The following is a 72089-nucleotide window of genomic DNA, read 5'->3' on the forward strand; positions in this document are numbered from 1 at the left end:
CTGTCTGGCCTCCCAAGCAGATGTAGTGCCCCAACACAGAGCGCATCAGAGGCGAGCCACTGGCTGGGCAGGCAGCTGGGGACCCATCACTGGGAGAGACCCTTGGCACATGACGCCCACCCAGTGCACAGAAACTGAACTGGTCTTTTGTTGTTGAGCCATGGCCAACAGCCCCCCAGCCCTGGTAAAGTGCCTTGTGTATGCTGGTAAGCCATAGAACCTGGAACTGAGGACACATAATTAAATCCTACTTCCCCCCATATCCACATGTACCCAAAAGGGGTCAGAGTTTGGGCAACTGTGGGTATTGCTAGCCAAAATACTCTCACCCCCCACCAAGTGATGCACTCCTAGGAAAAGGCAGCGTGCCTTTTCCTCTCCCTCAGCAAGGCCAGGCCAGGAACTGCCAAGGCTTGCACTGACTTTTCTGGCATGAGCGAAGTACCAGCCTAGCACAGAACACAAGCTCTGGGACTTCAGAGAGGCTGAAGGAAGCTCCAGCTGAACATTCGCGTCTGTGCTCAGAGTGATGCCATGTTAACCACACTGGTTACGCATCACTTGCTCTGCAAATGAATTCTATATGTGGGTTGCAGTTTACACAAGTCGCTTGCCAGCTGATGACAGTGCGTTGCCACAGGAGCCAGCTCTGGTTTAAGTGAGCTGATTTAATATCAGTGCTGGATAAGCAGGTCCTATAATTGTGTGCATATTTGCTGTGTGATTACTTCTCAGACCTACTTCATCTTCATGGCAAGACAGCTAATAGAAATAGTGAGATCCATGATCCTTATAAAGTTGCTTATTTGCCCAGAGATTTTTTTTTCTTTCATTTAGAATTGAAATAAAGCCACATCCTTTCCTGTTCCTCGCTCTGGAGTGACGAAAAAAAAAAAAAAAAAGATTATTGTTACTGAAATTAGGTTTCTTCCTGCTCCACTTTTAGGCAGTTAGCTTTGTCCAACTAGGGAGCTTACTCAGTCAGCACCCTCCTTTGTCAACAGACAAATTATCTCCAGGCGGTAGCTCAGGTCTTTGGTACCTTTGGAGGAATATTTAATGTCCATTAGCAAGAGAGCAGTGACTAAACAGCTAATTTATGAATCTCAGGAAGAGACCTAGCACTAGGTGGGATGAAGTCAAGACATCTTATTTTTCTCAGACTTTTTTTCAGAATTTTTTCTCAGAATTTTGAAGATCAGACCTAATGTTTGACTCACTAGATGGTGCTTAAAATTAGGACAACATTAGTGTTTCAATTATATTGATTTGCTGGGAATAGATAATACATTTTTAATCATGTGCATCGTTTAGAATTTAAATTAGATTTAAATTTTAGGCTTTTAGTATATTTTCTGTTGAAAGCATTGCTACACTACAGCAGACAATCTACAAGAAAAAAGAATATTCAGAGGTATTCTGTGAAAAATGTTGTCTTCCACACTAGCAGAGGTTTTTCTTCCTATACAAAGCTGAAAAATGGCCTAAATTGTAATGCCGTATTCCAGTTTAAACTTGAAAGTAGGCCATCAGTTAATAAACACTTCAATTACCATTATAAATTTTCCCAATTATTTTTTAAGAGTAAGGATTAAAAGAGTTGTACTATTAAAATTAGGCTTATTAGTAACAAGTGGCTTACTGTAAAATATTCATTACAAAAATCCACAGTGGAGGATTTCTAAGCTACACTTTTTTCCAGAAGAAATCCGTGCAGTCCAGAGAACAACAGAGCAATCCCTTCAGATGCTCGATAATGTACCGCATGAACAAATAAAGCAAAAGCGAGCTAAATGCTGAATGTAACAGGGACGACGTAGCATATATAGGTTTTCTAGAAACTGCTAATCAGAATGTTTGTATTGATTTAACTTGTCTTGTAAAAATCATTGGACTAGAGTCTGTACTTCATCCTTGAATAATCATTCACAATAGTATTTGGGTCACCCCATCTATTTAAAGCAAAGGATATTTAGCCCAGGAAAACAGTCTTTAAGAACAAAACAGTAAGAGGGAGAAATTTTCTTGCAGCTAAAAGCAATGTCTGGTGAGATCATGTCTGTGTATAAAAGCAAAGGAGAAAGTTACCAGGTTGGATGAGGTGGGCTTAGGCTATGAGGTTTCCATTTTGGCAGGGGGAGGCTGGGGAAACTAAGCACTCTGTGTGTGAAGGAGACGGAGGTGCCCACAGGACACTCGGCCTCCCGTGAGCTGGGGTAGAAGGAAATCAGCGCAGGGCAGTGCATCCCTAGGCCTGCCAGAGGAGTCTGCAAACCTTCAGCACACTGTATCCATCCACATGCCACCTAGGAGGGGTCTGCATCTGGGGACGATGCTGGCAAGAAAAACTTTGGCTGAGTGCAAGCCTCCATCTGCCACTGGGGAGAAAAAGGTTTAGTGTGATCAGGACTCAGAGCAGGGATCCCAGGCAAAGCCTGATGCAAGGCCATGTCTGCTAAGCCATGGCTACATGGCAGTTTTCTGTGGTTTTGTGGAAAACAAGAGGAAAGACCTAAATACCATTGGCACACCCGGGTTGGGGGTGCCACGCCCCAGTTGGGTTACAGTAGCACTAACTTATGCGAGAAAGCATCCTGTGTCAAACTGTGAAAGGCAGCATGAAATAAGTCTCCATCAGTCAGTGCCTCATTTGTTTCCTCTCCCTTTTTTTCAGGTTCCCTTTCATATGCCTCCCATGAAGACAGATGTTGCTATGGCTTCCATCGCTCTCTCAGTGGGTTAGACGTGAGCTTCCCCAGTGCATAAAAAACAAGTTGGGAAAGTTTTTAATTTGGGTTCCCATTTCAGAGCAACTGCAGTGGGATGGGTCAGGCAATGCAGCTGCAGAATAACAAAGATGAACATGTATTTTAAGGAGCCCATTCCAGAGCAGATGTACTAATGGCCTTCCAACACTTCACAGAAGAGAGAATGTCTATTGGCACTGGAGGTGCTTTGCATCAAGCCCTTGCTTTCCCCCAGCCGGCGGCCAGTGCTGCTCCTGCTGCAGCCAGGGCAGAGAGGGACCTGGGGCCCAGGAGCACCTTAACTCTGCATCCAGCTCGGGGCTGCTCGGAGACCGTGGTGGCTGCTGGCTTTGCACAGTGAGGACACATACTAGCTGAAGCTGCTCTGCTCTCGGGTCACTTCTGCATGTGTGGGGGCCCTCTTGCTATCAAAGGAACATTTCTGACCCCCACGAAACACTCCTGCCTCCCAAAGATCTTGTGACTGGTTGAACTTTGTTCCTGAACTTTATTCACTTGGGTACGTCTAGTGGCAAAAGCTGCATCTTTGGGCTGTATAACCACTAATGGCAGGAGAGCTGGGTCTTTTCCTTCTGTCCGTGGTTGGAAACATGTAGCAGCTCCCAGCTCTGCCCCTTCTGAAGATAGCCCAGTTCACTCTGACATGGTTTCTGTGGTCCTAGTGATACAGGTATCCAGTACAAAACCAGTATAACTGGGATCCATACCTCAGGTCTAAGAAAATGATAAGAAAATGGGGACTGGCTCCCCATGTTGCAATGGTTTCTTAATGTATTTAATTGTAATTAGAACTAGGATTTATTTTTATAGGGATAGAAATGTAAGGAGCAACCAGTGCTCTGAGACCACAGAGGAGAAAACACAAAAGATGTTTTCCTCTATTAGGACACCATATAGATAAAGTAAAGCTGCAGACTGCAGAGGTCTCTCGGAAATCAAGGTGTTTTTCATGTAAACTGGTTAGGATTCAGTTCTTCCATCCTCTTCCATTCCCTAATTCACATTGAAGCAAATGCTCTCTAAGATATAGACTGTTGCTTAGCAAAGTAAAGGTTATAGTGTAATCAGCTGCTGTTAGCGCCGTTACTCTATGAGATGAGAGCCTGATGTTCACACTCAATTGATCACTAAAAGTGTTCCTAGAATCTGTACACTGTCTCATCACTGGCGTCATCATTACTAGCAGCAGCAACATGTTTCTTGGTGACTTGGGCTCAGTCCCTCCATGATCTGCAACTCTCAGGCAGTGAGTCAAACCCCTCATCCCCAAGGCACTCTCCAAGAACTAATGTACTATGAGTTCATTTTTATTAATTTTTACTTTAGAGTTCTTGTGACAACAACAATAAAAATATTTACTTCCTGATGGAACTGCAAAGGTTTGCCTGCTCAGAAAAAATCCACATAGTCTACTTAAACCAGCTCGAAAGGCTGTAGAGATACTGACTTCTGTTTCAGCAAGTTTATTTTGGTCACATCTGCCTAGGTTAAGGATTGACACAAGTGACTTTTGAAGGTAGTGAACATAGTCCATGCTCTGACTCACAGCATGTATGCACCTGGCATGACAGTGCAGCATCATATCCTTAGGACAATGGCAGAGTTTTCAGGGGACCTGTGGATTTTGCCTGAATTGGAAAAGTCATCGCTGTATGTTAACTCATCTGTCACACCAAATAAATGAAACTGTAGATAGGTAAACAGAAAAGCACAGAGCAGATGGACCCGAAACCTGTGAAATCCTTTGGGAGGAAATGCCTAAGGGCAAACCACCTTCCCAATAGCGCAGACTTATCTGTCCATTGGTCTCCCAGGTGGCCCAACTCTCAAGAGCACTAGGTGTGTCTCAGCAGAACCATGGGATTTGTCCAACATTAGAAGTCAGCAGCCCTTGGATGGGCCACCCCAGCCTTGCTGAGGTACCAAGCAATGCACCTGGGGTAAGCACATGCCCTCCTGAGGAACATAGGCCAGCCACAGATGCCCTCTCAGGTGGACTGGCAAAACTCCTCCTGCACTAAAGAGACAGTGCTCTTTTGGGGTGAGGATGGGGAATATGCTTCAGCAGGATGCCATGCTCCTTCCAGAAAATCTATAATCCTCACACACAGAAAACTAGTCCAGTTGCATCCTCCTCCCCCATTCAAGGAGGCAGCCCTCATGTCAAGGAATCTCCTCTGATCCTGACAGTGGACATGTCAAAGGGGAGGATGCCAAAGAGAGCTGGAGTTAAATGAGAAATGTGGTTCAATGGAGCCACCATACAGTGGTGTAAATTTGATATCCTACTGTTGAAAGGGAGAGGAGATTAAAAATAAATGTACATGCTTCAAATTCTTTACAATTACAAGTAATGACATTACTAGTGCTTTCTGGAGGTCATGCGATGACAGCAATACAGTAGTTTTGGCCAAAGTTTACCATCTTGACAGGGTACAACCATGGCTTCCCTGCCTTCTGTCCTTTTCCAGTCTTTCTCTTTGCTGAAATATGGTCCAACAAGCAAGTTACCGCAAAGAAAATTTCCTTAATTTGCACTATGGAAATGACAAATCTGGTCAGAGATAATCTAATTTTAAAAGGTTAGTAGTTTTATATATGTAGAGGAGTAGATAACGTCTCTGCTTACACCTTCATTTAGCTCACAGTAACATATGAATGTGCCTACGGCCCTTGTAACAAAAAAACAACCCAACAAACAAAACAAACAACAAAACCTCAAAGTTAATGTATTAGATTCAATTACTAGTTCACAAACTAGGCCTGAGGCAGACTTCTAGCCCATCACTATGCAAGGAGCTACTGTGCGCTGCTACACAGACCTTCCATTACACTAGCTACGCCAAAGCTTTTAAAAAGATAGATTGTATTAAGTGTATTCTCCCATACTTCCCAGCATAAGCACCCTAACATCATTGCCAGGACTGGATGATTACACTCCCTTGAAAAAAACACTCAAGTTCAGGAGATGCCTTGAAATAGCCATATCCACTCAGTTCTGATACCCACCAGATGTACACTAAAATAACAAGCAACTATGAAAACAAACTGCACACCCTGATATTTCTACTTCTCCTGACTACGGTTAAGAGGCTGTAAGCAGAAATAATAAAAAGGAAATTAAAGCAATCACCATACAAACTGCTTGTACATTTTTCCCCAAGCAGGTTTATTTGCCTTTGACAAAACAGCTGTTAAAAGTCTGACAGATCTTCTGCAGGGGGGTATATTTTGCAGTTTTCTTCAAATGAGCTTTATTATCTGTGAGCATTTTCTAGTTCAAAGTTTACAGAGTTGTATGGAAATAGGGTCTGGTTTTGATTCCTCTGAAGCCAATAGGAATTCTGCCATCAACTCTGGTGCAAGCAGTAGTGCAATGTTCTTAGAATAGAGATGTTTTGGGGGCCAAACTATCTGTCTTAGCTTAAGTTTTCAGCCTTATACACCAGCTTTCTCACCTGATATGCAGGGTATACTCAGTTCCCGATGGTTCTGCTGGAATAAAGTTTGTATTAAAGATCAGACCCTTCACAACTGAACCCCTCCTCCACTACAGAAGAGAGCCTGATGAGTTCCTATGTACAGCACGTTACTTTTAACACGTTAACTCTTGATGTGTAGACATCACATCATTGGTCTGTATGAGGTGAGCAGGCCCTAGTGAGCAAGGCTGGGGAAGGGCAGCAATAATCTCTTCTCAGACACTACCATGCTGCAGCCTTCACTGGTGCTTTAGGGAGCAGAGTCTTCAGCCACCAGCGTTTCATGGCTGCCCTTGCTGTCACTGCTGCTGATTTTCACTTGGATTACTTCAGAAGCAGATAGGCTTGTGGGATTGTTTCCTCCTGCCTCACCCTCTAGAAACGTTTTCATTAAATGATAAAAGGGATGATCTTTTAAAAAAAATTTTTTTTGGCAGCTAGGCAGGTAGGGCCTTCTCCTGATCTTCCTCATATTTTCAGAAGAGAGTTACTGGAGAAAATACCACATTTCCACAGCCTTCAAAATTACAACACGTTACCACAACCTCCAGAAAAGTGGTACTGCAGAGAACTTCAGTTCATATAGGCCATTTGTGGTTTCCCATACATTGAAATTCTCAACTACAAAAATGAACAGAGAGAATAAATAGGCATTGCTAAGACATCGGAACAAAAGTGTTCAGGGCATTTTCAAAGGCAGAAAGAGTAGTTAGAGGCCAGGGTCCCTTCAAGCAGCTACACCATCCTAATGGCCATTGCCTCATGATGATGTCCTTCCTACTTACTAAAATGCAGTGATTCTGTTATCAAGGTGACACAAAACTGCCTGATTTGGTTCGGGACAGTGTTGAGTGCAATGGGCACTTTAGAAACACTCAGAAAGTGCTGCCAACTGCCCTCCCATAAGGTCACCGCTGTAAGTCACTGATGTCAATAAATCTTGTTGCTCTTAATTGCCTGGGTTTCTCTTAGAAACAAATATTTACCAGCTTCTGGTTTGCAGAGTCTTCTAAAGGTCACAGATGCTAGCTCCAAGGGGAGCCAAGCTATTCAACCTTGAACTATTTAACGTTGGCTTCCTGTGCAAGCCTGTGCTGCCATAAAAGCAGGCATCACTATGGAACTGATGTGTAAGGATGGAGGAGTAAAGTTCTCCTCTTGGCCCATTTCAGCTTGTTATTTTTAAAACCTTATGCATTCAGTGGTGGAAATGGACGACTTCATTCTGCTTATCCTTTTGGATGGGGTTGATGTGTCAGATCCTAATGGTCTACTGGGAAGTTAGAATTACTTTCTCATATAATAAATCTGGATGGAAGAGAGAGAAAAGGATTTTCTTGGATTGTTATTAGTGGTGAAAGTTTGTATTAAGAAAAAAAATGTCCAGGTTTTCCAAAACTATTATAGCCCTTCTATGTCCATTACACAACTACATGTAGTAACCTGTAGCTCCAGAAAAGCTTCAACTCATCTTAGCTGCTAACCTCATCTCAAGTTCCTAAGACTGTTCAGACAAGAAATGTTCTCTAGAAGCTATTTCTTATACCTACCTTTCATTTCATTGTGACCAAAAAACCCAATCAGGAGAATTGCTGGGGAATCTATTGTCAAATTTTGTGTCCTGACTCTTTTCATTTGAATTCCATAATTTCTAATGACACCAGTTGCCTGCATACTCACCTGAGCTACTTGCCTGTGAAGGCAATAAACTATTAGCTACACCCTCTGCCTGGTGCAGTGGTTTGAGGTTTGACTTTTAAACTTTTAGTCATTTCTCCTCCTTCTTCTTTTCTTCCTTGTTTTGCTTTGGTTGAAGGTGAAGCTTCAAATGACTGGGAGCTACTAGTTTGTCTCCTGACCAGAATCTTTTAGCTCTCGCTTGGATTCAGCAAGAACCAGAACACTTTCGTTTAAGATTCATCATTTTTGTCATCTGACCTTGAAGAATCACAAGAGACCAAGGCCCTCACTTAAGAGCCTCTTGCATGCAGGTTAACGATGCCTTGGGAAATACAAGGTTTGCTTTCTTATGCCTAGGATGGAAATTGATAGGACTGACTGCCCTGGTTTCCGCTGGGATAGAGTTAATTTTTCTTGAGCTGGGAGAGGGCACAGCTGGAGTACAGGGCCCAGACTGGCCACTGGAGTATTCCGTATCATGTGACATTACACTCAGTATATAAAGGAGGTGGGATCTCTCTCATTTCTTGGTTTTATGATGGCAGGATCCTTGTTCTTTTGGGATCTCTGGCCAGGAGTGGGCTGGGAATCTGTTTGTGGGTGGTGAGCAATCGCCTTAAGCCTTACCTGTTTGTCCTTTCTGTTATTGTTTTGTTTTATTACAATTACTAAACTGGGTTTTTATCTCAAAATACAAGTTTCCTTGTGTCTCTCCAGTTTTCTCCCCCATTCACCAGGTGTGGGGAGGGTGAGAGACCAGCTGCATGGTGTTTGGCTGCCGGCTGATTTCAAACCACAACACTGACATAATTTTCTTATTTGATTGCTCTATTCACTGATGTGTGTTTCCTGCATAGGCATCACATGTAATATCACACATATATGTTACACTTATGCAGGCCAATAATATCAGCTTTAAATTAGGAAACACTTTCTAACAGTAAAGATTACAAAATGCTCAGATAGGTTGTCTAGGCAGACTGTAGAGTTGCCATCATAGGTGGATTTTTAAAGTATGTTGTAAAGAATATATTCTCTACAAATCTGTCTGAAATTAGGCAAGTATAGCTGTTTGGGCTTGGGGGCAAGGAGATGGATTAGATAGATGGTCGTCTGAATCTCTCTGACGGCTGTACTCCAGGATCTTTTGCTCGTAACAAGCCTTCAATCAGAAAGTCCTGTGAACTATATAGCCTGTGTCTTATCAGGCCTTGCTGATTCACATAAGTAATTTTCTAGAGATGCTTTGCTGAAAAACAAGCCTTAAACAGCAAAAAGCTTACGATACATGCTGGTATGTGATGCTTTGGAGACACCATAATTGCTCTGTTCGTAAAATTTACTCAGCATGTCAGTCAGCTGAAAATGTACAGGGCAAAGGGCATGCAAAGTGTCTGCCTGAAAGCACTGCCTCTCTTCTCAGGAAGAGCCATTGGAAGGTCATTACCCAACATCACTGCTGTTTAAAAAGCTGCTCCTCAGGGATGTCATGACTTGAGCACTTTTGCTGAGATCAAGCCATAAAGAACGCGTTTTTGACAGCTGACTGGAGTAGCATGGAAATGAACTCCACCACCACTGATGTCAGAGTTATTATTTTCTTTTTTTTTTCCCGTCTCATGTAAAGATAAATAAAGAAAGTAGCTTTGTATCTTAGATTAAATTGGTAGAGTAGAAATAGATCTTGTTCTGATATTAGGAATTTGTACTTCTGTGTGTCACTTTCCTTTGGTTGTTTTTCCTTGAAGAGAAGGAGCAAAGTGTTTAAAATATTAGTAAGCCAAAAAAAATCAATAAGCAAGAATCTACCAACAGCCATGTTCTTCCATCTTATCCATCCTGTCCTATACCAAGTTGATACAGATGCAGGAGAGAGACCCCCTTGAAGAGTTGGAAGCTGATCTTCATAAGGACTTGCCGGGCAATGCAGAACCAGTATGAATGCTGGAACACAATGGGACAAATTCTGGAGGAATAATGCCTCCACATCAACATACGCGTGCATTTCCTGAAATAAACATACAATTCTACAATGCAAAATCACTTCCCAACGTGCTGGTTCACTTGCTGCTCAAGCCAACCAGAATGACTTTGCAATGGAAAACACAGCCAAACTAAAGAAGCTCTCAGAGGCCTGAGATAGTCCCTGCTTTGTGGGGAAGGACTAGAAATTGTAGGCACCCAGGCTGTTCCACCATGGATGTGAGGAACTCCCTGCAGGACAGTAGGGCAGGAAGCCCCTGTCAAGTGGCCTGGATGGGGGTAACATAGGAGACACCAGGCTGGCAGAGGACAGCTCCTGTTGGAGGGAAGGAGAGAGAAGGAAAAGTCCCTAATCCTTCCTCCCTGCCACCCTGGCCTGCTGCCACCCCAGCAGGATGGAGTTTGGGAGGCTGAGGTGCCACCTGATGCTTTTCTGAATCACACTCTTCCCCAGGTTCCTCCAGAGCCCATGATCCGCTGAGGCCCTTTTCCAGGTGGTGCTGGTAAGCCACGGGCTTTATCCATGAACTAGCAATGCAGGAAATAAAGTTCACCCTCCCACAAGGTAAACGATGAGGTTCATCTTTTTTTCTCCCTTGTAGTCTACATTCTTCTTTGTCTTTCTCTCTCCCCCACGATTTAACAAGGCTGCAGGCAAAAGCAACTGCTGGTGCAAAACAGCATAGCTTCAGCAACATGGATAGTGTGGTGCCATGTTACACTAGCAGATGACCTGGCCCTTGGTTCTAAGACAGCAACATGAGTGTAGTATAGGCAGAGCACGTTCGTCTCCTCTCGGGGCTACGAAAGAGCCCAGAGGTCCCATTTGTGTAACAACAACTATATATGTATTTTGACGCTGACTGAATATTCTCAATCATGCAGTGCCGTCCAGTGTCATCTTCCCAATCTCCACAAAGCTTTCCCCTCTCACACTGCCCTGCTTGATAGCTCTCAGTGCAAGGGTGGTCAGCAACATTTTACTCGAGAAACAGGCAAAGCAAGGAATTAAAATGCGGCCTCATTCAGAGGCATTAGTGCCTGAGTCACTGGGATGTCATTCAGGCGTGAGGACAGCCTGTGAAGGCTTTCAGATCACATGCATGCATGACATTTAGAAGAGGTGGGTGACCTCATGGGAGATTATCTGAGAGATCTAAACTAGCTATAGAAAGTGCCATTGAAAGCTTTCATTTATCCTCCCTAACCTTCAGCAATAAAAACAGAGGATGAGCACATGGATGTGCATGCAAGAAGTGTGCAAGAAGTGCCAAGAACACTGTGAAAGCCAGAGGACTGGTAAACCATACCCCGGCTCTGGTGACACATGGCTGTCACAGAAAGAGGGAGGAGGAGGAAATTATGTGTTTCATGGGGCAGAATGCTTTATTTGATTTTTTTTCCTTGTGCGTTTGCTACTTCACTGTACAATAAGACAGTTAAGAATTTGTGTTCATTGCCTAGTCTCTGTAGGAAAGCACAAACTTGGATATTCTCCTGACCCTTCTAATTCTAGATATGGCCAACAGGCCAGGGCCAGCCTTGGCAATAACTGTGACGGCAACCAGCAACACTGAGAAGTAGAGCCCTAATTATTCAACCCTTCCCAACATCACTCAACCTGCTTCTCCAAATCAGCACCTCAGCACACACAAGGACGGTTGGTGGGGAGCAAGGAGAAAGGTGGTTTTCCTGAGTTCAGTATCAGTAAGGATCCAAAGGCCCTTGAGATGTCTCCTTGACCTTCCTCTAAGCATTCATCTGTCATGTGTCAGCCTTGACCTTCCTCTAAGCATTCATCTGTCATGTGTCAGCCCAGCACATAGCCCTCGCCAGCTTGCCAGGCCTGCTCTGGTGTTCCTAATGAGCTACTTGTTAGAAAACTTGAGCAGGAGGAAAGAATTGGCATGGCAGCAGGGATCTTGGTAGCCCTGAAATTACTTGCACTCCCTGACTTGTTTCTCAAAGCAGAAACCTACACCTATGCCCTCTTTTGCCTCTCACCCCCACCTTCCCCATCCCAACCTCTGAGTCCACGCCACTTGTATTGTCCCCCTGCACTTGATGAGTCCATCTACTCATATGGATCCCCCGTGTGTCCAAGAAGGCGTGTGAATCCTGCCCCTTGTGCCCAAACATGCCTCGCATGGTCAATACCCATGTGCTAAAAAGGACAGAAAGTACTTTGTGCTACATCATTACAAAGTTCAGCTGCATGCAGACTGCTATATTTCTGTTCAGGTCAGGGCTTGTGTTACCTGTTTCCTGACAGAAGGGAGATCTGTTAAGACTCGTTCTGGCCCTGCAAATGATCATCTAGGAAAGCCTTAAGTATTGGATGAAGAGCCACTGTATTAGATGAAGAATACTCTCAATAAAAACTATTGCAGTACCTGTAAAAAACATTTACAAAGAACGCGGTATCTGTAAGAAAGACAAATCTAATTCCAGTTTCACTAAAAATACAGCAAAAAATTAGGTCACTTTTCACAGTATGTCATCCAGACAAAATCAAATTTAATTAGGTACCAGACGTGATTTACCAGCCACTGGTGTGTATGAAGCCCACAGTTGGTATCAGGGCCAGAACACCGTCACTTTGCTATTGCACATTGTTGTTGCACTTCACTATTGCACTTGCAGTTAGTCACCAGTGTTCTGTAGGATATCTTTGAAAATACCCACTTCATAGTTACTGCAAAGTAATGCAGTGGGAAGTGAGTACAACATATGAACAGATGTGTTTATTTTATAAATTACTTTAGACTGCTTCCAAAGACACAGGAAAACTGGATTTTACCAAGTTTGACTGATCTTATATCCAACCCTTAGTTTTTTGTCTCTAGAGAACTGTTTTATCTTGGGCCATAAAGTAAGGAGAAAAGCTGCAGTACTTTTTGAGGTCTGAAAAAACAGCTTTAGGAGGAGTTTCGTTTGTAATTATTCATCCACAAGTAGTACTAGGCAGCTCATATACCAAAATCAGGATTTTTTGGCCAAGTGCATTACTTAATCTCCTTCACTTACAAAGAAAAAACCCATTCAAATTAAATGTGCACACATTAGAGAAACCAGGACTTAGTCAGAAGGGCAAAAGAAAATTGTTTCAACATTTTGGCCCCTAAAGCTATTACCAAGAAAAATATAACTATTTTCCTTGGACAGTCTTCTCTGATTCTCTTCTCTCAGCATAAATTTTTTATAATACAAAATGGCCAAAGTGCCATATTTTTATTGCATCCTCCAATAAATAATTTACAGACTGCATGGAACAAGAGATAAATAAAAGGGACATCTTTATCATCTTTGTGTTTGCACTGAGGACAGATGTCACTGAATTCAATGAACTGTGTCTCAAGACTGATTTTGGGAATTCACATCCATAACACAGTTGCATGTAACTACAGATGTTTTGCTGGTATGGTAAATAAAGTAGTACAGTGGGGCTTTGCTCTTACTACTAAAGATAGTAGCTTGCACCATCAGAGAAAATGCAAAACTGCCTGTTTAGGTCTGTAACTCAAGCATAAAGCCAAGCCTCCAGAGTTTTAAGGCAAGTAGCACTACTTGTCATAGAAATGCAGAAGCATTATAACCTTTTAATTGAAAGAGATTAAACCACAGTAATCAACTGAAATATATTCAAACTCACCAAAAGTTTTCAGGTAACAGTAATTATTATTTTAGCTCTACCTTTAACTTTACCTCTAAGTCAAATGTGTTTGGATTTTTTCTGTGCAGATGATCAGAGAAATCATTAGCGTGCTTTTGTTCAGTGGCTGACGATTAAAAGTCTTTCCCCAATGTGTCAGGGTCTTGCTGTCCCGTTAGACTAAACCCCTTGCTGCAGGCACAGCACTATAACTCTTTCTGTTTTTCTATCAGAACATGTCTCCACTGCATTGTTGAGCAGTTTCTCAGAGAAATATGTTTAGTTAGTTAAAACTTAAAGAAGTCCCTCTTTCAGCATTGGGACAAAAAAAAAAAAAAAAAAAAAAAAAAAAAAAAAAAAAAATTCCAGTGCAGAGCACTGGGTAGGGAGCTAACAAAGAAAACTCTTCCTCCACCTTACGTGCACAGAGCTTAGTGACACCAGGGCAATACTGTCTCCTTGATTTACTGTTACACCAGCACATTACGAAGACCAGAACATAGGGATGACATTGAAATCCAGATATTTTGCTTTATTTAATGGGTTCTTCATTAGGCAGGTTAGGGGTTGTGGGGTGGAGGTAAATTTATCTCTCTGTGGTTCAGTTATGATACCTACCTCTGGCTTCACTGCCTAGGGGTGGTCAAGTATCATCTCATTAGTGAGGTGTTAATATATAGCTCTTAGCAAGTTTAGCTCATACGGACAAAGGCTGGCATGTAAACACATGAAATAGGCATGATTTTAGCATGACCTGTTATTATGTATTTCTGTGCTCATCTTTCATTGTAATTTCTTTCATCTTTCCTTAAACTTATGCCAAAATGGAACATTTTTTGGGCAAAATTCTCCATGCCAGAAGTAATAGACTGCAGAGTTGCTGGGGGCATCTTTCACTGATATGTGTACACCTTACAGTCATAAGACTTAGATGAAAAGTAACAACCCTAGTCTGTGGTGGTTCAGACTAGTTGTTAAGAGTTTGCTAGCTGAGACAGAGAGACTTCATAGGCTCCTTTCTTTTTAGTACTTTTTTGCTCATTTTATGCTTTAACAAAGATTCCTTGTACCACTAAGACCTCACTCAGGGTCCTCACTGATCCCCATGTCCATAGCTGTCAGTCTCAAGATGGTTTAAAATTATATATATTTTGAAATTTTGTTTAAAAGAAAAATGAAACCTGAGAAAGAATATTATTTGACTCTGCCTAGCTCCACCCCACCATTAAGCTGTTTCGATGGCCACTGGTGATACCCCTCAACTTTGTAGTAAGGAATTGAAATATGGCAAAAGAAGCACATGTCTGTGTCAGGGATGGGTTTTTTTCTTTCACTTACATATTCAGACATGCTGATGGTGGTGATGTAGTCCCAGTTCTCCCCATCCCCTGGAACTTCCATTATGAAGTTTCTTAACTTCTTTGTATCCCCCAGGGCTCGGTTTTGGGGTCACTCCTGTTTAACATCTTTATTGATGATCTAGACGAGGGGATCGAGTGCACCCTCAGTCAGTTTGCAGATGACCCCAGGTTGGGTGGGAGTGTTGATCTGCTCGAGGGTAGGGAGGCTCTGCAGAGAGACCTGGACAGGCTGGAGCCATGGGCTGAGGCCAACTGGAGGAGTTTCCATAAGGCCAAATGCCGGGGGCCGCCCTTGGGCCACAACAACCCCCAGCAGCGCTACAGGCTTGGGGAGGAGTGGCTGGAGAGCTGCCAGTCAGAGAGGGACCTGGGGGGGTTGACTGACAGCCCGATGAACAGGAGCCAGCAGTGTGCCCAGGGGGCCAAGAAGGCCAATGGCATCCTGGCTTGTGTCAGCAATAGCGTGGCCAGCAGGGACAGGGAAGGGATCTGACCCCTGTACTCGGCACTGGTGAGGCCGCCCCTCGATTCCTGTGTTCAGTTTTGGGCCCCTCACTACAAAAAGGACATTGAATGACTTGAGCGTGTCCAGAGAAGGGCAACAAAGCTGGTGAAGGCTCTGGAGCACAGGTATAGGAGGAGCGGCTGAGGGAACTGGGGGTGTTTAGTCTGGAGAAGAGGAGGCTGAGGGGAGACCTCATCGCCCTCTACAGCTACCTGAAAGGAGGCTGCAGAGAGCTGGGGATGAGTCTCTTGAACCAAGTAACAAGCAATAGGACAAGAGGTAGTGGCCTCAAGTTGCACCAGGGAAGGTTTAGACTGGATATTAGGAAGCATTTCTTTCCAGAAGGGGTTGTTAGGCGTTGGAATGGGCTGCCCAGGGAGGTGGTGGAGTCCCCATCCCTGGAGGTGTTTAAGAGTCGGGTCAACATAGCGCTGAGGGATATGGTGTAGTTGGGAATTGTCAGTGTTAAGTTAATGGTTGGACTGGATGATCTTCATGGTCTTTTCCAACCAAGATGATTCTGTGATTCTGTAAACTGTGAGAGGGGAAAAAACCTATCCACAGATCTCTGAAATTAGTGTTCTTAAAGTGAGTAAAGAACAATAAAAGCAGAGGCCCTGGCCCATTTTGCCTTTAACATGCTTTTAGCTCAAGGGATTGTGTGTTTTCTCCTCTTTTTATCACTTCCATACTGGCAGGAATAATGCAGTCCAATATCAGTGACTGATAATGCAGTGTTGGGGAAAATTGTCCATTTTTATTGAATAGAGATATTAATCATATCAGTATGTAAATGAAAGTGCTTCTGATGTATTCTGTCTCTTAACACTTCCATTTCAACATGTCTTTTGGGGATATTTGCCTCCAAGGAATGCCTTCTGGGTAATCAGCCATGAGCATGTAAGGATGAAGCAGGATAGTAAGCAATGTTGGTATTGTATATTAAAAGTAAAAAAAATGAGAACGTCCTTTCAATTGAGCTGCAGAGAATGGAGTTCCTAATTTCCTGTACAAAGCAATGCAAATGTATGTAATACCTCAAAATGCAAAAATATTGTCGGCTAGCTTTTGTGTGGTCTGACAGAGCAAACAAGAATTAAACGGATGTCATCATTAGTAATATTCAACTTGAAATCTGTTTTCTAACCAGAATAATTATCTTTATTTTAAGTGAATAAACAAGAGCCAGGCAGAGAGTTTCAGAGCATGTAGAATAGTTTCAATCAACAATAGAACATTATCACAAAATGGCTCCTCTTATGCCTTCACATTAAATAACAGAAGAGAGAGACCAAGGAGACACAGTGTATTAAATTTCTCTAACAATAAGATCTCATTTCCAAAAATAGAATATGCATCGAACAATCTTCATTTATGTACAGTCCATATAAAACACGTGTCAGGGATTAATCACTGTATGTAAGAGTTGCTGTGATCGTACATGATTTTTGTTCAGTATCAGTATTTCAATGTGCCCTTTTTATTTGGGCTTTTGAAGATAGTGATCCTTCAACCTATATTCGGGAACATGTTGCTTCAAGGCTGGACGACCTGTTTATTTGAATAAAGGTTGCAGGTTTTCTGTCAGCTAGCTCACATTTTGTATTCTCATTGTACAAAGTAAAGGTGATGCATACGTATCAGGACACCAATGCATTTTAGATTCTCAAGAAAAAGAAATACTTTGGCTCTACAGCAAAAGAAGAAGTTAGCTAAACTCATCAGAAAGACCATCCCTATTAATACTTTCATTTCCTTTATTATACATGATAAACGATTCCTGTTCTATAACCGGGTGTACACAACAGGAAAATAGACATTACATTCCTCATTTATTCTGCATTTTGTCAAATCATTTTAAAACTCTTGTTGTCCATATTGATTTTTTTTCAAAAGGAAAGAAACCAAATTAAATGCAAATAATGAATTTATTTTTCTTTCAAAGTATTTATTCTACTTTTGCTCAGACTTCAAATTACACTATTCCCTGTTCTCAGGACAAAATCAATCCTGAGTATATACACATTCATTGCTAGTTGCCGTGTTGTTTTATTTCAGCAATACTTTCCTATGTTAAACAAAATGGACAACTAGAAACTGTTTATATAAATGCACAAAGATGCTTGCTATGGGGTATTGTAGAGTTAGGAAGTTCATAGTCTTCATACAAATATATAAAATATTTCAAATCATTGGAGTCCATTCAGTTTCTCGTCAGACCTGTGTGACAAATACAAGACCAGAAATTAATCATTTATCAGCACACTCACAGGGATTTTGAGAGCATGCAGAAAAGTACCTGGAAGTTGTGGGGAGGTGTATCTTCCCTGCACCTGCAATTTTGCTTTTACTGTGTGTACTTGTTTTCACCCAAGCTTGGGGAATATAGAGTCGGTGTGAAACTAATCTTTTTATACACTACCTTTTCTCACCCACACTCCAAATCCCTGTCTGATGAAACTTCACAACTCTGTTAAGAGCTCAGACCTCTGAAGCCTTCAGTTTTTCAGGAAGGGCATGGGGGGTTCCTGCAGTTCCCCTGCCCTCGGGCGAGCCAGGACCCAGACACAGGCCCCCTACACGGGCCTTGGGACTCATCCCCAGGGAAGCCCCAGCACTGCTTCAGCAGGCACGGGTGGCAAATCCTGCTGTATGGCACAGCAGTGTGGCCACGCTGCGGGTAGTAGGGATGCACCAATTGGATAAAAATCAAGATAGTATTTAATTTTACCAGTAACTACTATTTACTATATACATATATGTGTGTATGTATATATGTCTTTTTATTTTTTTTAGCTGCTTTATTTTTTTTCTCTTGCTTTCTCTGTTCTGCCCATTAGAGTCCTCACTTCTAGTGAGTCTCCTTCTTTGTCTCTTGTCCAAACTGAACAGTCCCAGTGATTTCCAGCCTCCCTTCTTTTTAGTATTGTATCTGTTCCTGTAACTATTTTTGTCACAACTCCACTCCTCCCCTGTTTTTGCTTTAATTTTCATGACCGACCAACACTGAAGACAGTATTCTAGACACGGTAACATAGTATTTTCTGTGCTGTTTGTATAAATCCCACTGGAGTTAATTTATTTACTAATGTAAAGTGCAGTGAGGGGATGTTTAGCTGCTGTCTGGGGAATGATGAGCAATTTCCATTGACCTGTCTACAGTGACTCTTTTCTGCATAGTCTCAGCTAATTTGAAGCCTAGCATAGGGTCTATTCCTGTTCTCTTTGAAGTTAAGTTATATTGGTGGTTGCTGTTGATATCAGTGGTTCCAGAGAGCCCAGTACTGAGGAAAACAGATTTTGAAATTAACTTGCAAAAGTTCAAGACATTAATTTTCTCAGTATATATGTTTAATCAGCTAAGATATAAGTATTTGAGGTGGAGGAATAACTCTATTTTTTCGTAAATTTTATTGAACACATGAACCTTTAACAAATGCTTAGAAAGTAGAGAAAAATCCACGGGACAGAGAAAAAAAAAATACAACCTTCTATACTTCACAATGAGCTGCATAAAGTGAGTTTTTGCTGTGCTCCTGAATGGTGTGTAGGCTGTACACATTTGGACCAATTTCGGAGGGACATTCAAAAGGCTGGAATTACTTAGCTTTCGGAAAAAACACTTCCCTGGAGTAAAGAGGTGCTATTAAGAGACATGGGTTGAAAGTGCTTGAAAGTGTTGATGACTTTTGAATAAAGAAGTCAAAAGTTAATTAACTTGTCTTGGAAAAAAGTGAAGCAGTGTTATTGTCCACAGGAAAAGTCATGAAAACACACATAGTGCTACTAACACACTCTGTGGTCATTAGCAATCAAACAACATACTCGTCTCATAGCCTGATTCCATAAGGCAATGTACTGTTCCGTTTCCTTTCAATCAGGTAATTTTAGGTACTTACCTTTCTGGTCTCAAAAACAAAATCCAACTTTAAGGCTATATTTGATGGCTCCCCAGGATACACACACATGTGTAATCCTGTCCTATATAATTACCGCCTGCCTACACCCGCTCTCCATGTGTTTCAGTCGAGTATTCTCCTTTCTTTTTCAAACTGTTCTGTGCCTGTTCCTGAATGTCACAAGGTGACTGTTTTCCAGAGGTGGGTGGATAAAACATTGCTGGCTGTTATTAAACTGGAGTGCTCAAGCCCAGGATCAGGAGCAAGTGTGTGCAGAGCGCAGCAGGCACACCTGAGCACAATGTGGTCTTCAGTGTCACGAGTGTTTTCCGATCCTTCTGCTGAAAGAGGCCAACATCAGGTTCTGCCTCCAAATACATCATGGGCAGGTTTGTGGCATGAAGGAGAGCCATAATTTAGCATTCTGGGTTTTAGGATTACTTGATATTTTTGATACCTTCCTAGTAGATTCGGCATCTTAGATGGTAAGGTTGTGTTCCCTGCAGGTGTCATCCTGGAGGAGACATCTGCGCTGCATGGGAGCTGCATGTTTATCTTCTCCAAGGACTTTAGCCTTTCCTTATTTCCTGAGCTCCTAATACCATCCGTTCTCTGCTGCACACATCAGGACCCTAGGGATCTTGGTGATAAGGGTACAAAAAAAATGGAGCCAGACTTCCCTCAGTGATGCCTAGGAGACAGCAGGTGCAAATTGGAATACAGGGAATTTCATCAAAACAGGAAATAAAACTTCTTTTACTGTCAGGTAAACACTGTCAAAGGCTGCCCAGAGAAGTTGTGGAGCCTCCATCCTTGGAGATATTCAAAACCTGACTGGACATGGCCCTGAGCAATGACCTTGTCCTGAGCAGGTGGTTGGACTGGACAGTCTCCAGGGGGGCTCTCAAGCCTCAGCCAGTCTGTGAGTCTAGGAGTAGTCTTTGTTTGTCTTGAGGGAAGCCATCCTCCACTCATGAGGGACAGGATAGATTCGTGGACCAGGTGCAAGGTCCCTGCTTGCCCCTGTTTTGCTGTGGAACTGTCAGTGAATTTCCAAGCTAAAACAACAAGGTGTTATATACTGTATTACTGTGTTGCTAATAATCCAAGTAGAGTGGCTGCTGGGATTACTTTTAGCCATATGCTCCATTTCTTCAAATACTCCTTTGACCTCACAGGTCCCGGACCTTTGACATCCAGCTCCTGCTGAATTCAGTATTAATATAATTTAATAACTTTATGACCTCAGGGCTGAAAGATCCCAACTGGCATCAGATCCCACTCAGCCAAGCAAGCACCACTCTTCTTACCCCTCACATGGCACAGGACTCTCACTAGGCAGTGGACCCACCAAAAGATCTGCTGTATCCGATTCTCCCAGTCACAACTGAGACATAACAGCTCTAGTCAAAGGAAACCTAGTCTTCTAGGAGGCCATGCACCTACAAGACTAGTCAATTAGCAGGAGGAGAAAAAAAAAAAAAAAACAAAAAACAAAAAACCCCACCACTATAGCCACTTTCCATCCAAATACAGGAGCAACCAAATTGCCATGATGATAAACCTTGCCTCAGTGCTTAGGTGCTGAGGAAAATCAAGCCCACTGTTCTCAAATTTTGCCTGAAGCACACTGTTTGCAAGCAGTGCTATTTTAACACCTGCTAATAATATTACCTTTCTCTCCGGTGTACTCTCTGCTCTCCGGTTGCTTATACTTGCTACCTGAACACCCTTCACAGCCAGTGGACCCTCTATTATCTCCCCATGATGCTCCAGTCCACTCAGACCTCCCTCCAGCCGGCTCCAATTCTCTCTCTCTCAGCTCCCAAAGGCACATTATTTTTAGAGCTCAAACTCATCCAGAGATCAATGGGAGTCTGTAAACTCAAAAATAGGTTGCTTATGGTACATTAATAATCCTCACAGTTATGTTCCCTGGTTATTCTCTCAGCTGCTACAGCTTATCTACCGGAGCCTCCCTTGACACTCCAATCAACCTTATTATACTTGAAAACACTCTACCAATTTAAAGAAAACAGAAAAGGATGTACTTGACAGCAAATGCTTAAATGTTGTCCTGACTAAGGACGGACAGAGCCACATGCTTAGGATCTTTTCTGAATCATGGAAATAGAGGGTTTTTCAGCCTTCAAGACTTCCTCCATTCCTGTCTGAAAATCTGCAGGGCTGTGATTGCAGTCAGTGTGATGCCAGTGTTAGCTTCTTGAGACAAAAAAAGACTGGTTCTCTGAGTTTTCTAACTAGCAATGGCTATTTTTATGTAAGAAGTTATTTAATCTATGTGCTATTCAACATAGATGCTACTTCAAAAATAAATCTAAATTAATGAATTGCAAAATCATTTTTTTTTCTTCTTCAATAATTACAGTTTTTAATGTTGTGTCTCACTTTTAGTTCCTGAAAATATGCCTGAACTGGTTAACAGCAAGCAGGTAAAAGATTTACTCTAAAAAAAGCATCAGTAATTCCAACTGTCAGTATTTTCTGTTCTTATACAAATTATTAGCTGAAAGAAGACAAAACATGAAATGAATCCAGATGTTGGCTGTATCTTCATATATTCAATAAAATGACCGCATTCAGTGATAATATTATATAATTAAAGACCGTGCATGACTCACCCGAGGGCTAAATGAAATTTGTCTCTATTAAAACAGTTTCCAGCCTTATATATTTAACCTTAAGATTTTGTAAAGGCAGCCTGTGTTATAAGAACCAACTTTACAAAGAAGAAAACAGACATATCCTATTAGCACTTCATTGAAAATCAGTGATTATAGCAAGGGCACCAAAGCACAGTAAATGCCTCCCACTCAACAAGCTTCTGAAGTGAACGACAAGAGAACACATGATGTTTACTCCTCACCAGAACCCATTTATAGATCTCTTACTCACCACTATCACAGTCATACATGCTACATTTAAGAAAAGGCAGAAAGAAGTCATTTATTTGGGAGCAGACAGGGGGGTTACAGTTTGAGATCTGGGTCTTTAGAAGCTGTGAAGCATGATTTAAATCATGCAAACTCAAAAGGTCATAATCAACTGAAAGCATTCATTACATACTGTGGGCATTGCACGTGGACAACGGGTATGTCTGTTTGGAGAAAGTTTTGTCCTGACTGGAAAAAATTGATAAAAAGAGTCAAAAAGTGGTTCTTCAAAAGTGCAAGTAGGAAATTAAGGTAAAGACTTCCTATGGAGTTAGGAGACACAGGAAAGAGTTTTGTTCCCACAACTTTTAAAAGACATCTGACCACTCCTAGCAAATAGCACACTGGGAATGAAAAGGGTATCAATTTCAGTAAGGTAAGAAGGGGACAGAGTTCATGAACTTTTGTTAGTCTGGAGCAGAATTAGCCTAGAATTACAAACAAACTGATCTTCAGAAAGAAAAACTTGGGAAAAGGGTAAATCCAGGAACATGCCTCCTTTGATTGCTCTAGTGAATTGGGGATGTGAAGTAAAGCTGGACTGTCTCCTTTGACTCCCTCATTGTCCTACATGTCTGGTAAAAGCCTTGTCCTTTCTGAGACAGTAACCTGAACTGCCAAGGGATCTGCATCAATTCATCCGCTCTCACTTCACTTCAGTGGGCACCACTTGCTAAAAACATCTTCTCCTGTGCAGCTACTTTAATATTTATATCCTGTGGGAATCACTGTCCACACGGAGGAAGAAGCAGTAGGAAGTCAAATGTGCACCAAGTTAATATGTTAACACCATGATGTGATGTCAGAGAGAGGGTGTAGGTTGCAAAGGGGAGTTTATCCTTTGACTTCCTTCCATTGGTAGCTGGCTGACTAAATGAAAAGCCTACTTTAAATTAACTTACACTTTCTTGCATATCTGAGTATCTCTCATCTATTTTAAAAAATATATATTTGATCTGTTATATTTTTGGGGCATGGTCCTGGGCAGCCTGCTCTGGGTGGCCCTACTTGAGCAGGAGGGTTGGATCAGATCATCCACAGAGATCCCTTCCAACCTCAGCTCAACCATTCTGTGATGCTGTGAAATACTGGAAAGATTAAATTATTTATCTTTTTTTTTTTCTTTTTTTTTTTTTTTTTCCCACTTTACATACAGTCTTTTGAAGTACATAGGGAAGCAGCTAAAAATGGAGATTCAGGTTGTGCATACACATACACACAGTTTCAAAACAAAAAAAAAAGTAAGAACTTCTATTGTTTAGATTTGTCTGACAAAGACAAAAAAGATGTCTTTTCCACTGAAATACAAATATAATCTTTCTGATGATGAACTTTGTTTATCTTCACCATGAAGAAATTATTGAAAGCCATATGCTCACTTTCTCATACATATGTTGTTCCTCAAATTAATTTACATCTGTCTTCAGACAGAATGACATGGGGAACTAAGGACGGTGTTGACCCTTTCCACTGTTTGTGATTCAGTAGTGCACACACAAGGGAGCTGCAATCCAGTACTGTGTAACGGCACATCTAGTCAACCACAATAGACTTTTTTATTTAAGACAAAAAAAACAGTCAAGTGAAAACATTCCTTGTGTCATACTGTTGTCAAAATTTCTAGTTACCTACACTGACACAAAGCTTTGTCAGCAAAGGAACTTGCAAAAGAGAGACAATTTAGCCCTTTTGGCTCTGAAGTGACAGCTATCAGATGGAGGTCTTTCAGATCAGTATGTTATAGCAGCAGAATGATCTCCTGCCAAATAGGAAACAAATCTGTGACATTTTTGACAGGTATAAAGTGGATATTTAGCAAACATAACACAATTAAGAAGAATGACATGGCACTGACCTAGTGACTGCCGTAACAGTTTAAGTGGTAAGAAAACAGATTAGATATCAGTATGCATCTGAAGCTCTTTGGAGGATTTTTGGCTCGATGCAGTAGTACTAAACTTCACATGGTTGCTAGGTTGTCCCCTTAGTTTTTTGGAGATTGCAACTACACGGGCACAGCAGCTGATTTATGAAAGGGGTTTCCAGAGGGTCAATAAACATGAACAAATCATACATGTGAATATTATTCATGGCGAGGTTTGTGTGTGGGCTCCTGGTTAAAGACAGTTGAAGCAGAAACTTGGCTTCTTTATATTCTATACATCAGATATTTTTTAACTTTCTAAAGCAAATGACTAAGTATTGTGCAAGCAGAGAAATCTATCAGTTCCCTGAAGGACCAATATTTCCCATTAGTGGTCACTGGATTAAACACATAACAACAGTAAAATTCCATGATTTAGGTGGTTCATCTGGTCTCTAGGACAGTTGTCATCCAAAAGGAAAAGTTTCATTATACATTTTTCAGGCAAGAGATTTGTTCTTCACATATCCAGCTGCAGGGATCTTCTCATCTTGAGAAGACAGCAGTGCAGCCGGCTCACTCAAGGTATAACACCTTTATGTTTTTCTTAAATTAGATTTTTTTTTCTTCCCTCAAACCTCCTTCCCTGCTGTGGACCAGAGTGCCAAGCAGAGCTGGCAGCTTTCAGAGGGCCTAAGCCATGTTCTGCAGGGCAGGGTCCAACATATGGGAACCTGTGGGAGTCTTACTTCTGTCTAGGGACTTCAGGGCCATGACTTCTAAGGAGAGGCTCTGATACCCCTAGAAATTTTAGGCTGACCCTGGATTCTTGTATCTCCTAGTTTCCTGGTGTGGATTTGCAGTAAGGGGTCAGGTAGCCCTGCGAACATTAGGTGGAGCTGTAGCCCTTAGAGGTGCTGGACTCCATGTCCAGAATGAAGACCTTCTGGGAGCTGCCACACACCTACCAAGTCTGCACTTTGTCATCACCTCCCAGGACACTCCCAGAAGAGCTCCCAAGAGTAAAGTCTGCTGAAATACTTGTGGAAAATCATACTGAAATATTTCTATTTTTCCTAAATGATTTGTCCTTAGAATTCACAGGATCACAGAATTAGCTCTAGAACTTACTGTGCTGCTTAAATAAGGCCTGTAGTAAAAAGCAAAATTATTTGCACTATGAGAAGTTTCATTAATTTCTATTACACAGAATCACAGAATCGTCTCGGTTGGAAAAGACCTTGCAGATCATCCAGTCCAACCATTAACTTAACACTGACAGTTCCCAACTATACCATACCCCTCAGCGCTATGTCAACCCGACTCTTAAACACCTCCAGGGATGGGGACTCCACCACCTCCCTGGGCAGCCCATTCCAACGCCTAACAACCCCTTCTGGAAAGAAATGCTTCCTAATATCCAGTCTAAACCTTCCCTGGTGCAACTTGAGGCCATTACCTCTTGTCCTGTTTCTTGTTACTTGGTTCAAGAGGCTCATCCCCAGCTCTCTGCAGCCTTCTTTCAGGTAGCTGTAGAGGGCGATGAGGTCTCCCCTCAGCCTCCTCTTCTCCAGACTAAACACCCCCAGTTCCCTCAGTCGCTCCTCATACGACCTGTGCTCCAGACCCTGCACCAGCTTCGTTGCCTTTCTTTGGACACGCTCGAGTCACTCAATGTCCTTTTGTAGTGAGAGGCCCAAAACTGAACACAGGAATCGAGGTGCGGCCTCACCAGTGCCGAGTACAGGGGTCAGATCCCTTCCCTGTCCCTGCTGGCCATGCTATTGCTGACACAAGCCAGGATGCCATTGGCCTTCTTGGCCCCCTGGGCACACTGCTGGCTCCTGTTCATCGGGCTGTCAATCAACCCCCCCAGGTCCCTCTCTGACTGGCAGCTCTCCAGCCACTCCTCCCCAAGCCTGTAGCGCTGCTGGGGGTTGTTGTGGCCCAAGGGCGGCCCCCGGCATTTGGCCTTATGGAAACTCCTCCAGTTGGCCTCAGCCCATGGCTCCAGCCTGTCCAGGTCTCTCTGCAGAGCCTCCCTACCCTCGAGCAGATCAACACTCCCACCCAACTGGGTGTCATCTGCAAACTGACTGAGGGTGCACTCGATCCCCTCGTCTAGACCATCAGTAAAGATGTTAAACAGGAGTGACCCCAACACCGAGCCCTGGGGGACACCACTCGTGACCGGCTGCCAACTGGATTTAACTCCATTCACCACAACTCTCTGGGCCCGGCCATCCAGACAGTTTTTACCCAGCAAAGTGTGTGCCCATCCAAGCTGTGAGCAGCCAGTTTCACCAGGAGAATGCTGCAGGAAACAGTGTCAAAGGGCTTAATTCCTTTCTCTTGAGAAGCAAAACCTTTAATTTTCTTTCTGAATCAGAATCAGTATTTTTCCAAAATTTCTTAAAGAACATGAATTCTAAATTTTTGTTCTCTGAAATATCTGATGTCCATAAAGCCATGATACTTGACATGAGTTATATTGCCTTTCTTTTTTCTTAGTAAGTGGAACCCAGATTAGATAACACAAATGTTATTATATGTGGTTCCTAACAGTCCAAGAAGTTGTAACTACTAGCAGTTTCAAAAGTGAAAAAAAGCCTTAGATTTCATCATTTCCAGTGAAAAAGAACTAACTTCTTCCCATAACAAATATCTGTACTTCCTGACTTGTACTATGTCAGGAGCTTCAGGATTTCTAATGCATTACAAATGTTATAATCTCTAGAGCATGGAAATGTGTTCTGAACTTTTCTATCTACTCAGTCTTATCACTCTTTTTTTTTTTTTCTTTTGTTTGGGCATCTCTTGACTGAGATCAAAAAGCTGCCTAAAATAATATAATGGGCTGCTAGTTATCGTTTGGATGAAGTAACATCTTAATGAGCACATTTTTTTAGCTTATGGAATCACTACAGATGCTGGCATAAATATATTGTTTATAGAGATAAAAATCAACAGTTTCTTAAAGTTGGGAAAGCATATCTTGTAGTTTGTCATACCTGAGCAGTTCATAAAGAGACTTAATTTTTAAGGATTGATTATGTATAACACTTCACAATGGTATTACAAAAAAACCCTATATAAACTCTGATATGCTTTCTGTTATTGGTATTGCTACTGCTCCTGTGACTTTTTCTGGAGCTACCCTTAACATTTTCTTGCCACAGTTTACATATCTTAAAGCACAGTGGCTGTAACATATGTTTACCTCAAACTAAATTCAAATTTTCATTTCAGTTTTCTGCTTTTCATTAACGTTTTCCAACTTCTCATAACTCAGTGTTGTCCCTACAGAAAGGTTTTGCAGACCCATCGTCAATTGCTTTGGGAGTGTATGAAGTCATATGCGATATGTAGTGAGAAGCAAAGATCAAGCAGTATATACGCTGTGATTAAATTGGTTGATGAGGAGATGCCTCTGTTAATTAGAACTATGCTGCAGTACTTACTACTTTTTAAATTACTGTCTGCTGAAGGGAAAAAAAAATATTTCCTCTGTAGCAGTTTACTAAGCCCTGCTAAATTCATGAACTTGTGTGCCTGTAATTATTGTTCTTTGCAATTATTAAACAATATAGGGGAAAAAATGTTCTCTGAGTTCATGTTAAGCTATTCTCATTCACCTATACCACCTCTACTTTAAAAAGCATTTGATTCCCAGTGTAGGCATCACTCAAGGGCTTGGTTCTCTTTTTAAGGTATCATCCTGATCATATTAGCAAGTACACCCAAATAGTCTGTTAATGACGCCAGATGACTTAAAGAGCTTAAGCAGTAAAAAAAATTATGGCACTGAGGTTAGAAAGGAATTTCCAGAACAGTTTATTTTTATTTCATTTTCATTACGCATAATAGCAATGCAGATTCTTAAGACAAAGGCTGAGACAGTGAAACTTTGGGAATTATTGTCATAGCAAATTCATCAGTAAGGAAGCCAAGACCTAAGATCTAATCCTGCAAAGTGCTTATTACCTCCTTCAAGGTGCTACAAAACCTATTGATTTCTCCAATGATAACCAGAACCACTTATCAGTTTGCAGGCACAGGATAAAAATAGAAGAAATGCACCTGCATGGTGGTAAATTGTGAAAATGAAAAGATGTTGCTAGGTCCCCTTCTGAAAAAAAAGCTCAGACTGGTAATTGTGATGTCTACAGGATAAAGATATGTACTGAAGGGGCCAGGCTAAGCACTACTAGAAATAAAATAATGATTTATAAGATATGTAGTACAGAAAAAAAAAAAAAAAAAGCAGCAATAAAAATCACCTACTAAAAGAAAAAGCCAATAAAATTGTGATATTTGAAACAGCAGGACATCTTTGTTGTACTGAAAATGATGAAGGCTCTGTAAGGAGGCACTCATTGATGCAATATGAAATGTACCTGCAGAGAGTTAATTGCATGACTGGAGTTCCTTAACTAGGATGTGTCTCTGAAAGCCAAGTTTCCAGCTAGCAGAAAATGTATATGGTGGTGAGTGCTCGTGCTGTAGAGACTCCCTACAGTCAGTGCTTGGTAGCCCACCACAGAGATAACTGGGGGGGAAATGTCTCACAGGTGTCTGTGGCTAAAGTATAAGAGGCAAGAATACAGTGACTGGTATAATGCTGTGTAACAGGGATTAAATATGGTCAAATTATTATAAAGCTAAAAAACAGAATTTGTGGATTGCTTCAAAAGTGACTTAGGCTTGTGGAGCCTTCAGGCTGGATCATGAGGTAACACACTGCAAGCACTATGGCTCCAGAAAGTCAAACCCTCTCATGTCCCACACAGGGCAGCACAAGCAGGGGAACCAAAGGCATTCTGCACTTCCCAAAACCTTGTGGCCTGCTCTCATGGCACTCCCATTCCCGCAGGGGGAAGCTTCATCCCACCAGCTTTGCCTTGGCCAGGCACTCGGCTCAGAGCAACCTACAGACTGCTCTGTGAGTCAACCGGCACCAGAAGCCGTGCCCAACACTGAAGGAGGACATTGGGTGCAGTGTCTCGCATCCTTGTAAATCCACAGTCTGTAGCTTGGAGTATAACATTTTTTAACAATCTTAATGGCCTGTCTCTGCATCAGACCTATAGTGTCAAGGGTTTGAAGCTGCTGAACAACAGGTGTTGGAAGTACTTACAAGTGTTATTTGCTATCTGGGATGGACAGGAAGCTGGAAATCCAACAGAACAGAGCTTCTCACTAAAAGGGCCTGATTTAGATTTAAAATTTTCATTCTTTCTCAGAAAACTGAAAATCCCCAGGAGTTCTGTAATTTTCTGTGAAAATTCAAGCCACCCAGTTTTGCTTTTCTAGAAAAGTAGTTGATTTTGGGAGACTGAAATTTGAAGAAAGGTCACTGTTTCTACTGACATTTTTATAATAGGGTAAAGACTTTTCAGGTCTAATCCTTTCACCAGTCTTATTGTAGTCCCTCAAACACTGCAATAAAAGCCTTTGTAGGAGTGGGCTATCACCCTCAAAATCATACTGCTTCATGCCATATGAACTCTAAAATGCATGTGCTACATACTTAAGTGATGAACAATAACTTTCAAGTAAGTTGTTTCACTACACAGAATTGATTCTAGAGAAAGGCACTTACCTCAGACTTCTTTTATGATGGCACTTCATTTGGTGTTAGCTGTCCAATCAAATATTAAAGCTTTGCTCTAAATTATGTACAAAACTTTCCCACAAATCTGAACACAACATATCACACAGCAAAACTCTGCTGCTGGAAACATTCTTTGATTTCACACTTGAATGCTCATGTCTTTTGTTACTGTCATACTGGCTGCCACTTAATACTCCCGATGAACCAGCATTTTTTCCAGAGACACACGGCTAGTGGTAAGCCACAGTGCTTAGTATCTTCATGGTTTTCACATACTGAGAAGGGCTAAAAATATTATTTGTATTTTTTTAAACAAAAAAATTGTAAACAAGAGAATCTGAATTTTTATTTTGCAGGAGATGGTAGAGTTGCAGGGGCAAAGGCTGGGCAAAGTGAAATATGTGGCAGGCTGCTGTGGCGTCCACAAGTGCATGCCCTCACTAATGGCATTTCTAAAGTGCCACTGGTCTTTGTTGCCTACTGACATCTGTGGAATTGATGGCCTTTTGCTTTTAAAAAAAAGCTGAGGATCTGAATGATAAAAAGCACATATTGAAATTATATTAAGTTGGTCAGTGACTCACAGAAGTATCAGTTAATCAGCTAAGACTGAACATGTAGACTAACAGTGCCTATTCATATCCAGAAGTTAAGACATAGGTACCAAAATTTCTTTCCCCTACACTTAAAGTGAGGTAAGTTTCTTCTTACAAAAGTACAAAAGATGAGTCAGAGTTGCTGTGCTAGTTTTGTAACCACACATAATATTGCTGATATGAGATAGTCAGGAAAAAATTGTTATAAATCATAGTTTTCAGGTAACACAATATAAGGCAGGCTGTACAGTATGTTAATTCATCTGCACTGACGCACACATAAACACTCCCCCTTAGCTTCTATACTGCCCGATTTTTCAGTTCCTACCAAACTTTAACATTGTCTGAACATTGTTATGTCATTATTCTTCAGAATTCCCATATCCTCCAGGATGCTATCTTTGCCATCCATTTTTCATTTCAAATAGCCTCCATCTCATGCAACTTTAATGTTTGAGGGGAAAGGTCTAAGCATTAGGTGTTAACTTGTTAGACTTTCAAAAGACATGTGTTCAAGCCTTGGCAAGACAGACTTTGTCTTTCATTTGTCCCTGAAAAAAAATGTGCATTTCATGCTGGTTTTAGAAAGGCCCATGTCAAAAAAATGTTTTATAAAACAAAGTCCAATCATGTGTGTCCTGAAGGTAATTGAATTTTGGTGCTATTTGTACATACATAATTTGGGATTAAAGCTATATATATGTATCTCATGAATGTTTATGAATTTCAAATTCCAGGCCAATGAAATTAGAAGCAAACAACATCTTAGTGTACTGCAAACAGAATTTTTCTTCCTTCAGTGAAGCAAAAGGGGAAAATGACAAGAGAATTATTAGGTTGGATAATTATGGGAGAAAAAGACAAGTTTGCTTGATTTGTTGTTTGAGAGTTGGCATGGGCTGAGGCTCCTGAAGTTTGTTTAAAATGCAATGAGCTTTTGTACCTTAGCATATGCCAAGAGTCAAACATATGCCAAGTCCAACATTTTCTGATGGAATATTTCCCCATTGGGAAAGGTTTGTGCTTTGAAAGTATAACTTTTTATGGAAACATCTTGCTTTCAGCAATTCTCCTGATGCAACATGGAACACTGAGCATGACTGATCTGGGCAGTTTCTTATCAGCCCCTGTGCTGGCTCCCCAGCAGCCTGCCAAGAGGCTGCTGCAGCTCTTTGACAGGGGCTTCCAAAGGCCAACAATTTCACATCTGCCACACTTGGAAACCCTAATTCCTGCTTCAACACTCCTAATGTCCAGAAGCTGCTGGAAGCAGTTTCTCAAATCAGTGGAGAAATACTCTGTTTTTTAAAATCTAAATAGTATGGGTTTACCCCAGCTATTCCTGCACTATTGTGGTCCAGCTGAGGACAGGGCCCAGATCTGTGGTATAACATAAAATTGGCATGTCCAAACCAGTTCCACAGCCTCTGCCTTGTCTCAGCCTCCTGCTGCACTGATCTTCACCTTCATTCAGGTGTGTGATGCCAAACATTTTAATGCTACCCTTTAAGATTCATTTTGAAAATTCTAATCCCTAAAAATTATACTGTACATCTTTTTCTTCCCCAGATTTGAAGATGAGACCATGAGAAGTATATTTTTAAAAATCCCAATACATTTTCTATTAATTTAATTTCCTTCGTGGTGATTTGACCACAAGGATTCACTTTTTTACCTTTTTGTCTGCCAGTGCAAGGGTCTCTGTAAACATCCCACAATGAACATGACAAAAGCCAAGGCCCATGCAGATGCTAAGCAATACTCACACATGTAATAATAATAATAAAAAACCCTGTACAGTCCAAAGTAATTTCTAGTACACAATAAGACACAATTTATGACACAACAACTTTGAGACAAAGGGAGGAATAAGGAAATGGCAACTTGGTTATATTTGGCATAATAATTAGCAGACTTACAATAGGAGCTGCTTGGCTGCTGACACACAGCAATGACTATTATTTTTACACAATAGGCTTCCTGAGCCATCTCAGGACAGTATTTTGAAAGAATTTAGCTGGTTAAACATACAAAACTCCTAGGAGTTAGGCACTTGACAACTGTTTTTGGAAGCCCATGAGGTACCTATCTGCCTCTTTACAGAGCTTGAAGTATTTTAGAAGCCTGCCCTCTAGTTTCCCTTAAGAGTTACTGTCACGATGCAGTGTTAACATGTATGTTTTGACTGTGATTTATCTCACTGTAACAATTATTTCCTCTAATTTTCCACAAAAAAATTCCCAAACCCTACCATCAACCCACAGTGTAAAGAAACTAGATTCAGTGTTAACCCTTTGGGCAACGTTCTGTACTAGAGTCACAATATAAGTAGAATTGGCAAAACCACAATTTCATTTGAAAACTAATGCTTTGGAGAAAAAATAGCCTTTATTAATGACAAACCCAGTGAGAAAAATAAGATAAATTACCATCAGAAAAGTGGTTTTTGCATTTTAACACTTTGTATGGCTGAAAGAGCTGCCGGACACATTGTTCTGTTACGTTTCTGTTGAGAAGAGGGTGGGAGAAGTAAAAAAGCCCATTTCTGCAGCAGACAGAGAGACCCACAAGGTCAGCAGCACAGAGTACCTGCTTCTGCTATTATAGTAAAAGGGAAAAAACACAGCGGTTTAACTTAACCAAATCCTTCTGTACTGTGGGAGAGGATGTCCTGATGCCTTAGTCAGTAAAGACAAAATGCTCCTTGGCACCTAAAAACCCAAGAAATCCTTGCCCCGCTCAGTGCCTTCTCCCTCCTCCCACCCTGCCGTCCCCCAGAGCCATTGCCCACCCTCGACCCACAGTCCTCCGCCACCCCCCACCACCACCTCTGGGGGAAGGGGGGACTGTTCTGCAAACACCCCTCTGCTGCCACGTTCACCACTTCAAAACTAAACTGAAATAAATGTACAAAGAGAAACATCCTGCCTGGCGCCAGAACCTGTGCACAGCCCAACATGAGCGAGAGCCTCGACAGGGTCTTGGGGGTTTTTGAGCGGTTCAGCAGAGGGATGTGGTTCTGCCGTAGTTCCAGCTCTTTCAGTTTTTCAGGGATTTCACTGGCACTCAGGCATTTGGAAGCTCTGCGAGGCAAACGGTGCTGCTCTGTGCTGCTCTTCAATGAAAAGGGAAGATGTGTCCAGAGATGCCAGTCAACTGAGGTGATGTTTAGCAGTCCCCGCTGGGGTGCAAAGGCAGAGGAGGTTATGTCTCCTCAACTGTGAAGCTGGTGCAGAGCCGTGTGGCTTGCCACTTTAATATAGCTGTATTGCAGAAACAAAGGTGGGGAATGTGAGGGACATGGGGTTGGGCAAGCTAAGTGCTGCTGACCCTGGAGCAATACCCATCCCTAATCTCTCTCAGATTGATATCTTTGCTTCTAATGCATTAACAGCAAGCTCTCTGGTCTTGAAGACACTGAGAAGGGGCTCATCTCCAAGCAAGAAGACAGGAATCTCAGCTGTCTCTCTTTGGGCAGCGATTTCCAATTTATTCATCATTAATTCTGCCTTTTCTGGCACCTTACTCAGGCTGTACTGCAAATAGACCACATTTGACTCTCTGTGCTAGTTACATTTTCTAAAAATGCAACTTTCTCCTGGTCATATGGCTTCTTCTCAACAAAATTAATAAAGTATGAGTGAATGTTGTTCCATATAAATATAGTGTACATCTGATATGCCTACAGATAATGTCATAGCGTGATTGAATCATGTTTAATCATGGTACTATTCATCCACCTGTTTTCTTTCAATGCAACTCTAGCATGTGCAATAAGAAGAGGGCCTGAAAGAATGGTCACATCCCTGCAAATATAGTTACAGAAGAGATGGAAGTTGGCTATGGTTTTATTTTCAAAATATTCAAAGAGAGACTGAGAGTTCTCTGTGCACTTTGCAAATACTTTTTCTGAATGCTTAATGCTTCATATGAAGCAAAATACATTGAAAAAATACAGCAAATGGGAGGAAAAGGAAGGATGGTAAGAAAGTGATTGCTAACTGTCAAAACCCAGCACAGTTTTTCCCTAACCCACATTCTTTGCAGCCTCTTCTGAATATTTAACACTCTTGTCCTGGATTTCATGGCCTCCTTGCCATGGAAAAGCGAGAGGTCTTAATCAGCTCAGGAAATTTGACAGCTGTCTTGTGCATAACCCAGAGGATCTCTTCAGAGATGGATAAGCATGAAGGCAAGACATCATACTCAGGCTACTAACTTAACTTGACATGTAACCGACTGTACTAGAAAACTGTGTATTGACATCTGGTCCATGCAGGATATGATTGATTTCTCACATTATCTTGGTTCTTCAAAGCTACTGCATGTAGCATGGTAACTGTCTCCTCTTTGGAAAGCTTATTGTCAAGTTGTTTAATATATACATACAGCTGCAGTACACATGAAGTTCTTTCACATCACTAACTGGTATATATATGTTGTGTTTGTAGGGGTTTGTCATTCATTAAAGATTCAAATGTAAGCCCATTTTTTCTCGTGGAATAGATTTCTTCAAAACATAAATGAAGGCATTACAGCATGTTGTCTGTACAAGGCTGTACTGTTAAAACTTGATTTTGCAATTTGTGACAGGTGAGCATTTAGAAATTAGGTATTAGAACTGAGTGGAATATATATGGGAGAACTAAACTTCCCCATGACACCCTGTTTCATAACACAAAATTGTTTTTGACTAAACAACCTGAAAAGAAAAAAAAAAAAGTATGTTTTCCACTGAGAAACAGAAGAAAAAGTGAGAGTAATCACCTGCTGTTAAAAAAGTGTGCATCCAAGCCCAATTCAAGACCAATTTTTTTTGTTTGTTTTGAATTTGCACCAAAGTGGTCTACAGTTTCTCAAAAAGATCTCTTGCTCAGCTCTGCTGAAAGGGTCTTCTCAGAATGTACACACAGCAGTTCCTGCTGGAGCACTTGCACAGCTCTCAGTACGAATCCTGGATCTGACTGCAGAAGGACACAGAGGCCCATTCACTCTTAACAATCAACAATACGCAATTTGCATATTCAGATTCGTAGTGGGATTTTGAGAAGCACTTAAGCGATTTAGAAGCATAGTTCCCACTGAGTGGCAATAGAATTTTGCTCCTTAGTAGTGAGGGACAGAATCTTTAGATGCCTAAGGTACACATGGGATGTAGGAGCTTAACTCCAAACCTTTGATGCTCAAAACCATGGTCCAACTACACCGTAACCTCACACTGTGCTCATGCCCATCTACAGATACCTGAGTTTTGATAAACCTGCTCAGCTGAATACCAGGGAGACATGTACCTCTGAGCAGCACACAGAAGCCTAGTAGGTTTCCACAGAGACCATCCTCTTCAGCCACCTACATAATTGCATCAGCCTTCATACAAAAACACAGCAGCAGCTACCCTGGTTTATTTTAAAGCACAGCTTGAGGAAACTGTTGCTACACAAATTAGCCTTTGGACAAGGTACACAGTAATCCACAGGCTAAGGCACATGGAAGCAGGTTTCTCTACTGCAAGCTGAGCTCCACATTGCTAAACTGCTGTCAGTCTCACTTGTCTACAGATTAATTTTAATTCATTTCTGCACAGCAGCCTAGCTTTACCTCAAAGTCTAGAAAGGGTGCCCCCTGCCAAGATAGTCTGCAGTCTCCAGGGAGATAAAAAATGTGGGTTTTAATCCTTATGAGGAGAAAAAAGAATTGACCTGATTTATTCATGCATCCTAGCTGGGTATGTGTGATAATCACCGAACCAAGGCAGAAGGGAGGGGAGACCAGCACGTTCCTTCTCTTGCATGTTTTCAAATTATTCTTCTTGGTTTTAAAAGAAGTACTCAGGTGTGAATCTCGAGGAGATGGTTCACACTGTAAATCCAGTGTGAGGGGAAATGGCTCCCGGCTCTATTCAGGACATTGCTGAAGCCCCAGAGAAGACAACCTGATTTTTTTCAATTTTTTCTATTAGCTGTATCTGAACAGCTCTCCACACAAGCTTCACGATGCTGCTTGCAGAAGTGGTTCAAGGTTTCTTAACAGTGTACGTAGCACCATCTTCTTGAGATGGCAGAAGAGCAGGTTTCTGCAGGGCAGAATGTTTCTGGATGGACCTGTGAGGTCAGAGATACTGGGGTCTATAGGTGATACAGGAGTCTCTTTGTAACCTTTGTATGTCTCCTTACAGACAGTTTCCTCTTGAGGGGAGACCAGAACTTGTCCCTGAGCAATGCTAGTGCGCCCAGGCAGGGGAAGACAATGCTGGCCTTCATCCAGCGCTTGGACACAGCAATCAAGGCAGAAGGTGGTGCCATAGGCTCTGGGCCATGTATTCTCCAACACTGTCTGCCTACGCCCAGGCTTCAGCTGCCCTCTTTAATGGTGGAACCACCCCCCAGTAGGTGGTTAACAGAAGGTAGAGTCCAGGCAGTCGTATCCACTGGTAGATGATGCAAGAGGATCATCTCCATGGTAAAGAGAGACTTTGGGAGACACAAAGCTTGTAGTGTCTCTTTGAGGCAAATGAGTACACAGCAGTGCAATGCATTGTTCTGTCATCTTTCACGGCTACCAGGAACAGCTGTCTGCATCATTCTGCCAAAATGCATCTGATCCCTGTGCTGTTAATAAAATCCCAAACACTGGCAAGGTACGTGAAGGAGTGCTCCATTGGCTCAAGGCACTCTAATGCTATTGCACATGATTTTCATACTACGGGCTTGCCTTGATGGAAATTGTTAGATGCCAAAACTCTCACTGCAGATGGCGCCCCAAGGACTTGACTTTGCTGAAGGATGGTCAATCTTCAGCTCAAAAATCAAGCCTTTAGCCTCAGGTCAGCACAAGCTGCTCTGGGAGACAGTCTCCAGTCACCTCTATGGTGTCTATTAAAGTAAAACATTGAAGAAGTTGGAGCTAATTGCTCCATCTCTCATTCTGCCTTAGGGAAACAGATTTCTTTAATTTCAAAGAAACTGCAAATAATTTCACACTTGGACATGTGACCAAGTTGCCCCATGAGCCAACAAGCTACTGCTTGTCAGCTGAGCTGTGGTGTTTGGCCAGGTTCAATCTCTTATTCTCTACATATGTGAAGCAGAACATGAACATCTTCACTGAGGTTTCTACTAGTTTGTCAAAGACTCTGAAGCATTCACATGCTCAACAGTGACTCAGGTGTTGTCTACTAATGTGTTAAACTGCAGTAACTTGATAGACAACACTTAGCTGTTCCTTAAATAAGCAGAACTGATTTGCCCCAGAAGTAATTGTTCAAACATATAATAGCAAATCTATTCCATGCCAGACTTAAGAAATAATAAAAATAAGAAAAGCATATAAGGAGTGGAAAGGACTGCAGTACTACATCATCTCCTAATTTGGTACTTTTTGAATGAAGGGCTTATACTAAAAAAAAGGTACATGTGAGATAGATCCATCTGAATTCACTTTCAGCAAAATGAACTAAAAATATGCCTCTTGTCTTCACAAAGAGAGCTCTTCCTGTCTTGAGAACTAAAAGGGAGAAAGATTACTTCTCTTTTTTTATTCCCCAGATCAATGCTTCCATTCAAACCCTAAAGAGACAGATAAGATCAACTATTTTCAGACAAGACCACAAAACCAAAGAAATTGAGAAATTCAAAAGTAAAAGGTCTGAGATCCTTAATTACAGCAGAGGACACATGTCCACATTTAACGATCACTGGGAAGGATACTGAGCTGAAGAGCAGCATGATTTCCAAAACATGGAATCAACTGGAAGCTTGCTTTTCCTTGTATTCTGCCTATTTCATCTCAAATATTTGGTTTCAAGTCTTTGGATTTGCATTTTATTCCATTTCAGTACACACTTTGTGTATGTTTATGTTGGTTTCATACATATATAAAGGCAGCACCTTTCAAAGTCTTGAAATAACACTATCTAGTTATTGCCATCATCCTTCCCTCAGAACAGGAGCAGTTTGGCTTTGGGGGAAGTGCTTTGTTCTTCTATGTTTCTTCAGTAAAAGCAATTTTCCCAGTCCTGCTCTTTCCTTGTGTGCATGAGTATTGCTGCTACCACCACTGTTAAAATGCGCTAACACGGCAGTGGATGTGGGCTGGTTAGCCTTTTCTCCTGTGGCTCATTTGCTAGGAAGCAGGGCAAGCATGGCCATTGCCCTCTTCTTCCCTAAGTGCATTCATGGGTGCAGCTATTGTTTGCTCTGAGATTACGTTTCTGTACTGTGAAAGGCTCTGTAAGACCATGCAGGAGTAACAGCAATTTTAAGACGGTTTGCTCCAAGGCAACAACCAGGAACAAAGACCCAGGAGAGATAAAAGCTAAAGGACTCGGATTATTTTTTTATCAGTTGAATAACTGAATTATTAAATTAAAAGCAATATTAAGGCAACTTTACTAAAGTGGGGGATTATGTTCTGAAGACCAAGTCTGATGGGTTTATTCTGCTTTTATTGAATCTGTCTGTACATGGAGCTCAGTCATTTGCGGTCAGAAACAAATACAGTCATACTAATATAACCATTAAATGGAGAAAGCGAAAACCAGACTTTATACTTGTTCCCAAGTAAAGGTTAGTTCATCTGAGTTTCCTTTCAACTAGCTACAGCCTGCAGCAAATCAAATGTGAAAAACAAAGTATGACCAACACTGAGAGTAAAACCAATACATATTCCCATAGGAAAATGCTCATTTATGCTGTGTACTTTACTCTCTCAGTGTCACCAAAACAGGATAAAAGAACTTATCCACACCAATGTGATGTAGATAAGCAGACACTCCTTTATTAACAGCTGGGCACATAGGGCAGTCGTCTCACCAAAAACGCACACCTAACTCATGTAGCATGTTGATTATATAGGATATGGTAATACATATTAATCAAGTTCTCATCCATAAATATGATAATTTCCATAACTCATTTTCTTATTCCCACCTCTTTCCAGTCATGCACACTTAAGTCCTAAATGAGTTGGGGGGCTGGTTTTGTGACCACCACGGACTACTGATCTAAAAGACCCTCCAACGCCCTTGACTCAAGGACTTTGGCTCACATTGCGATTTTAACATGCTTCAAGGCCCTTTCAGAACACCTGGTCTACAGGGCAATAAATCATCCTTACCAATCAGACTAACAATGGAACCTTGTCATGAGTCTTATTCTTTGAATAGAAATCTGGTTAATGATTATTACCAGCCTACGTGCCCTTAGCCTGGGACTTTACAAAGGACTTTGTAGCAGCATAACTGGTTATGGGTACTCTAAACTAAATATAGTATTTCCATGACTACTTAAAACATTACAAGCTTTTTCTAAAACTGATACTCCGGTAAAATTCCATTTAATTGATTAGGCCTAATCATTCCTTATCAAAATCACCAAAAATCATTAAAATCAGCTCAAATTAATAACAAATCAGTAGCACTCAGTAACAACAGTGCATGGAAATACAGTGTATTCGAGACTGCTGCTGCAAGCCAAAGGGGAATTAGGAGGTTAAAACAGCAGCAGACAGGGACAGCAAAACCCAATAACATCTGCAGCATATTTCCTCAGTAGTGTTGTTGACTGGGCAACAGATGTTGGGATCACTGTAATGGTGAGCTCTCCTTATATACAGTGTTCTCCTTATATACAGTGAGCTCTACCATTATATGTTATTTATTCCTACAAGGAATATGCAACCAAATGTGGAATAGAGGTAGCCTTGGCACTAAAAAGAGCTACACTTTTCAAAATAAGGCACACAAGAAGTAATTCAATGGCTGCAGCAGGTGTAATCCTGTAAATACAGAGCAGGGCCCGTGACACTTGTAGATAGCCTGCTCCCAGACAAGGGTCACAAAAGTTATGCGAGGTTGAGCCATCTCTGCAAGAGATGACCAAGTACAGTGACGCAGTAATTTATGTGGTTCTTGAGCACAAGGTGAAAATATTATTAGGTAGTCTTCTATCAAATGAAATGAATAAAAACTATAAAACAAAATGATGAGGTGCTAAAGTTAGAAGAAAATTCATTTGATTATCACATCAGACCTGTGATATTTCAGATCGTACTGTCAGCTTAATGGGCTACAATTTATGTAGATTTGATAAAATTATCATCTGAGCTGTTAATAACGTAGGAAGTTGCACTTCATGTATTCAAAAGCATTTAGCCTTTTTACTCTGATGTAGGCACTTGAAAACCTTTGTGCGGAATACATTTTGAACCATGTCAGATTAGAAACACTGGAATTGCTTATTATTTTGGCCTGTCATTACACTCTCTGCGTGCTCCAGGCATACCTAACACTGGCAGGACAGTTGCCAGGTACAGAGAAACAGCATTGCTCCCATCTCACTCATAACACTTTAACCGTGGACAGTATGATCTCTTTTCCACTCTCCAAACAGTTTCTAATGCCCATGGTTCCCTGGTTACAATTGGTTCTGCATGGATTTATATGTGTGTGCCTCAGGGTTAGCATCATTTAAGTCACAGGACCTTCTCTAAATAAAAGCATGTGTTCACACAGCAAATAGATGAAGTTTTAGCGATTCCTGATATCCTGTTCTGAGATTTCCAAGAGAAATATATTCCAGGGGTATTTATTGTCCAGTGTTGCAGTGCATTCATACTACCTCTTAATACATGTAGCAGACATAAGCAAGAAAACTCCTGCTGACTATATTCCATCTACACACTTCACTGATCCCTCCACACCTGGTATCTTCAGGAGGCTTCATGCCTTTCTGAGCTTCATTTGAGTGATGTCACCCCAGAAATTGCATCTAACTTAGGGAATTGACTGAAAAGTTTAGTTCTTATAAAAATCTGTAATGAACAGCACTGATGGAAACATAGATGTTTCTATATGAAAGAGTCTAACAATAAAAGTTCAGGAACAAGTAATCAACAGAGTGATCACAGAAAAGCAGTTATTAAATAGCAGTGACTTACTGTTTTGGGTTTTTTTTTAAAAAAAGGAGAATTCTCATCTTTCAAACAAAATGCTTGGAAATTTCTCCCAGAAACTGACAGTTCTCGCTCCAGAATGGAGCAGAGATTTGCGGGACCACATTGCTAGCATGGGATGTATTTTGTTACTTTAAGGGCATTAACATTTCAAAGCAAGAGGCTCAGTGAAGAAATTTCTTGTCTGTGTAGAGGCCTGTTCATCTCTACATGTCTGCAAATTCTTTTGAGTATGGTGAAGGTAGAAGAGTAAATAACACGCTCATGTTCTAAAAATTAGTAGAGTTCTTTAAGTTATTACTTTATGCTTGTCTCTTCCTATAAAAAAATTCTCTGCTTGAAGATACAGTTTGGAAATAGAAGGCCTTTTTTTCTTATTTTATGCTTTGAAAAAATACTTGTAGTTTTGCTTTGATTTGAATTTTGCTTTCATTCTTGTAGTTTGCTTTGAAGCAAAACGTTTTCTGATTTTTCAGTGTTTGTTTTGAAGTTTATTAGTCAGTTTTCAAAACCACAAACCACATTCTTTTCCTAACTAGTTTATGTAGAAGCATTTGTTGTTTATAAGAACATGCCCTGTTCTTGATTCGGTAATATCAACCTCCTAACACATACCTTTAGGCTTTCTTAGGCATCTAGAAAGCAGAGTCTCTCCAGTCTGCTTTCCTCCTCACTTCCACTGTTCAACAAGAGAATGAGAAGGAAAACCTCTCCTCAACTTGCAAAGGCCTAAGGAATGACATGCTAGGGGCTTGCCACAGAACTGCGTAGGTGATAAAAAAGAGACTCTGAGTTCATGACAGACAGCTGCAGGCCATGTTAGAGACAATGAACCAAATTTTTACTTCTGAACACAGATACTCTTGGAAACAAAACATGAATAACTTTTTTCTTTTTTTTTTTTTTTTTTTTTTTTTTTTTTTTTTTTTTTTTTTTTTTCTCAAGGAGATAACACGATTCCAAAGGTTCCTCTGATATTAAATTATGTCCTGGAGATTCCAGTTTTCTCTTTGAAAACAAATTTCTAGCTCTTCTGTTTTAAAGTCTGAAAGCATAAGTAGACTCAAAAAACCTGGAAAGAAAACCAAAAGAAGCTGAAACGTGCTATTAAAAAAAACTAAAATCCTGAACTACCTAGTTTCTTAGGACAATATTACAAACAGAAGTGACCAGGTAAAACTGGTGTCTTGCCATGAAATCCCCAAATGTTGTGAATCTGGGAGTTCTGAACCAAAGACGGCTGGATGGTAGGAAACTAAGGATAGAAAATCACAAGAATTACGTTGAAATTAACACAGACCAAACAGCGAGTGGGTCTGAGGATGGCTTGTCACCAGTCATCATTGAAAAAGGCCTGGTTCTGTTCTCTTTGCACCCTCTTTTCAGGTACTTGTACACATTGATGAGATCCACCCAAACCTCCTCTGACTTTGGCAGAAGGGTCCTGCAGAAATTCTTGCAGCACATCTTCCTTCTTCACCCCATTGTTCCCACTCCAGCTAAGTAGATCTGAGCTCCTGACCTACCTTGGCATCCTTTGGATGCAGGATTCCCTTCTCTCACACAAGGACTGGCTACTTGGGCTTAATCAAATGAACACATCTTAAAACTGTGGAGCTGTTTCAAGAGCTCACAGCATGTCAGACTTCCTCTACTAACAAAGCACTGTATGTGTTTCCAGAGAAAATGGCAATAACTTTACTTGTAACTGTACAGTTGCAGTTTAACTGTATCTTTCTGGTCCATGTGACCACAGGAATAAGACACAATCACTGAACTGTGTGTCAGAGCAGTGACACTGGGAGAGGCAGATGGCTATTGTTAACTGGGATGCAGTTTAAGAACAGTATATAGCATGAAACTGTAGTTAAAATCCACAGTACTCAGTGGACAAAGTTATAATGTGTATTTTTAGTCCAGGGTAATTGGCATTTTTTGTAAATAATAGCAACACCAAGGAACATCTTGTAAGCATGGATATAAGAGCTCTATGCTCTAAGGGACCTTTTTTTTTTTTTTTTTTCACTTTCTCTTTTCCCCAAGTGATGTCCATCTCAGAGGCTTCTCAGCTGACAAGATTCCTCATTTTATGTAGGGCAGGATTCTCAATATATTACAGAAGAGGTCAGGCTGCAAATAATGCAAAGGCTAAACTGCCCTGGGTAGATTTTGCTAGCTGTTTGTTCTTCTGCCCTCAGAAGACAGATCCCTTGCTTCTGTAATCTGACAACAGAACTATATTCTGAAATTAAACGACCCTCTCCAGTAGAGTTCCAGGTAAAGACAACAGTTTATCTACAAGTATTAGCCATGGGGTTTCTCAAGGTTTGATGGGGATTCTGACAAGTCTTTTCTCCAAACACAACCAGAACACAGTGCCAGGAGTGTTGCCCATATATCCACAACAGATTTTTTTGTAACTTCACAGAAGTAAATTTCCCTTTTTGCCTTTTGAGAAGTTCCTTCAGTAAGTATGCCAGTTTCCTTCAAGAGGAAAAGACTAGACTACTCTGGCTGAAGGTTTAGGTCCTTTAAAGCCAAAGTCCAGCATTCAGACTCCTTGGCTCTTCATAGCACATTGTAAAAAGTCTTGTTACACAAACCACCATACCTCGGGACACAAAATGTGAAGGGGTAGAGAATTAAGAATGAACAGGAGTTGCAGCAGTGACTAGCTGCAATTACATCTATTCTCAGGTAAAATGCAAGTTTGTGCTTAGGCCCATTTTCAGGTACAATCACCATACTAGTTATCACATGAGATATCACAACATTCAGCAATAAATCTCAGCCATAGCAGGCTCCATTAGTCACAAATTAAATGCTGCCTACCATTACTTATTCACTAGGACATACATTTAGCTGATTAGCATGTGCTATTTTGTTACTATTTTATTTTGCATATGTTTCACTGTAGTGCATGAAGAAATGTTCACGTACAGAAAAAAAAAAATTGTAGATGGAGAAAAGGAAAATGAATGACAACTCATGTTGTGTATTAAAACTAGCTGCATCAAACACAACATCTACAGGTCCCTGGAAGAAAAAAATTCTCTATGACAAAGAAGAGTATGCTAATTAATTTTAGATGATAGACCAGCAGCAGGGGATGACTACAGGAATACCTTAACTGATAAGCAGTTTATAACCTTCAGTGGATCCAACTTCATGACATCTCACTAATTATATCCCTCCCACAAACTCGGACTCATAACTATGATCTTAACAAGTCTATTCATGTTTCCTAATTTGGTGAAAGAGCAAGACCAAAGCTATTTAACAGAAGTTACTGTAAAGTGCAAATTATGTAAGAATGGGTTTGTAAATAATGAACCAACCTACTGTTCTGTGGGTTCCTTATTTTTGCTGATGGGTTTGCACTCTCTAAAACTGAGCAAGAAAACATGAAGCAAAATTAAAACAAAATTGATCATGTTGACTTGCAATTTACTGAAACTGCAATGAAAAATTGCAATACTATAAGGAAGTAGTATTAGAAGTAGAAATATTAGTAGTAGTAGAAATAACTGTTGTAGTTGTAAAACCTTTGGTATTTTTGACATCTTTATGTATATTTTTGATATTTTTATGGTATCATGTTATAGGATTACAGCATAATGGAAATTATCCAGAGAATTTGAAATTATTCTACTAGTTTCAGTGAGTATTTCCTACAGAGTACCACAAGAAATATAAAAATACTATCAAAGGGAAATCCCTCAACAGTGAATATCTGAAGTTTATTGTACTGATGTGAGAGAGAACTGATTTCCAAATTGTGTAAAGAACACCCTCATTTATCAGTACTCAATCTGCACAGGCATATTCTATTGACCAGTCAGTTTACCATTCTTTAGAGAGGATCGCATCCAAAGGATGATCACTAACCCCTTCTTGGAGACAAAGCAAAGAATTGGGCAGATGCGAGCATTAATTTCTTGCAAATAAAGATAATCTTAACTGGCTTGGCAAAATCAGTTATAAAACAATTCACTGACTATATCATATTTTATACAAGGCTGCAGGTCATGCCTAAAACAACTGAACTGATGAATGAATGTCCTCCATAGGGGACAATCCCTAGATCTGGTATCATTCAAGGCTTCTGGATATGTCAAGTGATTGATTTACATCCTGATTTTATGTAGAATTTATGCATATGCTTAGTTCCACACTGCAAACAAACCCAAACTCTTAGTCTCCAGTTAGTATTGTGCCTGCAACTCTTCTAGAAACCAAGTTTCCAGACATGATCTGTGACTACTATCCAAAATCTAGAAATCTGTGTCACTGTCAGACCTTGATAACCAATACACCAAAATTAGTGTGAAGACAAAAATGACTTCATAATGACTTCACAGCTTTCAAGATGCCCTTTACTTTGCTAACCTTTCTGTAGAAATCTTTTCTTTAGAGAATCTCTGTGCACACCCTCTCTGTGCATGCCCTAAATGTTTCTGTCATACTCTCAGTAAGCTAGTTTTTAAAAAAATGTTTTAAATGTTGAGAATAGCAAACGTTGAAAATAGAAAATCAGAATAAATATGGGGTTAAATTTATGTCTAAATATTTCTTACAGAGAAGAACCTTTTTAAAGCCTCACATTAAAAATTCATATTTCTCTGGGTACTGCTTTAGTGTGATGACTACAATGTTACATTTCACAAAATGTTAATTTTCTTTTTCCCAAGTTTTCTGAAGAGAAAGACTGTTGTTTCCTTAAAATAACAGGAACATTATGACCCAGCAGGGTAAAAGCAAGAAAAGCCTAAACACTTTACCCTTCTGAATGGTATATTTATGCTGTACATAAAAAATAAGTTAATGTTGCAGTGTGTATTGAGGCAATTCACTCAGATTATTTGCCATTTATTTCAAGATTCCTGATCCATAGCACTTCTATGTTCCCAGACCCCTTCTGCACTGTTTTCTGTTTTCTTCTTTTATATTTCTGTGCAGTAAATTCCAGATTATGTTCTTCTGCTCAGCTTAGCTCCTTTGCCTCTCCACGATAAAAAGGACTTGTTTCAATAGGCACAATTGGAAATTCAGGTGACTCCTATGTGACACAACTATCTTTTTTTGTACAGTAGTCAGGGTTTTTTGTATTGAAACTTGTCGGTAGACATGAATTTTCATTGTAACTGCCTGTTGCATCTGTACTGACTGATATTCAAAGAATATCAGAGGATAATTTAATGGACAGAAATTATCACAATTTCTTTAAGGCACAGAATTTAAAACAACTGAGGCTTATGGGCCTTGTTGGAAATTAGATGGAAATGATTCTGAAATCTGCGTTGAAGTGATGAATATTTCCTTTTAAAGAAAATAATCATAGAATGGTTTGGGTTGGAAGGGATCTTTAAAGACCATCTAGTCCAACCCCTCCTGCCTTGGACAGGGACACCTTCCACTAGATCAGGTTGCTCAGAACCCCATCCAACATGACCTTGAATGTTTCCACCTCTCTAGGTAACTGGTTTCAGTGTTTCATCTCCCTCATTGTAAAAAATTTCTTTTTTATATCTAGTGTGAATCTATCCTTCTTTAGTTTAAAATCATTAACCCTTGTCCTTTCACTATAGGACTTACGAAAAATGTCACTGAAAACCCCTGTGCAGGAGCTTGCACTTGGCCTTGTTGAATCTCATGAGGTTCACATGGGCCCACTTCTTGAACTTGTCCAGGTCCCTCTGAATAACATCCCATCCCTCAGGCCTGTCAACTGCACCACTCAGCTTGGTGTCATCTGCAAACTCACTGAGAGTGTACTTGATCCCACTGTCTATGTCATTGATGAAGATATTAAACAGCACAGGTCCCAGTGCAAACCCCTAAGGAACTCCACTCATCACTGATCTCTATCCAGACATTGAGCAAAATAAGACGAAGTATGAACTGTGGTACTAGTCATAAACCAGTGGATCAACCCATAGGTGTCTGGTGTTGTCTGCAGTGCCTGAGGGTCCCTGCCTGGTCTCTAGCTGCCAATCCAGAGGAGCACAGATCTCCCCAAGGTCCTATATCATATCTCCAAGCCCCACATAGATATATAGGAAGACCTTGGATTCCACAAATGGCATTGGGTACTTTTGTGTGATCAACTACATAGAGCCATTAGCATGTCACTTTTGGATTACAGAAATAATATAATATCAAGTATCTAACATTCCAAAGGAGCTTTTTAAAAACACTGACCTATTTGTGCATCAATACAATAAATTTATTTGCATTGTAAAACACTTATTTAGAGTGTAGTGATGCTATAGTTAGAGTGTATGAATACAAGTCCTATATTCTGTAAAACTGGACCTTGTGCTTGTAAAGCAAGAAGCTGGTATTTCAAAGCTGGCTTCAATATTCCTAGCTGAAATACTTTTTGTTAGGCCTGTTGATGGGTGCCATATATCATTGGATATAGTTTCCTACATGCTTCATGTTTGAAATAACAGAGAATTCCAATGTTTATGACCTTCTTATATTTTGTCTTTGAAATACAGGGTGTTTTTCCGGGTCCTCTGAAGTAATTGGAAAGCCATCTTTTGACACAAAGAGGTTTCTGGATCAGCCTGCTTCTCCTAGAGCCATGCAAAGAACCTCTCTTTTACTCACCTGCTTGTTCCAGCTACTGTTCAGCTTTGGGGACAAATTTCAGCTCGCTCTTTATGTTTTGAATCTCTGACAAGTTGACAGCAGGACCTGGAAGTTTCTTAGCTCCTGGGAGATGTTTCTTGTCTTTCTCCTCCTCTGGCAAAGCAGGAACACTCTGCATGAAAGGATACCAGTGACCTTACTGCTGCAGTAGCAATCTCTTGAGCATGAGCATAGGTCAGTTATTTGAGAAACAGGAAAGGATGTTTTTATACTAAATGCAATCCCAATGGAAACTGGGGAGAGGGGGCAAGGGGGAGGAGAGAAAGAGATAGGTTATTTTGTTGGTTGTTGTCTAAAATGTCTAAAAGCATTTGGAAAAAAAAAAAATTGAAGGTGCTCATTGCAGGGGAATGTGGATCTTTTGGTAAATAAGTAAGCATTTACAGTGTCAGACCATTAGCAGTAAACTAACTGAGTGGAGTATTAAAGGCAACTACCAGGTTTTTCATATTTTAGGGGAAAAAAAAAAGCAGAATAACCATTTTTATCATCTAATTTATTTCAGAGTCTCATAGTTGCCAGCCAATTGAGGAGGAAAACCATCATGCGCTTCTGCAGCTCTGAAGAGCTATGATAATAGATTATGGTCTCCAAAATAGATAGGACTTAATAAGAAAATTAGTATAGTAGGTTATGGACCTCCATTCAAGCTGAGTTTGAGTTGATGCTTAATTTTTCTTAACCTCTTTTTTAAGACCAGAGGGTTTTTGTCATTTTATGTTTGAATTAGGGTAGTGCCTGACAGCTATTTTGCTGACACTGTAAAAATACAGCGCTTACACAATCGTGAGCATCTCAGCTAATTTCCCAATGGACCACAGTATTTCAGCCCTTTGTACTTCCTTAGCTGTACTATTTCTCCTAGGTGAGGTACAGCATGTGTTTAAGAAAATTTGTATTCTAGACTGAGTAATGTTTTGAAGGAATAGTTTTCCAGTAGGGAGTTTAAGGTTTATTCAACCTGTTCTGAATTTTATAAAGCTGCCATAGAAGGGGAATCATGTAGGTTTAGAAATGAATTAATATTTTACTGTAAATTATTTCACAATTATTTTTTTTATTTTTTGATTGTGAATGTCCTTTTAGAATGGCCTTTTTGGAGTTAATTCAGTATTTAGATTCATTAGCCACCCTTTTTGGAAAGGTGTATTGAACTTGAAGAGTCAATTCTTAGTATTTTACTTTATTTTTAAAATTATAAAGCTATCTGTCAAATAAACCCTTCTTTTTTCTGTTGACTAAAGGAACCCATGCTAATGAGGAAGTAGACTTTTTGTAATGTAGCAAATAAACAAGGAATTTTAGAAAGCCTATTTTCTTCCTATCTGATCCTTAAGCCATGAGCCTGTATTGTTCTTTCCTTTGACTGTTTTCTCTCATGATTAACTAATCTGAATAATTGTGAAAAACTACCATTCCCCAAACCCCCATAGCAGATACTGTGGTAAAAATACTGTTTCAAGTCATCTACAATACCATTTCTTCTACAAACAGTGCAAACTTTGACCACATTTTGGAGACTTTGAACTCCATAAATTGCTGTTAGTTTTCCCTTCCAATCTCAGGTGTGTGCTATTTATGACTGCATCCCCCCGTATCAATGACTCTGTGTGCAATGCACAACTGAGATCAGACCTTGGCCTTCAGTTTTATTGAAGAAATCTGAAGAGTGACTTAGATATATGACAGGAGTTAACAAATAACTTCATGGAAATGCTCTGACTGAAGAAGAGTGATTTTATGAAATTCCCACCCCCCATTTCTTTTGCATGTTATCATGCCCACTCCACTGACCTTCAAAAATGCATGTTCCCTTCTGACTCCACCATCACTTTGAGTAAGACCCATATTTCCCTCAACCCCTTTGACAAGGTTTGAAAATATAGTGAAAAACACTAAGCACTGTTCTCAAAAGTTATATTTGTCTAAAGCTGATCTAAAGAATCACAAGCTGTACTGCAAAACTTAATGAGATGAGAAAGCTGAAAAGATAAGTTCACTGGTAGCGTTTTTATTCTATTCCTGTTACAAGACCTGTTCCTATAGTCTTTACTCCCATTGCTTTCATTGCATGTTGGCTATAAAAATGGGGCCAAGAACTTTCTGTAATGTCTGTCACATATACACTATTCACATAACTGAGAAGAAAAGTAATATTCAATTACCCAACCAAATCTAATTATCATCACTAGTCATTTATTTTATTTCTCAATACTACCAGAATTCACACATGCTATATTAGTTTCTGCTTAATAACACGCATTCCTTCACCAGTTTAATTACTGTGGAGAAAATATGCTTTGATTTCTTTCCAGGCAAAAAAGCCACAATATGCGTTCAAGGTCACATTGTATGTTTGGTTTTAGTTTTTTTAAATCTTTGTAAAAAGATTTAAGTCAGCCTGGGTTTATTTTCTTCAGGAAAGTTCTCTGTAAACAGAGCACTATTTAGATCAAATATGTCAAAATTTAGAAAAAAAGTATGATTTAGACAGCATAGGAAAGATTATCTCTTACATAACTGAACCTGACCATTTTAAGTGCCTGTGTCAGGTCAGCAGGAGCTGATGATTTGTTCAGAACTAATCTGGCTGCTTCTTGTTTGGAGCTGAATCACCAGCAGTGCTACTGCACACCTGGAAAGAAGTGGCTATCCGCCTCCCTCCTGGTCCTCACTGCTCTGCTATGCGTGAGGGCAAGAGTCCCTCCAGCCAGAACAGCTTTGCCCCGTCTGCATGGTGGTAAGTCCACAAGCCGAGTCCTGCCAGAGGTAGCCAGGCTGTGAGGGGTTGATCTGAGCCTTTCCTGCCCTTGGCTCTAGGGAGCATCCGCAGCTCTGGCCTAGCAGGGCCAGTTCCTGGGTGGGGACTATATGAATAAACTCAGCCAGCTGTCTCGGAAGCTGTAAGTACCCACCTTTACTTGAGTTTTTTTCTTCTTTGGAGTATCCCACTACCTTTTCCTCCAACATTGGTTTTCATTCATATTTATCATAAAAGTTCATGGTAAATAAGGTGCTTTAATATTATCCAGAAATATGTGTTTAATCATGACCTTTGTGATCAGTGCTGGTTAAAGTATAAATTTGACTTCATATTCAAAATTCAGTGTTAAATACTCTCTGTAAAATACAGGCATGCAAACATAGAATTCAATCTAAAATGGGATATTTTCACCCCTATGCAGGTAAAGGGGTTCACAATTTCTGTTTTTAATTTGCAAATGTATGAGTCTCCACAGTCAATTTCTCCTTGATGATAAATATTCCAAAAAACATCAGGTTTGAAAACCCGTTCCAATATTGTTAAGCTGTTATTGTGATAGTAAAACCCACCACAGGGCATCAGGGAGTAGCATATTCTTCCAAAGCCTTTCTGTAACTTTTCCTGATGTATCTCATCAGCTCCCACCTGGATAAATACTGCTGGTGAAATCCTCTCTCTTTTCTGACAGCAGTTATGTAGTAGAGCTACACACCTTTGAAGCAGTTTAAATTCTATAGGTGCCTTGGCATCAAAACCAGAACAAGATATATATATATGAAGTGTTTAATAGCTGGCCAGTTATTTACATGAATGATCAGTACGTGTTCAGCTGTGATGCCTAGGATTGGTATGTAATACTATGAGACTGATTAAAAGGCTTTCTTCTATCAATGGCAGGGATTCTCCTGGGGAAAAAAAAAATAAAATCAACTCCCCCTTCTTTTCTTACCTCCTCCACTTCTTCAGGTGTAAGTTCTTTTCTTTTATGCGGGTGGCCTGCACCAGGTCGAAACGCTCCCATTGGAATGTTAATATTAGCCTGTGAGAAGGAAATTGTGAGGCATATATAATAGGGACTGATAAATAAACATACAGCTGGGAAATGGCAAAACTCAAAAGTGGTGGAACAAGTGTATGACATTATCATGGTTTCCAAGAACTTATGCCTTCAATGTATGTATCATCACACGACTCCCGTGGGAAAGAGAAGTGGTTTCATCTCCATTTTAAAGATGGAAAGTGAAAAAACAAAGCTACCTAGAAAGCTTTTGAAGTTCTGTATTTTAGTCTAATGATCCCTGGTTTCACTGGACTTTAAATGAATGAGTCCTAGACACCAAAGTGTCTTTAAGCATCTGGGTCTGCTTTGACATGGTCAAGGTCAAACAGAGAGCAAGTGCCAGAATCAGCATTTAAGTGTAAATCACTCATATCCTAAAATAACACACAAATGACTGAAGCACTCTCCTTTCCGCAGTGGCACCAGTTCTCACCTCATTTAATCACAGATAGTTAGTAAGGAAAGCCTGCCCTGAACCATCTTAAGCTATGAGTGTTTAAGATGTGATTTTACCAACAAAATTTACCCCTGGGTGCTACAGACTGCAAATGTAATGCCTTAGCCTTAGAAATTCGCCTCTTGGTTGCGAAGATCTGTGGGAAAAGTCAGGAAGGCTTTTTGACCCTCCAGCCCCTGCTGGGTTTTGCCCAGCCACCCCAGCCCCATCTGCAGCAGGGGCTCACAGGTCAGAGCTGGCTAGCCCCCAGCTTTAGCAAACTCCCTCCAGAATGATACCCACATGAACGAATCAATCCAATTCTTTATCTGTGGCAGAAAGCCAGTAGCCATAACTACTGGAGCTGATAATAGATACCTTCAAAGTAAAGATTTTTGAGAAAAGAATGGCAGAAAACATTGCTTAGGAAAGAGCAGCTAAAACGTATCGATTTCCCGATGTGATTTAGCCTGGATTATTTTAAAAGTCAAATAGCGTGATCAACTAAATGCACAATTTATACCTATTCTTATCTTGTTATCTCAGAAGAGAAGCTGCTCCTAGGAAATGTCATCAAAATATCATGACTCCCACTGGTAAAACCAGGGGGTGAATCGGTAATGTTATGGAGCGGAAGCAGAGAACCTCCCAACAGTGAGCTGTGTTATTGTAGTTTACCATCTGACTGATTTGCGTTAAATGAAGATGACTAATTCCATCTTTCTGCTCAAATCCTGGTCTTGGCAGATTGTGCCCCAGGTTGGACAACCACAGGAAAACAGCCCACTGTTTTCAGTAACAACTACTGTTCTGATCGCTGTAATCAAACATCAAGCAAATTAAGAATCCTTTTGCTAAGAAGTAAGTACCTTTCCCTGTATTCTATTTATCTATTTCCTATTATTTTACTTATGCAAGGTGATCGGCCATTTCAGAAGGGCTGGCAAATGTCTGTAGGGCCATGTAGTTTATAGACAACTGGGTATTCATATGCTTTTTCACTGAGCATTAGTTTAGATATTGTGAAATCTTTCATCTGCACTTCCTAAGTTCCCAGGAGACAGGGCATTTTCAGCCCACAGTACTTAACCCATTATTTCATTTAGAAGTGGAAAAAAAGAGATTTGCTGGTTTTAATTTTAAGCATCTCCCCCGCTAGGCTCTGGTACCTCCAGGCAGCTTCTTTTTTTGGAATATGAAGCTTCTTTGCACTTTACAGCTAGCGTGGTCACACAAGTTTGCAGAGTTGAAACATTAAGAGTTCTCTCTCCTCTTGGTGCTCATTTCAAACTCAGGCATTCCTTCCCCTTGGGGTCAATCAAAGCAGAAGCAGCCTCCCACAGCCACCCAGGGCATACCACAGCATGGCAATTCTGATATCCATCCCTTGCATTTCCTACTGTGATTGACAGACCAACTATAACTAAAAACAGTTCAGGAAACAAAAATGAACTTCTAAGTGCCAGACTGCTAATTAAATTAAATAAACCACTCTTTGATCTGCTTCAGTATTTTCACAGTAATCTCTGTCACACAAAAGCAGTTTGTACTATTTTATCTGCAATAAGTGCATTCACATCAGAGTTTGGACAAGACATACTCAGATATGAAACATTAACTTGGTAAAATGAGCAGCCTTTAAGACACAGTTTAACACCATCTGGATCTGATAACACATACTATAAATTAAAATATTTCTAGTATGAAATGAAAGTATGACTTATTTCTGAACAGAGGTATCAAAGTCCTGAGCTGCAAATCTCCCTCTTTATCCAGTGCTGGTCTCTTCCTGCAGATGAGCAGCCACATAATGAGTGGACCAAATTCTGTATGCCAGTGTAGCTCTGCAAGGACTCTGTTGTGGTGAGATCAACAGAAGTATGCAAATGTGTTTTCAAAATATATTTCAAAGCTCTTGGCACCTGTCTGCTGGGACAGAGATATGAGTCTCAGTGATCTCTTCCTCGCCTGTTCCCTGTCCAGGAAAATGCTAAACAGGAAATATTTTATCGCAAACTAGTGAAATCCTAAATTATAATTGCTTTAGAGAGACTCTCTGGTGTGATTATTATTTTTAATCATACTAATTATGAAAACTATTGGGTTTGCATCTTCCTTTGTTTTTGGAAAATGCCTACCATATTTTGGATGTCATTGCAATTTTCATAATAAGTAGGTATGTACTGATGTACTCTACTAAGGTCTTCCTGAACAGATCAAAGGAAAATGCCTGTAAGCATGACATATAACATATATTGCTGGTTTGACTCAATTAAACTGGTATTTAGAGATTTGTTTGTTTAGTGTTCTTTTTTTTGTTTAATAGAGGCAGGTTATCTGGATTAGGATACAACTCATGCAGCTATGCATGAGTTGAGGACTGTTATGGATAAAATTCTTCACAGCATCACAGTCATCCCTGGCTGTCCAGGAGGATGACTGAATAAGCTAGAAAGCCACTTCAATATAAATGTATTCAATTTTTAAATATAATAAAGGAACAACAGAGAAAACTGAATATAATTTGGAAAAAAAAAATTTAGAAAACCCCTCATCCTTACCTATGGGGAAAGCCAAGGGTGGTGTTTACTGGTCGAATAATTTTCAGTCAGAGCTCTATACAGCCTTTTACACACTGAGAGGGGGAGGCCAGCAATGAATGTTACCAGGAATAAACAGTACTTTGGTCCTCTGCCTCCCTGAACTACTCATGGAAACCCATTGCTACCTTTAATTCTTTCACATCTGTATTTAGTGGCTGTTGGCAAGTGAAGATTTTAGCATACGTCTTATACAGTCAGAAAGAAGCCACTTCTGACACAGAGTACCATGAAATTCTTCAGTTAGTAAAGTGTCATTGCATTTCCATTGCTGCAGCATGTTGTATATTTTCCAGGAGATGTGGGTCCTACTACAATAGCACATAATATCAAAGGGTCATAATATATGAATTACAATGTATAAAAGTAACGTCACATTTTGAGTTGTGGTTCTTAGAGTGCTCAAAGTATAATAGGCATGAATTCAAGTGCCAGTGTCCCTGCTGGAGCAACCTTTGACACAAAGTTTAAGATATTTGTTTTAAAGTTTCTGCTGTAATTTTTCTCATTATTCAAATTACCTTTGCAAAAATTAAAGTTTCTTAAAATATTAAACTTAGTGATTAAAAGTAATGCACTTTTAAAAATGGACAGACTGGAAGCATTTTTTTACATTTAGAAGTTGAAAAGTCATAATAAAAATAAAAAAAGACTCTACAATTACTTCTTTACTTTAAAGAAAAAAAACAAAAAACAAATTCATTCCTTAAAAATGTTCGTATGTGCCTAAGGATTTTAAATGTAAAATGTAAATACTTTTGAGCTATAAATTATCTACATTTTTTCATTAATCATACAAACATTTATATTATCACTGTAAAAGAGGGATGAAAATTTGAACTGAGTTAAATCAATGACAAACTTCTGCTAATTTCAACTGAATCAGAGCATTAGAGCGTGCCTGTTCTAGTAGAGTTGATGATGATAAAAAGAACTAGCATTTTTACAGTGCCTTGCAACTTCAGAGTGCTGTCTAACCACTGGATAAATAATCTTCTTGATATTCCAATCTATTGAGTTAGTATTATCTTGAGGAAACAGAACAGATCAGTCTTTAGAAATCCCATTTTGTGTTTCTTATGTAATTTCAAGGGAACCTGAACTGGTGGGTAAAATTTCACAAAGTACATGAGAATTCTGTAAAATTCTGCAGTTCAGGAGTTATTTTGGCCTTTTGACAAGAATTGATGATAGCATGAGATAATTACATTCTTCATGATGCTACTTCATGGTGATGGGATAATTCTCCAGCTGCTTCGTTTACAAGTATGTAACAATCAGCTTCACCCTTATAAGTATATGCCATTTGAGGAGGCATGTGATGTACAAGAATTTTTTAAATGAAAGTATCAACATTTCTCTCATTTTACTTTGTTGGTTTTTTTTTTTAATTATTATTTTTAAAAAATTGGAAGTTATGTTTTTTTTCCTAAAGGAATGCAGACATGAAAAACTTCCAATACCTATGCCATCATCTTTTCAATCTATAATTCTTCCAGAATTATATTAATTTTGTAGAAAATCTAATAGTTGCAAGAATTAATTTTACTCATAATGCTGATCAGTTATGCAGATGTATCAACATGTTTTGCTTACCTGATCTATCCACAGGCATAACCTAACACTGGAAAGACCATGCAAGCAAGCAATCAACTAACCTATCTGATCCAGATTTTTATCAGCTCAGATCATAAGATGCTCTTCAGGTCAAACTTTTTCAGTGCTTTCATACCTTCCAAACTTTTCACTTTAAAAGAATAATCCCCAGTTAGCACTTTTGTGGTGTTTTGTCTGAGGAAAAATGCAGTTTGCCAAGCAATGAAGGCTGGGATTTATTATTTTATTATATTAGAAACATAAATACTGTCTCTTACCTGAATGGCTTTGACATGTGACGCTGGCTGTTTTGACATTTTTAAGACAGAGGCTTATCCCTGCAAGCAAAATGGGAAAGTGTTACAGGCTCTGACATTCTGATAGCTAAGGGAGATAAGCTAGAACTTAACCCATGCTGCCTGTTGACAGGCATCCATTTCATCGGCTCAGCTCCTGTTTCCATCTCAGTTTCAGAGTTGCTTAGTTATTCCTTCTGAATATCAGGAGACAGAACACCTGAGCTCCTCCAATTAATCTTTTATAGCCACAAATGGAACTATCTCTTTCACATTAAAAACAATAATGAGTAAACATAAGGAATCTCTCAAACCTTAACGGCATTGTAAAATGAGTAAGAACTGAGGGAAGCATTTGAGGATAAAAAAATGTATGATTATCCCTGTCACAGTATGTACATGGGAATTATTAGAACTCTCAGTTTAAACCTTATTTCAAATAAAGCATAACTTGCTACAAAACATTGATAAATGCAGAAATCACCATTTTCTGACTCACAAATCCTTGCAAATCTTTAATGCCTATAGATTGAAAATTATGAAGATGGCCAAACTATAAAGCTCTCTGACAATTCTAGGGCAGAAAGTAGCCTATCTTCAAAGTTTTAGATCATATAGATTCATCAATTTTCTTTAGCAATAAGATAAAAAAGAAGAGAGTTTTCAATATAATTGTATGCAGGAGGAGAAATATGGACTAATATAGTATTAATATATAACAACAAAGGGAAATACACCATAGTAAAAAAATTCTGTAAAGTTTTTTTAAAAAAGCAAGAAATTTTATTATCAGATTAATTGAAACATAATCTCAGCCTTTTATTCTTTCACTGAGAATTAAGATTTTAACTGGACTAGACTTTCATCAAAGTCTGGTTATTTAACCATTATAATACAAAATAAGATAGTAATACTAAAAGGTGAGAAGAGAGTTCACCAGAGAACTCATTGATCACAGCCAGACTAGAGAACATTTTTGCTCCTATACTTAACCTGAGATGAGAAGGAAAGTATTGAGAAAAGTAATAAATGACGTAGGAGAGAACAGTAGAAATATACTTAGAAATCAAAAGTGGGTCAAAGGCTTTCGTACTCCAAAGAGTATAACTGTCACATGGAGGTAGTACCACAGAAAAGTGTAGGTGAGTTGTAGGTTGGCTTCAGCCTAGAATATCAGCCTGAAATTGTATCACTGGAGCTGCATGGAAGACTTGCCCTTGCATATTCTCACATTGGCTTTAAATCTGTGTATAACGGTGAGCAGAACTTAAACTAAAAATGGCCTGCCATTAGAGGTCTCCCTCTGATCACACTCTCAGCCGTAAAGAGTGCTGTCCAAACCAACACAGTGTTAAGTCAGAGGACGTCATCTTCATAAGTTGCTTCGGGTTTAAATTGCTTCCATTAAATTAATAACTCAGAAAAAATTCCTGCCATGCAAAATAAAAACTGTGTGCTACCAGTCAGTTTTATATTGTGGTTTTACATTTACATTTACAATCTTAAAATCAGAGGTAGTTCTAAAAACTTCAGAATTCACTTTAGGGGATGAAAACTCAGCCACTGAAGCTCATGAAAAATTTTGCACATGTTTCAAAAAGCCAAAAGCATTTACTGCACTGTCCCTCTTTCATTTTTAAAAATCTTTACTTATGCACAGAGATAACTGTGCTGTTAACCAGTGATTGTATTCCAAAGATATTACAAAACAATCCCCCAGTTTATTGGAAAGATAGGACTCACAACACAGAAAAGTTTAATTAATTTTTCTTATCATCTTCTCCTCTTTCTAATCAGAAGGAAAAATGGAAACAAAACCACAGGAAATTAACATGGAACATTTTAAAACACCATGGATCTACTTTCTAAACACTGTCACAAAAATTCAAGCTGAGATGTACTTCTCCATCTTGTGTGAATGTGCATTGCAAAAGCACCGATACACACTTCTTGGGCCATCTAGAGCTAAACAGTCAAGGATTGATATTGAATCTCAACTTTAAAACAAGCACAGTGATAGTGCTACTCAGAGAGTTGCTCTGGGTTCACAAAAAGTCTGTGTTCAAAATGATTGCAATCAGACACCAGTTCCTAAAGACAGATGCATGATACAATTGTGTAGGACTGTTTTTGGAGGAGGTGATCTTCCTACCAGTTCGTGCTGTCCTCATTACCGCCAGAGAAATCAGGACAACAGCACGTTACTGGGTAAAAATAGACAATCTCCTCTAGCTCTCTCCCCTTCCTTCCCTTCCCTGAGTTTCCCTCCAGAGCAATACTGACCATCAATCACAGGAAAATAAATCTTAGATTACAAATGCATCCATTACTGAAGTGATTAGTTCATTCTTATAAATTCCTTTGTTCTTTCGCCATGTGCCTCAGAGGGAGAGAGTGAAGAGTGCTGCACTGATTGCATTATTTCTGGCATTCCAATCAGCTCTGCAAACTTGAAAATATCACTCTTCACTCTCATTTCCACGGCAGGATTTCAGATGTACAGAGCCAGACAAATGCAGACACATGCAGCATGTATTCCCCAGTGTGGTTTTGGTATCCCCACACCTTATCTTTTACCTTTTATGGGCTGCATGCTAAGCCAAACTTAGAAAGCAATGGCAACATTAGTTCAGTTTGGAGCTGTTGTATGCCAGACTTCCCCTGCAAATTTCCTTGTTTCACAGTAAAAATACTCATTAACAGGACTATTAACGAAACACAAGACTACTACAGTGAAATAAATCAGTGTTCCGAAAGGAAACTTTGTAAAACAAAACACAAGACTACTAGAGTGAAATCAATCAGTCTTTTGAAAATAAACTTTGTAAAACAAAGGACCTATCTTCTGTCCCCCTGCTAAAAATAATTTCTAACACAGCCGCAGCAAGATGATAAGCTGACTTATTCAATTTGCCTTAAATACGATGAGATATCATAATGCCATCTTTTGTAATCGACACAAGAGATGTACAGTAGCACACAGATGACAGAAAAAGCCCTCCCCCTGCCCCAGCTGGAAGCTGTCCTTTCCCCCCGCCACACTCATGGCATCAAGCACAACGGGTATTTTGGACACAGAGCTCCAGTGTATTATCTTATTAAATGGCTTTGACAGGAACTACACTACTGTGAGACCCAGCTAGTAAAAACAAAGAAGAGAAACCCCCACTTTGCAGCTTCCAGCATGTTACAGAAAAACTTACGACATGCTCTAGGCAAATGTGATCACATTTTCTGTAATGCAGTTGACTCCACTACAGTTACCTGTTAAGCTTACAGAGAAAGAACACCTCTCTTACCATCAAAACTCTCATTTAATATTTCTCTAGTTATAACAAACATAAAGAAAACAATAAGCATATTTATAACCTATGTACTACAGTATTCAAACTAATACAGAGTTATGCTTCTTATGAGTCACTAGGTATTTAAGTGACTTTCTGGTTTAAATCTTTAAAGATCCCCACAGACTATGAAGCAATAGCTGTAACAATCTGCTCTGAATATGCCAATATGCTGCATGAGACATTAAGATAAGCAGAAACCCACAACTATTGTAGTCATCTTGAAGCAGTTATTAAAGAGTTATCATAAGGGTCTTTCAAGCTTTTAACTGACCCCTTCAAGATTAGCTTACTTATTTACTTATATAAGAAAAGCTCCAAACCGTCAAGTGAGTATGTGCACCTCCTTTTGATGCTGAAATAGGTAACTTCTTCCACCAGCTGAGGTATTGACTGTGATCCTTTTAATGTGTCTGAAATAGCTCCGATGCTTTCAGCCCGGACGGCACTGAGAGCTGCTCCAGGCTGGAGTGGGACTCGGCTGAGAAGCAAAGTGTAAAAGGGAATTCCTGTCATAGCTTCCAGTTGTTCTTCCTAAATATAGAGTTTGATTCACCCTGTAACTTGGTCCCCTGTGACACTTGACCATCATGAAACCAGGGCTCAAGTGTTAAGCGGGAGGTGTTGAAGGAACACACCTTTAGGTCCTTTTCCTGCCCTCCCTCTCCCTGTCGTTCTGGGCTTTTCACAAGCGCCAGGCTTACAGCGGCAGAAGGTAACACACAGATCTTCCCCTGGTGTTTGGGGCAGCGTGTGCCTCCCTGCTGCCACACCGGAGAAGGAAATAATTATGGAGACGTAATTACAAAGAACTCACCTCGGAGGAACTAAATAGGGGAGGTGAATGCCACACCAACATGACTGTATCACTGCCGGGCTGGGAGCGAACTTGCCCAGCAGCTGCCTTGGGGTCTCGGCATAGCGTTCCTGCGTGCAGGACAGCCGTGCTACCGAGGAGGAGGAGGGCTTCTGACTGGACGAAGCCATAGGGCTTCTGACCACGCAAGGCCACAGCAGCCAGATGCTGGGCCTTAGCACACATGGATGAAGAGAAGCTGAAGGTAGAGTGTAGGGGGGAGTTGCTACAGCTCGTGAGGGAAGCGAAAGGTTATTATTCAGCCATGCTTGTGCTGGCTGGAGTACTGCCTTCAGTGAAGGCAACCGAAGGAGATCTGCCACAGCAAGTCATGCGTGGGGCACAGCCTCGTGTTTCCACTCCCAGAAGCACAGACTCATCTTCAATGCATCTTCACAAGAGTGAACTTTCCTCTTCATCACTTCTCTGCCATACCTGTGCTCCGTCTGAGCCACAACACGAACAGCGAGAACAGCAGTGTCATTATGGGCAATACTGTTGTGTCCACTTGCTGCTGCTGCTACTTGCAACTTTTAGGAGAAGATCAGTAATGTTCAAAATTAATGCTAAAGACATTTAGAACAACTAGTGGTTGGGATAGTGATTTCAGAGAGGATTTCCCCTGATTTTAACCTATTTGACCAATCACTCATTTCAAGTATCCTCGAGGAGGATCACTTCATTAAGTCGGTGACTCACTCTCTCCTGCCCTCCTTCCCAAAAGCACTGTCATCTGGAAGCAGATGATAAAGCTGATGACTTGCTCTGGCATCTTGCAGACTACTCATAGCCACCCCCTTCCCAAGGAACTGTGACAAGATGGACACACAACCAGGCATGCAACAAGCACATGCATCTGTGTTAGGTCAAGACTGGTGGAGGTATGTATAGCAGTCAGCTCATTCCGAGGACACCCCTTGGTCTATTCCTCAGAAAGGCTGAGCATGGCTGTTGTCAAACATTTTGAGGCGTGAGAAGACTCTTGCACTTGAAGCACGGCAGAGTTAACAACAGGGCGCACAGACCTATTTTGCCTAGAATGGAGGAGTTTGCTGTTACAGTCTAAGATCCTGCCTTCCAGGTGGTTGAGACCATGTTAAAGGAAAGCTGGAGTCTTTACATATCTCCATGCGAAGCAACAAAAATATTAGAAGGCAATGAAAGCAGCAATATATTTTTGTAACATGGTCTTGTACATGAGTTTATTTCAATTTCTATTACAATAGTTATATTATAAACTAGCTCTGGAATATACAGTTCTTTCTTTCATGTGGCATTAATTTAGCAAAGGTAGGCCACTGCTTACGTTTTATAATACCATCATCTTGTAAATATGCATAAGAAATACCAGCTTCACACTGTTTCCTTCAACAAATTTTCATAGCAGTGACAAGTAATTTAACAGATAGCCTTAGTGATACGTAAACAAGAAAAGAATCTACCCCTGTCACATATCTAACACCCATAAACTATAACACCGAAATTGTGGGGATAAAAGAAGTACACTGAAATTTTATTACTGATATCAGAAAATGTAGGTCTGAGTAGATTTTAAAGGGAAAACCAGGCACTTTTACCATTATTTTGCAGAGTACCATTACCTTTGAATAACCACTGGGATGCACAGCCCCATGACTTGCAGATTCATCTGCTAAATACGTGCAGCAGATGATTTACTAAATAAATAATGAGGTATACGTGCATTTCAGATGATGGATTCAATGCCTGGCAAGTTAGGGCCAGGTACATTGACAAATACTGCATAAATTTATTGTCTTGTGTACAGAGATCCAAAAGAAAAAGTAACAATGTATTTATTTGAAGTATGAAAATCCCAGTATAGTTCAAAATATACTTTTGTTGCATTCCTAGAAGCTTGTCAAGTTAACATGCTTCCTGGAACAGCTTATTAGTTTTGAGAGTGAAGTTGATGGTTAAGAGAAATGCATACGTATCTTACTTCTTGACTGCAATATTTCACCGTATAATGTCAGAATTGTTTATTTAAGCTGTCACTACTTAATATGCTTACTTAAATGTTTTGCTTTTTGAGAAACCTCATGAGCACAGATATAACTTCCCCGTGGCCCCCAAAAGAAAATATTTTTTTTTTTTTATTATATTCCAAAATGTTTCAGTGAAATGAAAACAATGTAATACAATTGAAAATGCAAGTCAACAAATGAGCAGCCACAACTTCAGCTCATTTGAAATAAGACATTTTTAAAGTAAAATGTTAAAAAATACATTCCTGGTGTTTTGCTTCAAATTACCAAGTAGTAGCAACATATTCTAGATCTTTGGCAATGCAAAACTTTATTTTAGCTCTACAAATTACAGTTTATTACCAGGTAAGAATAGTGGGGCCACGAAATTAAGTATTTGGTTAATTTAATTCCTACCACTAACTTAATTTTAGTTGTTTAGTGAAGAATAAGAAAACAAAACTTGCAGTGCAACTAGTGCACCTATTCTCTTCAATTGACACACCTAAGTTATTGACTAAGATTTAAAAATAAGAAACCTGCTATCAGACAGATTTACCAGAGGACTAATGTAGAGGATCCTGGCAAAAACAATAACACCATCCATTTTCTAAGTCACAGAGATTTTATTTGTACACTTGGACTCTTCTCCCTTAGTAAAGATATATCTACTCCATGTAACAATGATTTGGCACATAGTCTTGATGAAAGACAGAGACTTTTAGCAATGGCATCCAGTCATACAAGGTTAGACAGAACACAAAAACTTGAAGTACAGTGTAGATAGCAATTACCAGGCATCAAAGCCCATTCTTACTCTTGATTTAAACTGGAAATAATTTTCAATCCTAGATTGCAAAAAGAATATTAGACCTCAGCTGCTCTGTCAAAAGAAAAGTTGTTTGAAGAAGTATCTACTGTATGATTGTTTCTCACAGTTTCCCCCAATCTATATGTTTCTTAATATCAAGAGAAAAATCAGGCACTTTCTCCTGAGTTTCTACTCATACAGCTATGCCAACAACAATAACATTAGCCTATTTAAATAATGAATGACATAAAATAGCATGCAAAAATGTTTGCTATTATCTAGTGGACAGGAAATGAACAAACATATCTAAATTAGTTGATTTTGTTTCTGTGACATTTCTGAGCTGCTAAATATTAATTCAACTCCTGCATGCTCTCTTTCTTTTCCATATAAAAGCATGATGATTATTATCACAGATTGTTCCATCAAGAAATAATTAGCCTTGTATTAAGAAGATGATCTCATTAGAGGCTGCCAGTGACCTTATTCTAAATTTCAGTGCATCTTTTAATAGCATTGTTAGCATCATCTAAGAATTTGTATTAAGTTCTAAAAACTGCATTATGAGTATAACCCACACAAATGCTAGATCATAGCTTTGACCACTGAATTACCCAAAAGCCATATTCTCTTTTGCTTTGTATTCTGTAAAATTCTTACTTACCAAAATGTTTTGAGTGACTGAAATGTGATGATGAAGTACAAGCAACAAATTTGTTTCCACTTTTCTCCTGGGAAATTTTAGCCACTATACCTGGCAAAGCTGATACCATAAAAAAAGATTTTGAAGGGAATATTAATATTAAATAACATGCTGATTTAGTAAACATTCTGTCTTCTATAATGATTCAGCATCATTTGGAAAAGAAACAAAAAACATATTGTACCATCAGATATTGATCTGGGCAAACAAGTTTGACAGAATAGGAACTGACTGAATCATTGGTGAAATTTTGAACAGAAAGACTACTCATCATTTTCACAAATCAAGATAATTCAAATAGGCATCTATTATCTTTTACACATCACCTGATGTACAGCAAGGAATTTTGCTGTTGTACCCATCTGACCCAAAGATGTACAAGAACTAGGTACAGATACACCAGAGGACTTGGGGACTAGTGCCACACAAAGTAACGTACTTATCTCTTGTAATAAAGCACAAAACAAAACTGCAGCTGTGCAGGTAATCAGCTCACACACAGCTATGATCCCACTGTGAGAGCAATCATCTGAAGTCTAACAAAGAGAACACAGACTAATTTCTGATGATTCCTCATTTAAATGGCATAACAGGAATAAAGACATGTTTGAGACATGAAAAATCTGCCTGATAGAAAGATGCACCCAGAACAAGGGTGATGAGGCAATGGGCTAGAGGAAGCAGAATATCAAGGATATTATCAAGAAATGAATGCCTTTAGATAAAAAATTACCAAATTCAAGGACAACTGCACCAATCTTCTGAATCATATGTGACTGACCAGTTGCTATCTTTGGTTTGCATCTGCTAAACAGAAAATAAAAAATGCAAGATTGATAAACTGTGAGTGTGAAGATTTTTGAAGTATGAATCAATATCAGGACACTTATCTTAGCTCCCATGAGCCATAAGGAAAAAAAATCCTTAGCTTCTCATAACTCCAACGTTCTGAAAAATAAGACAAATGCTTTCCACGGTGAAGATATGAATAAATCTCCTAGTCATACCTATCTATCAAGTAGTCAAACATGATCTACATCAAACTCTACTTTTATTGAATCAGATCTACTACAGGAACTTTCTTCAATCATCTGTGGTCTCCTGCCACACAAATATTTTCTCTGTTTAGAGAGAAATTGCCAAAAGAAATTCTGTGTTGGCACAGAAAGAAAAGTCCTCCAACTGATAATTTCTAAATTATGTTTTTCAATACAATATCAAATCTCAAGTATTAAAAATAGTATAAACATATTCTCTTAGGAAATTATACAGAGTAATTTTTAAATTCACATCTTACTTTACACCCATATGAAGTAGGGTCGTGGACTGGCAATATCTTCTATCCAAGGATAATAACAAATCTGAAAATAGAAACTATAAATACTAAGCTGCTTTATACAGTCACATCAGACTGTGCAACACAGGGGGTAGCCCTTTGAAGTACAGTTCAGTTCTCAAGATCTGGAGCTAGAAGTGGTGCTTGAAAAACATCTCTCCTGGAAATTACATTCGAGGACTGCAGGCTTCTTTGCGTTTCCTGTGCTCACCAACTACCTGTGAGGTGCTAGGCCATAATCTTTATGTTCTGGCTAGAGTATCCATGAAGATGTTCACAGCTTTATTGCAGCCAGCTCTCAAACTGATTATTTTCATTAGGTAGAAATGTTCTTAGTTCAGGTTCCCAACATAAACTGATCTATGTAAAGCAAAACCACTGTCCTGTTGTGGATAGTTCACAGGTGCTCTGGCTGACGGGGCAGAGGGCATTTGTATACTGGGACACCAGTCAAGATTAGAGTTTATCCACTGTGTGGAAGGCTGTGTGATCATGAAGCAGCTCCTTACAGTCTGGTCCTTGAGGCAGAACAAAATCACTGCTGGTTTAACTGACCGCTATGCTGTATGATGCAACAATTCAGGATCTACATCAACCATCTGTAACAGTCCAGGCAGACAGTTATGGTGATATATTCTCATCAGTTCATCCTGCACAAGACATTTCTATTATTCAGAACTGCTAAATACCATATATGCATATGTGATCAGAAATGCTACAGGCTATTTAATAGTGTTCTGTTTTGGGCAACTTGGTCTTCTCCAAACTGTTATCTCACTTTGAGTTACTCAAGCTAAGTGCACTTCTACCCCTAGGGTTCAGTGTTGCCCTACAAGTTCTGGGGTTTCAAACAATAGGTCTAATGCTATCCTGTGCATTTACTTCAGGTTACAATAAGCATGAAACAATACCTGTTAGACCGGAACTATTCTGTATTTTTTTTCCATCCTGCAGCAGAATAGGGCATCGTGTACATAGGGACTTCACAGGTAATTTAAAGCAAAAAACCCCAAACCACAACTGTTTGGCATTAGCTTCCCATGTGTGCTCTCCTCCTTCACTGACTGAGCACCTTTTTCCTGCAATTTAGGTAAATTCATTTTCAAAGACAGACTTTTAAAGTTGTAAAGAGATTGTAGCATAGGAGCTAATGCTGAACAGCTACTTTGCAGTAGATATTCCATGCTTTTTCTCACATATAACTTCTAAACAACTGCAGAGAATGCACAGGCCAACAGGTGAGCAAACAAGACTAAGCTAAAATGAGTAGCTGAAGCCCCAGACTAATATTCTTACAGAAGTGTATTCTAGAATAATATTTGAGCCACACCTCTCAAGTTTCTCTGTTTCCTTTGTTTTTCTTTAGAGTTTGACACCCATTTCTCCTTGGAGCGCAACAGCTTTGGAAGACCTTCTCTTAGATGTAATTTCAGTTGTGATGTGCCTCACAGAATTATAACGGGTAAATTCTGCAAATCAATAGCAATTAAGACAAACCTGTCATTCGTTTTGCTATAGATCAGCACTAGTAATTGACAAATGGTGAAAAAGTGTGTATAACTACTCTTTGTAGCAGATTAACCTAGCAAAGACATGTTTCTGTGAACATTTGTGCTTTTCCTTTACTTACATTTTTCATAAGAACAGTGACTTAAGAACAAATTTCACTTGTTTTAAGAGTCAAAATCCCACCTTTCCAGCATGTATTTTTGGCAACCAGGTTAAATATTGCAAACAAACCCTGAACCTTAACAGAACATTTTGACCTCATTTCTACTTAAATAAAGCAATACTGTTTTGCACTGTAATTGGAACATTAAAAACTACCAAGAAAATTGTGTAACATTCTGCTCTTTTCTTTTCTAGGCACAGCAAGGATGACTTGGTTTTTATTTTCTTGTTTGGGTTTCAGTTTAAAAGATCACACATATCACATGGCTCCGTAATTCTCATTACCTGAATTTCTCCCATATTCTGAGATTTTTACATAATCACATTAGTAAGGTAATTGAAAACATATTTGTCCTTCAAACACTTACAACCAATGCTATATACATCTCTGTAGTGTGTCAGTCTCTGTATCTCTACTCTTGTGTCTCAGATTTCTTCTTTACTTTGATCTTTTTATTCCTTCCAGAAGCAATCTCCTAACCTGCATAAGTGCTTAATGAACCATCTATTTCATCTTCACTCATCTATTTCTTTTTTCATACATTCTTGTCTGTACTTGAAATTCTCAGCTAGACTTGGGCACTCATTCTGCAAACATTCAAGTACTCCATGAAAGCATCCCTTCAAGTTATGCTGGCACATAAATGTTTGCAAAATCACATATTGCAGCCTTCCTTTCCTCTGTTTAGCTCATCTCAATGCCCAACAATCTAGTGATGAATACCACTCAGAACGTATCTAAAAATCCATTTGCTTTCTTCTAGGCTCACTTATCCAATCAAATCACGTTTTTATTGTATTATCTTCAAACTGAAAAAATTTACAATCTCTCCATGCCAAAATCCACATCTTAGCTGATTTTAGTTCTGAGCCTGCAATGACTGTGATCGGGTACAATTTCCCTGAAACCCTGCAGACACCCCTCTAACATCAGAGCTTTTGAGAGTGTAGTTAAGACTTGTTTTACTTCTCTTTTGCAATGTGTCTTCTAGAGTAACATCTGAATAATCACATATCTACTTCAATAATAGATCAAAATGGAAGAAATTAATTATCAGATATGTTGATAATTAATTTTAAGTTAAATATATTTACTACGTCTGGAATAAGATGCCTATGATACTAAGCCACTAACTGAACTTGATAATATCTTAATTAATGTATCAGCCAAAGAGTTGTGGTGAACAGAGTTAAATCCAGTTGGCAGCTGGTCACGAGTGGTGTCCCCCAGGGCTCGGTGTTGGGGTCACTACTGTTTAACATCTTTATTGATGATCTAGACAAGGGGATCGAGTGCACCCTCAGTCAGTTTGCAGATGACCCCAGGTTGGGGGGGAGTGTTGATCTGCTCGAGGGCAGGGAGGCTCTGCAGAGAGACCTGGACAGGCTGGAGCCATGGGCTGAGGCCAACTGGAGGAGTTTCCATAAGGCCAAATGCCGGGGGCTGCCCTTGGGCCACAACAACCCCCAGCAGCGCTACAGGCTTGGGGAGGAGTGGCTGGAGAGCTGCCAGTCAGAGAGGGACCTGGGGGTGCTGATTGACAGCCGGCTGAACAGGAGCCAGCAGTGTGCCCAGGGGGCCAAGAAGGCCAATGGCATCCTGGCTTGTGTCAGCAATAGCGTGGCCAGCAGGGACAGGGAAGGGATCTGACCCCTGTACTCGGCACTGGTGAGGCCGCCCCTCGATTCCTGTGTTCAGTTTTGGGCCCCTCACTACAAAAAGGACATTGAATGACTCGAGCGTGTCCAGAGAAGGGCAACAAAGCTGGTGAAGGCTCTGGAGCACAGGTATAGGAGGAGCGGCTGAGGGAACTGGGGGTGTTTAGTCTGGAGGAGGCTAAGGGGAGACCTCATCGCCCTCTACAGCTACCTGAAAGAAGGCTGCAGAGAGCTGGGGATGAGTCTCTTGAACCAAGTAACAAGCAACAGGACAAGAGGTAATGGCCTCAAGTTACGCCAGGGAAGGTTTAGACTGGATATTAGGAAGTATTTCTTTCCAGAAGGGGTTGTTAGGCGTTGGAATGGGCTGCCCAGGGAGGTGGTGGAGTCCCCATCCCTGGAGGTGTTTAAGAGTAGAATTGACTTAGGTCTTAGGGGTATGGTGTAGTTGGGAACTGTCAGTGTGAGGTTAATGGTTGGACTGGATGATCTGCAAGGTCTTTCCAACCCAGATGATTCTGTGATTCTGTTTTGTATTTACTTGCTAAATTATATTTAACCAGTATTATTCTGCTTATGAGATTATTCTTTTCTTTCTAGATTTTTTGCATGGACTTAAATATTTTTGGATAATGTCTGATTTATATCCTTTTCTAACACCCTTTGATACTTGCCCTTCTGAGGTACACCCATGCTCTCCCCTTATTGCACACCTTGGCTGTGACTTCTAAAACTCACGTATTTACACTGCTTTGTACCAACATACAGATACTGTGCACTAACCTGATTACCATATAGATTTTTACCTTAGTCAATACTTTAGCTTAATATGTGGCTGTAAGGAAAAACAAGCAGCGGTACAAAGTCTGTCAGCATCTGTACTACTTCCTTAACCATTTTTAAAGTGGACATCACTTCACAGTCTGCAACAGTTTCATTCCATTGGAACAAAGATTAACTGCGCTTCTGCCAGGGGCAAAATACCTGCTCAAATTACACAAGTGAAAACACTGGGCCTGACAGTTCTCTCAGAATGGCTATCTTCTGCATTCTAAAAAATTCTCATTTTTGTTTGTTTTCTTGTGATAAACTTTCTAGCAATAAAATACAGACTGCGCATTTCACTTGCATTCCTTTGTAGTTGTACTGCCAGTTTCTATCAACTCAGTAAAATTCACGTCTCTATTTTATACAGTATACTAAGTGAACATAGAAGAAAAAGACAATAATATTAAAAAAAGGTGTTTATTGATTGGATCATTCAAACATGCCTATTTTATTATGCTTGATTTCAATGAGACTATGCTACTAGTAAGTGTATTCGTGTTCTTAACTGTTTAAATACAATTCCCCTCTCTTGCTTCCAAAGATGACCACCAGAATAAATTTTGTATATTTACATTAAATACACGCTGGTCTATGGAACAACTTGAGTTTTCAACCAATAAAGTGTAGAATTAATCATATTTGCATAAGTTACCAGTGATTTGCATTTGAACTTGCTAGATTGGGAACGCTTGCAGAAAAGTCATAATCAGATCCGATTATTCTGGGTCTTTGTTTATAATTTCTTTTAGGTGCTGGGACATCCTAAAGTTGTATGCGTCAGTGCACAAACTCAGATTTGATTGCATGCAGGGCTGGATACACTTCCTGTTATTTTTCAGCTTTTATGTTGGTATTAAATCCTTTCCAAAGTTCTCATAAGGCACCAGTTAACATGAGCAGCTCCTGCCAAAGGGTAGGGTTTTAAGGATGATAGAAAATCTAAACTTGGGGGAAAACCATCCCTGACTTGAGATGAAAGACAAAGAAATTCACCAAACAGAGAACAAGTGAAATCAGGCATGCATTACCAGTTCTCACTTCCCGCTCTGCTCCTGGTATGGTCAATGATGAGAGAGTGGCCAGAGGTGTCTCCCGTTACTTGCTTGCTGATCTAACCATCTCCTGGGGTAAAGCCCCTTATTCCCCCTCAGCAATATCATGTTATCAGTCAAAAGAACGGGAGCTGAAAAGAGCCAAGGAGTTCAGAGTTGAAATATTTTTCCTGCTGGTAGCATAAGGAATCCACTTTGGGAAGGATGGGATGAAGAAGCATATATAGAACAAATAGAGCTGCAAAATCTGAAAATGTGACTGAAAAATAGCATTAAAACTACTTAAATTCTAGGAAAGGGAGGGCTTCATGCATTTTTGGATTCAAAGGACAGACACTGGTATATCTCTTAAAAACACAACTTCTACAACATTTTCTGTGTGAAAAAGAAAGGCTGTGGTTAATGAATCCTTTCCCTAACAGCAGTCCCAGCTCTTCCAAAGAATGGTCTGTGAACCCACAGACTAACAGATCAGAGCTGAAGGATGGATGGAATAAGTATTTTCAGGAGAGATATGCCCTTCTGAATAATTTCTCACAAACCAAGGCCAAGGAAAGTTTATCTGCAGCACACAGGAAAAGGTGGACTGGAAGCCACAAACTACGGAAGGTTCTCCCATTGCTGCCGTCTTGTTTCCTGAAAAATCTTTAGAAATAACGAGAAAACTGAGGACATCATAGTGTATCTTTTTCACAGTTGGAAGGGGAAGTTCATTTTGGATAGTTTGCATAAGCAAATAAATACTTTCCCTCAACTTTTGCCAAATCTTGTGCTTGTTTCCTTTAGTGTTCAAGCTCCGAGTTAAAGTTTTTAAAGTAAGAAAGGCCCTGAGAAATCAACTCTTAAGAGGAGACCTCATGGCATGTCTCACTTCTACGAAGAGTGGAAAACACGCCCAAGAGGAGCGGGAGAGAGCAGGAGAGGCACACAATCAGAGAATTAGTATGGTAGAGGACTGGGAAGGAAACATGATGACTGAGAGAGCATTTGCCTGACAGTCAACTCTTGTAACAAGCCTTATGACACGGTTTTGTTGTCATGACGTCAGTATTAAATTTCTGGAAGAATGTCGGTAGTTAAAGGGAATCCTATTATTCCCTCATCCCTAAAGCGCCCCCACAGTCCTC

At 40.0% G+C, this 72089-nt stretch overlaps 1 protein-coding gene across 7 annotated transcripts; it reads right to left on the reverse strand.

Moving 5' to 3' along the window:
- Nucleotides 1-16576: 16576 nt before the first annotated feature.
- Nucleotides 16577-60520, reverse strand: SMPX (small muscle protein X-linked). Of its 7 annotated transcripts, none has more exons than XM_026860122.1 (5): nt 60385-60520; nt 56700-56759; nt 51679-51768; nt 47924-48077; nt 16577-17651 (listed from the first exon to the last, which is right to left on the reverse strand). In XM_026860122.1, exons 2-4 carry the CDS (start codon nt 56736-56738, stop codon nt 47937-47939), a joined length of 270 nt encoding a protein of 89 aa, XP_026715923.1. In that variant the 5' UTR covers nt 56739-56759; nt 60385-60520; the 3' UTR covers nt 16577-17651; nt 47924-47936. The 7 variants fall into 7 exon arrangements, with proteins under 7 accessions (XP_026715923.1, XP_026715920.1, XP_026715969.1 ...); XM_026860119.1 differs by having other exon boundaries at nt 60363-60520; XM_026860168.1 differs by having other exon boundaries at nt 60355-60520.
- Between the last annotated feature and the right edge of the window lie 11569 nt (nt 60521-72089).

Source organism: Athene cunicularia (assembly GCF_003259725.1).
Source record: "Athene cunicularia isolate RWA chromosome 1 unlocalized genomic scaffold, athCun1 chr1_part1, whole genome shotgun sequence".
Classification (NCBI taxonomy): Eukaryota; Metazoa; Chordata; class Aves; order Strigiformes; family Strigidae; genus Athene; species Athene cunicularia.

Coding starts and splice junctions, on each gene's coding strand:
- SMPX (XM_026860122.1), bottom strand. CDS start 56,738: ATGTCAAAACAGCCAGCGTCACATGTCAAAGCCATTCAG. Junction 51,769..56,699: donor CACATGTCAAAGCCATTCAG/GTAAGAGACAGT, acceptor TCCTTCTCACAG/GCTAATATTAACATTCCAAT. Junction 48,078..51,678: donor CACCTGAAGAAGTGGAGGAG/GTAAGAAAAGAA, acceptor CCTTTCATGCAG/AGTGTTCCTGCTTTGCCAGA.